Source organism: Marmota flaviventris, chromosome 6 (assembly GCF_047511675.1).
Source record: "Marmota flaviventris isolate mMarFla1 chromosome 6, mMarFla1.hap1, whole genome shotgun sequence".
Lineage (NCBI taxonomy): Eukaryota > Metazoa > Chordata > Mammalia > Rodentia > Sciuridae > Marmota > Marmota flaviventris.
The window spans coordinates 50,556,127-50,628,215 of NC_092503.1; positions in this window are offsets into that span (position 1 = coordinate 50,556,127).

A 72,089-nucleotide genomic window follows, 5' to 3' on the forward strand; every position below is an offset into this window, starting at 1 on the left:
CAAGGAAGGTAAAACTGGTGAATTCTCCTAACAATATATTTTAGCACAAACATGCAAGTGTAAATTTAATTCAATTATAATTGTTTTAAAGTAATAGGGTATTGGATTAAATTGGCTTTAGTTTTTGCCCATTAGTTGACATGTCTAGACTAACCTGATGCATAATTCTATATTGATGAATATTTTGATGCAAAAGCTCTGGGGAATTGCAAAGAAGTTTCTTCATGTACACATCATATTAATTGTATTTATTTTCAGTATTAATTAATTTTTCCATAGCTTCTCTCTCAAAAAGTTTCTCTTCTTGTTCAAAGTCAATGATGAAAATGTAGTTTTTGAACAGGAATTATTTTTCAGCAGCAATTTTGATCAACTAGGCAAAAAAAGAGGAAAAAGCAAAGAGTTCAACAAGAAAGATGTGATAATTCAAGCAAGAGATAGCCCAGGATGTACCAGTCTTTTCAAAATAGATTGGGGGTAAAGGGCACACTTTAGAGATAAAGTGGAAGGATGAAAAATGAAATTGCTGAATACCTGTGATAAGGGTAAAGAGAAATTACATGTTTGGAGGATAAATTATTATGTATTTTTTTTAGTTCATTTGTCCATGTCACAGGTCAGACTTGATATTTGTCTCAATTCTGCTGATAGTTTGGATTAGATCAAACTGTTCTCCTTGGACTACACAATGGCTGTTCACAGCCCTGTTTTCCTTTCCATACAATGTAGTGGAAATAATTCACCATGGCAAGAATGATAATTCACAATATTATCACTTCATAATTAAATTCAGAAATATTTGTATTTTAATGATGTTCTATTAATAGATATCCTTAAAGCCATAAAAGAAGGATAATGACAGCTGAGTTTAAATGGTTAAAATATTGTTGATTCTTACCCTTAAAAGATGATTTCTCTATAATTTTATTTATTTATTTATTTAGAGGCAGGGTCTTGCTAAGTTACTTAGGGCTGTGCAAGTTGCCAAGGTTGGCTTTGAACTTACTATCCTTCTGCCTCAGACTCCAAAACCACTGTAAGTACCTTGAAAAATCACAAGAATTACATAAGAAAAGATGACTTCTTTTTGTAGTACTGGGAATTATACTTAGGGACACTACCGCTGAGTTATACACCCAAATCTTCTTTTTTTGTGTGGTGAGACAGAGTCTCACTAAGTTACACAGGTTGGTCTTGAATTTGTGATGCTCCTGATTTAGCTGTCCAAACAGCTGGGATTACAGGCATGCACCACTGCCACACCTAATTATGAAAAAAAAATTGTAGTATTAATTAGAATGGTTCATCACTTTTTTGGAGAAGAAAATATGTATAGGTGAGATGTATACGATATATATCAAAACACATATATGGGAACAGGGTTGTTTAGATTTCTTTCTTTCTCCTGGCCTCTGCTCCATGTACATAAGGCTATGACTTCATTTAAGTGATTCCATCTGGAACAAAAGTAAAGTTGAGGAAGTAATATGCCTTCTCAATCTTCCAGACCACATCTCCCTGGGGTTCAGGGTCTGGTATGCCTGGGAATAGTTTACAACATTCTATACTTAAAAAAAAAATCCTTTCTGTAACAATATGAATTCCTCTGGAAAAGGAATCCTGAGCCAGTATTCAATATGTTTAGAAAAACACCTAATGTGAACCCGAGTGGCCAGCAGGAACTCTGCTCTGCTGGAACATTTATAGGAAACACATGCAAAGGAGACGCTAATTGTGGAGCATTCACAGTGTGGTGAAACTTTGAATTAATTTTCTCCAGATTAGACATAGCACACACACACCCAAAAAAGTGGCTCATAGGCCCCCTAGGTGGAAATTTTACCTGAATTGGGTGCAAAGTAAATTTCCATCAGACAGGGCCTCCCTCCTATGGTGGTCTTCTCTAATGAGCAAGCTTTGTTTTGCTACCTCTGAGCAGAGGTATGGTCCATTGTGTAGGCATTTTTTTTTTTTTTGTACAGTGGTTGTCTCTATAATACTTCAAATCATTTTTAAGGGAAAGTGATTGAGACTTTTGTCAATTATCCAGATTTGTAATCTTCATGAGGCTAGGTGCTGTTTGTTTTTTTTTTTTTTTAAATAATTTGTAGAAGGTAGCCATTTGTATACAGTAAATGATGCACACACATACAGAAATACATCTCTTGTATGATGGAAAGGAAACAAAATGAAGAAGAAGAAACTAAATGAAAGGGGAAATTTTTGAGTCACCATCAAGTGCCCTGAAGTAGTTTCCTGTGGCATTCATGCCCTCAGCCACGAACCCTGGTATCGACAGGGCCTCACACAGGTCTGTAGAAATCTATAGAATCTTCCCACTCAGGATATATATATCATGTTTGCAACTTAGTAAGAGAATAAGAAATAAAGCTAAAATTCTTATATGCAGCATTTCTTCAGCTGCTAACTGATGCCAAGACAGTTTCATAACAGAAAATGTACACTCAAATAAAGATTAGAGTATTTGGGCAGCAAGAAATGACACTAACCAATCAAGAAACTCTAATGTGAATATTGTTAAGCATAATCGATATTCTAAAAGTAAGAAGATGGCAAATTCACTTTTTTAACCATATATAATTGATTTAGTCACATTTTTTGCTACTGTGACTAAAAGACCAACCAGAACAATTTTAGGAGAGGAAAAGTTTATTTAGGGGCTCACAGTTTCAGAGGTCTCAGTTTATATACAGCTGGCTTCATTCCTCTGGGCTCCAGGTAAGACAGTACAACATGGTAGAGGAGTATGGTGGAGGGAAGCAGCTCATATCGTGATCAGAAAGCAGAGGGAGGGACTCTACTCACCAGATACAAAATATATAAACCCAAGGCATGCCTCCAATGACCCACCTTCTCCAGCCACACCCTATCCACTTTCAATTAGTCAGTTAATGACATCAGAGGATAAATTCACTGATTAGGTTAAGGATATCAGAACCCATCTATTTAACTTCTGAACCTTTTTGCTTTGCTTCACACATGAACTTTTGGGGGACACTTCACATCCAAACCATAGTAGTAATCATATCTTCTAACAGGAATTTTTTCTAGGAACCCATTCTTTTTTTTTTTTTTTTTAGCTTTTTTAAAATAATTTTTATTGTTGGTTGTTCAAAACAACAACAATGTTGTTTTATTCAAAACATTACATAGTTCTTGATATATCATATTTCACATTTTGATTCAAGTGGGTTATGAACTCCCATTTTTACCCCGTATACAGATTGCAGAATCACATCGGTTATACATCCACTGATTTACATATTGCCATACTAGTGTCTGTTGTATTCTGCTGCGTTTCCTATCCTCTACTATCCCCCCTCCCCTCCCCTCCCCTCTTCTCTCTCTACCCCCTCTACTGTCATTCATTTCTCCCCCTTGTTTTTTTTCCCTTTCCCCTCACTTCCTCTTGTATGTAATTTTGTATAACCCTGAGGGTCTCCTTCCATTTCCATGCAATTTCCCTTCTCTCTCCCTTTCCCTCCCACCTCTCATCCCTGTTTAATGTTAATCTTCTTCTCATGCTCTTCTTCCCTACTCTGTTCTTAGTTACTCTCCTTATATCAAAGAAGACATTTGGCATTTGTTTTTTAGGGATTGGCTAGCTTCACTTAGCATAATCTGCTCTAATGCCATCCATTTCCCTGCAAATTCTATGATTTTGTCATTTTTTAATGCAGAGTAATACTCCATTGTGTATAAATGCCACATTTTTTTTTATCCTTTCGTCTATTGAAGGGCATCTAGGTTGGTTCCACAGTCTTGCTATTGTGAATTGTGCTGCTATGAACATCGATGTAGCAGTGTAGGAACCCATTCTTTAATGAGAGGCTATTCATATATATGGCAGCAAAATTTCATTCTAATATAAATTTTACATTTGGTTAATAATTTACATCCTACACATTTTATGACAGAAAATGAATTTTAGGGTACACTTGAATTCTTTTAATTATTCCAATTTTTGTGAGAAACTAAGAATCTCACCAAGAATTTCCTAAACTGTGGTCATTTGTAAGCTTTTATACAATAGCTTTTAGTTAACTTTACTACTCCAAATGTCTGGATGGTTGGAATAGTAGAAGTAGAAAAACCTGAATAATACATATTTTAGTTTTTATCTTAAAAGCTTTACATTTGTGTATTTCATCAGCCACTAACAATTACTGTACTAAGTACTAATCTCCAGGCACAAACTCTTGTTTTATCTGTAATTGAATTTCATCATTGTTTTGAACCTTCCTCTTGCCAGGGGTTAGACACTTTTTCTAAAGTTATACCTCCATTGTGAGAGACAAGGTGGTGAAGTATTACAAATTGACCTGATGGCTTCATTGTAAATGATGATAGCTTCCCCCAAAGCTAAATTAAATAATAGAAACAAATCTTAATTAGTAGGCAGATATAAATAATACATACATTTTTTCTGTGATCTATAATGTCCACAAGTCTCAGTTCTCTGTTGTATGATTTTTAATGCTTCAATAACCACCTCACATGAAAGTCTTCCTGAAAGCTGATGTGCTAATCTTCCAGAGACAAGATTGCATTCATTGTCTTTCCCATTGACAACAGATGTCACAAATTGTGAAGAATCTGAGATTTGTCCTACTTGCATGTTCACATGTTAACCTTTCACAGTGTGAAGGAAATGAACAGAATACATGAGAATCTGATCTGAGACAAAGAGTAGCTTGTTATAACAACATCAGTAAAGGTATATAATAGTAGAGTAAACCTCAGCTTAAGGAAGTGGGAATCTTTTGCTGACTGCTTCTTTCTCTGAAGAGAGATTCTATCTTTATTTTTCAAATCTGTTAGCTAAGGATTAACAAACGTGTGTGTGTGTGTGTGTGTGTGTGTGTAAAGCAGGAAGTAAGTATTTTAGGCTTTGTTGACCAATATACAGTCTCTATTTCATATGCTTTTTTGTAATTATTTGTTTATTTATAACTCTTTACAAGTTAAAAACACAAAGCAAAACAAACAACAACAAATACCTTTTCCCTCACAAAGCAAGGCACAGGTTGCATGTCCCTCCGTACTGGCCATTGCTTGCCCAATCCTGCTATAATATGCTCAAGAGAGAAACACTCTATCTTCCAAAGCTATTCACAATGCAGGAATCCTTGGAAAGGTAGTTGAACTCAGAACTAGGGCAGCCAGTGCTTTTGCTCAAACTCATGCAGAAACCTGAAAGATCCAGTGAAAACTGTCTCTCAAGAAATACCCTCTCCTTGTTTTTGTATTGTCTTGACTTCTGGTGAACTATCTCAAGAATATATCACTTGATCAGCAATTGATTATCTGACCTACAGAAGCTGAGACCAAATTTGCTTAGTTTTTGTGTGTGGCCTTTGAATTAGGCTGGTATCAAAATAAAACCAAGTAGGTAAAGGAAATAGAGTCTCTAAAATATTTTATTTAAACCACAATCTGTAATATAGTTATTATTACCAAAGTAAATATATTTCTAACACTTCTGATACTATAAAAAATAAACTTTTCTCATTTCTTAATGAAAATCCCACTTTTGATCATCTATTAATTAACTAGACAGAGTGATCAGAGGTAACAAGAGATGAAGCAGTTTTAATTACCACCTCTGGTTAGTGGCCTTTCTGATGGAATGCTAGGTGACCACTCCTGAGGTAGACATCTCTAATTAGAATGCTAGCTGTATATAAAATATCATAGTGTCCATACTTACATATTCTAATGAAAATTACAGATGTCCTGACAGAGATTCAAAGGTGGCACTTGGCTTTTGTCTTTATCATATTTCCAGACAGAGAGACATTTGCAGAATTAACTGAAGCTGAGCAATTGTCATTGGTCTCTAGAAGTGACTGATACATCCCTTTTTCCCAACCACAAAGTCTTTCTAGGTGTATCTTCTTTCCATCATCTTGATGTCCTTTTGGAGTATTAGGGAATTCTTAACTATACTCAACTATACCTTTCCACTTTTGGACCTAGAAGAAATAAAGCTTGATTGTTATTTGGTTCAAACCAATATATATAAACTCTATCAGGGCATCCCAAACCCACTTGCAAGACAATCCCTTCATTGAAAGTTTCTTGCATCTGTGCTATGTTGAGGCATGGAGAATTCTAGGATTTTGCCATTTTCTTAGAAACTATCAGTGACTGAAGTATGGGACTCTTCAATTTCAATTTTCTACTCTCACCAGAGTTGGATGGTGATAGACTTTAAGCCTTTTCTCAGGGACAGATAAAAATGCTTCACTTTGTTATTTAATCTCTACTCTTCTTCCTTCTTTCTCATTTAATAGGAGATAGTCGTAAGACAGATGGTAGGAACCTCACTTAGACCAACAAATGCTATTTACCTTTGCTTAATGCTCTTGACATAATATGCATCAAAATTGTAGTGTATACAGGAGAAGGAGATTTCTCTACTGAAAAAAAACATAAGTACATACTAAAATGGAAAATTATAGTATCATTCATTATAGAGTCATTCATTCATTTATGCACTAAGTTAACCTGTGTGTGTGTGTATGTGTGTATAATATATATATATATATATATATATATATATATATATATATATATAGAGAGAGAGAGAGAGAGAGAGAGAGAGAGAGAGAGTGCTAATTAAAGTACTAGGTCCACGTAAAACATCATAATGTCCATATACACACATACATACACATACACACACACATATACATGCAAAGTAGAAACTGAATCCTGGGGCACTCTACCACAGAGCTACATCCCCAGCCCTTTTATTTATTAGTTTGCTAAAAGCCTTGCTATGTTGCTGAGGCTGGCTTTGAACTTGCAATCCTCCTGCCTCATCCTTCTGAGTTGCTGGGATTACAGGTGTGGGTCACCATACCTGGTGATCTATGTAATTGTCTACATTGTATTAGATCAGTTTGTCAACCTTTTATCATTATCTACTTTCTCTCCCTAATTGTATTCATTTCCCATAAAATTTTAGTACCACGTTATACTGTCCATCTACTTATGCTTATTAACCATTTTGGAGAATGATAAGCCATTATATCACCTAAGCTCCCCCTGCCTCTGTCTTTGGAGGCCATGTTGCCTCCATTGAGAGTGCATATGCTATTTTGATGGAAATGACAGTGCAACATACAGATGAAGTCTCTGTCCTTCTGATACTTTAGTAAGACAGACAGGTATGTCATCATACAATAGGGTGAGTGCTATAATAGTGAATAATAATAAGAAGAAGAACCAGTTAACTTATCCAACTGGTGAAAGTATCTCCCAGCCCACACTTCAGAAAAGGGTGGCTTCCCTCAACTGAGTGTGTGCTGGAATGCCACAAGGAGAGGAGCAACTGAGGTACCAATTTGGTTTTGAGTAGTTTCAAACTAAAAATGCCAGGTCTGGAGGTGGAGCTCAGTGGTAGTGTGTACTTACCATGATAAGATACTGGATTTGATCCCCAGCACCATCAGCCAAAGATCAATATGAACCATAAAATGACTAAATTCAGTTTGAGATTTTTCCATGAAGTTTGGAGGACACAGTAGATTCACATTTAATGCTAAAATGTGCTAAGAAGTTGCCTGAAGAGTCCAGCAAGTGGAGAGGGATGGTTAGGGAAATGACTGCGATCCCACTGAGAGATGATCAAAGACCCTGGATCCTTTCAAACCAGATGTGGAACTTGTAGTAGAAACACTGGCTACTTTAAAGGGATGATGCTCAGGAGGACTTCAGAGAGAGGGCAAGACATCTGTGCAAAAAGAATTTGAGGTAGACTCATGGATAGGAAGCCAAGGAGGAAACTGAGGAGGGGCCTTGCCTGAATGGAGGGGCTGTATTCAGATCAGACAGCAGAAGAACCATGAAGACAAAAGAGCCCACAAAGGCTTTAAACAGCTGCTATGATCAGAGGAAACCAATGCCAGATAATATCAGTGCCAGCCAAATAAGACACATCCCGCCCTTCCTTTCCTTCCTCCGCCTTCCTTCCGCAGTCCAGCACATGGAAGAAAGAAAGAGAAGAAGCCTAAGACAGGGAAATAAATGAGGTTACCAACCACACACCCATTTCCCTCTGCAGGGCAGGTGTTCGGCCTACTGCTATAGGTCCAAAACACAGGAAGAAAGAAAACTCAATCTTACATAATTTTTGGAGATTAAAAAGACAGTTTAAACATATTAACTACTGGCATTGCTTTCATAATAGAATTGACTAGAGAATTTTTTTTTTATTATCTCAGAGTAAACAATAAACTATAAAACTTGCCTAAGATTTTATCTACACCAGGAAGGAATACTGGGTATTTCTGACAAGGCTGTGTGGGAACGCCATCAGATTTCTTCTGAGGGCCCTCTAGGAGGCCAGGGTGCCCAATGTGTCCTTATATAGGGTTGCTACCTGGAAAGCCTACAAAGTTGTCCTGGGGCAAGACCAAGGTGACTCTCTGTTTCAGAAACGGGAAGAGAGCAAGAAGCCAATTGAAGCATGAGATAGAGATCTGCAGAAGATAGAGGGAAACTGAGTCCAGAGCAAGGCCTCTGAGCTGAGAAAAGAGTAGGTCCCAGGTGAGAGTAGGCAGATGTCACCCACAAAGGCAGTGGAGTGTGCCCTCAGGGAGCCAGCTGGGTCAACACCCTTTAACAGTGCAGACAGAACACTGCAACTGGCACCATCCAGAACCCCTGTAATGCTGCATGGATCAGCTAATTCTTCCTACCACCCTCAAGGCAGCTTGATTCCCTCCTCACATACCCAGATTCCATCTTGCAGAGACGAGTACAAAACTAAGAGAGACAACAGTAGTTCTTAAAACCAATCCTACTAAAAGGGACTATTTAGTTAATTTGATCACAGCAATTTATACACTAGATTGGACATTTGTTATTGCATCCCCTGACACCTAGGCAGTGGGAATGCCAGGGGAAAATCACACAAGTTCTAGGCAGAATACATAAACATTTTCCTTACTCTTGGGATAGCAATTAAGTAAATCTGTAATGCCTCCTGAAATACTGAGCACCAGCATTTAAATAACAGTCAAAATGTAAGACACCCAGAGGTAATTCTTATCTTCTATCTACCCTGCTTTAACAGGGCTGGTAAATTTTCCTTTCATTGATCACTAAAAGTAGAGACAGTTCTGACCACAGGGCTGTCTGTGGTCCCTTCCATGTGATCATGCTTTTGTTTAAATGCTTTGTATACAGTGGTGCTCAACACATGTACAGTGAAAAACAAGGGATGTTCTAGTACAGATATGTGTTTAATCATGATGTCTTCAGTCCTTTTCAGATGCTGTTGTACTTCCTGAAGTCTAGATTGGACATTTGTTATTGCATCCCCTGCAATAAAAAGTCCAGTGTTTTAAACTGAAACCACATTGAAACCACAGCATCTGCTTTTACTCTTTCTGAAACTCTTTTTTTAAAAAAAAATTTTCATCTATCTTTGTCTGTGCACACTTGCATTCTTTTGTTTTGTGTTAGGCTTTCGAAAGGGAGACATTCCCTCCATCCATTCCTGAAAATCTTTTATGCATTTACTTGGACTGCTGCACTAATATTTGCTAGGATCAGTTTTCTTAACATCACACAACTATTGGGCTTTTCTCTTGTACTGCTCTTTGCATCTTAACTTCTTTTGCAAGATTAAAAGAAATATTCATATACTTCAAAAGTATATCCATGAGGTCCATACTTCCAGATTACCCATTTCTGATCTTGCTGACATCTACCACCATGAACATTTGTTCCACTTACCTGTGGGGATTCTTTGGTGGTTACAACTTTCCAGCTTATTAGGGTAGTTGGAATTCAGTAGTTCCCACCATTTCCTTAGATCTCAGCCTCCTGGAAATGACCGTGTCTTCCCTTAATTATTTTAAACATGAATAATTTCTGGCAGTTGAGTAGCTATGAAAACAGACTCTCTGGAAACTGTGCTTCTTTTCCTCATTCTTGTAAAAATGAAAGGAGGAAGGTGAGGCAGGGAAGAAAGTGAGGGAGGGAGAGAGGGGAGGAGGATGGGAAAAAGGGAGGGAAAGAAGGAAGGAAGGAAGGAAGGAAGGAAGGAAGGAAGGAAGGAAGGAAGGAAGGATGGAAGGAAGGAAGGGAGGGAGGGAGGGAGGGAGGGAGGAAGGAAGGAAGGGAGGGAGGGAGGGAGGAAGGAAGGAACTTATTTTTTTATAACTTTGGTGCAAGGGACAAGGTTAGCATATACAATTGTATGATTCATGTTTTACCTACTGGCAGACAACAATAAAAGCACTTAGGACTTTTTAAACTTTTTCTTACAAATATACATTGTTTATTTATTACCTTTAGACATGAGATCTATATTTTTAGAAAAATAAAAATGGAAATTATGGTGATTTGAGAGCTCCTATTTGATAAGTCAGAAGGATGGCCTCATGTAGCTGTGACCTCCTCTGCTTATTTGTGCTCTCTATGTATCTGTGATCTTTCCTATGAATTGAAAGGATTGGATTAGAGCATTTTAAGGATCTTCTCTACTTGGTCTATATCAACTTTTATTAGACTTCAGCTAACACAAGGGTTGGTTGAGTAAGGTCTGCAGGTGAAATCTGGCCTGCCACTTGATTTCGCAAATAAAGTTTTATTGGAACACATCCACATTCCTTAGTTTACATGTTGTAAATGGCTGATTTTGCTGCAATGCAGTATTGGATGGTTATGACTGAATAATGTGATTCTCAAAGCCTCATAGGTTTACTATCTGATCTGATCACTTAGAGAAAATGTTTGCTGACCTATGAATTAGCATATCATATTTGAAATGAAATGATATTAGGCATTTAAGAGACTTCTCTTCCACAATTTGTAAGCCAGCAGGCATCCCATTGTCTTAACAGTCTTATATTTTATTGAAAAGTGTGCATATCAGAAATAAAATCATTGAATTTTAATATACCTGTTCAACCAGATCCAAGATTATCATAAAAATCAGATAATTCCCAACACTGTGGAAGTCACTTTATGCTGTCTTCTAGTCACTGCTATTCCTATGGGCACTCATGATCCTGATTTCTAACACCATATTAATACTTTATAAAAAATGGAGCTGAACAGCATATGCTTTTAGGGTGTATAACTTTTTTCACTCAACATTCTACATTCCACTTGTGAAATGCATCCAGTGGTATGCTGAAAAACCACCCCTCTGAGAGAAATAAAAGCAAACAGAAAAAAAAAAACCCTGATTTATGGCATTTGTTGGTCTCTATGGCACAAATATGTTTACTATGCTTGATTTCAAGGTGCAAATTCAATATCTCTGAAAGTGGAGTTAGGCAGAGGTGCTAACTAACTGTTTGCTATTGCCAGTAGATATGAATTAACTCTGACTTTTTTGAATTACATTGTTGAGAACAGTTGCATGCTCTTTATTCTCTTTATTCTCCTTATATAGATTTTTTATGCTCTTTATTCTCCTTATATAGATGTGATAATACTACAGTTTATCTATTATATTACTGATGGATATATATGGTCAATTTTCAACTTGTAGCTTTTTAAAATGCTGCTATTGACAAGTCTCTTGATAAACAATGGAAGGGTCTCAGTGGGGCCTATCCCTGGAAGTAGTATTGGAAAGTTCTAGGACTGCATATGTTTAGCTTTTTTCTGTTTTACACTCCCACCATCAGGTATGAGAGTTTGGTTTTTACATCCTTGCCAAAATTTGATGTTCTCAATTTTTCATTTCAATCATTTTTATATGTACAGTAGTCTCACATTTTGATTTTGCTTTTAATTTCCTTGCTGACCAATATGGATATTTTGTTCATTGTTTTACTGACTATTTGACACTCTCTTTTGTGAAATATTTTATCTTGTTTTTTTTTTCTCCTGTCAGTCTTTCTTCCATTTCTTACTGATTTTTCCTTTTCTTATGGACACAAACGAAGCCCTGATCCATCATCCAAAGCACATGTTATCTGAACACTCATAGCATACACTATACTGTTAATTCTCTTATTTAAATGGCACATATTTAACTTAGTCTTATGTTTCTTTTCATTTCATAAATTAAGGAATTTTAGTAATGACATACATAGTCTTAATCTATAGAAAGAGAATAATAGTTTCTAATCTGCTTATTTATGAAATTAACGTTGAAAAGCTAAGGTAGATTGTTCTTACTTCTATTTTTAATAGAACCTAATACATTACTTTCTAAGAGAGAGAGAGAGAGAGAGAGAGATAGAGAGAAGCAAATTACTCCAGGAGAAGACACCAGGCTATAGGTAGCATCCAGTGAGAATTTATCCCCCTGTTTTATGCCTGGAGTGAGGATAGAAGTCAACCTCTCATAGAGAAGCCTTTATATGCTCGTGCTTCTTCTGAAGATGCCACTAATTGTAAATACAATTTTGTGCCACTGAAACATTCTCTAATCAAAACCTAGACTTCTAGGTTCATTATCAAACATAGGGAAGAAGAGACACATTAAACTAGCAAGGCTTGTGGCAGCTGGCCTCCAACATTACCTTCACTGGCTCTCACTCTCTGATACTCACAGCTTTGTTTACTCCCCTCTCGTATTAAGAGGGTGGACCTATGTAACAAATAGGATATTGCTGAAACGAAATGTCTACCACGCGGCCTGCGCAATGGTTTCATTAATGAGGTTCTAGGCATAAAGTTAGTTAGAAGAGATCGAAATAAAACACACAGACACAGTTACCTTATTTCTATTGCCAGGTCCGAGACGGCTCCCCTCTCTGGCTCCGACCTCTAACCGCCCAGCAGGGCAGCAAGGATTACTCAGGGCTAGCAGGAGAGAGAGAGAGTGAACACGCCAGGGAGTAGCCTTTTATTGGGGAACAAGAAATTCAGGGGATAATTCCATCCAATGAAGGTTGAGGGGGGACTGCACTCCAAGGTCAGGGTCAGTGATTGGGCCCCTGGGGTCAGTGGTCAGTCACACCCCCACACGGACGGGTTCTCTCATCAGGAAAGGGCCGGGAAAATTCCGACACAGCCAGAAGCCTCAGACCCTTAACGGGAGTCGCCCAGTCACGTGTCAGGATGGCTTCCCACATATTCCCCCTTTCTATTCTTAAAAATGAGGCGGCGGTTCACTCTTTGGAGTTTCTGTATTCTTGTTCCGAAGACTCGCCATCCTATAATTATAACACAAAAGAGAATTAACAGCAAAGAGAATAATCCAATAATGTACCAGGCCGAGTGTTTAAGAATATTTCCAGGGTTGAATCCATTTAACTCCTTCAATATTTGGTTTGCCAGAGAAGAAGGATCTGAAAAATCAGCTTTATTATTTTGAATGTCTTGGATATGGTGATGAAGTTCCAGAATATCCAAGCTATTATTACTATTTTGCCAAATACCTAACAAATGGTTTTTAACCTTCTCCCAATCCCAGAGAGAAGCATTGTACTTGGCAGCTGTAACACAAACATACTTATAATTGGCATGGCATTTAAGCCTTTCCTTAAATTTTAAGGCTGAAAGTTCATTACCTATGTCTATAACAGTCGCCTCTAAGGCGTTTAATTTAGTCTCAATCCTTTCATCAATATTTACTTGATTACGCAGAGCCTTGGAAGTATTTTGAGCTAAATTATTAAGAAATTTGGCATGCTGAATATTTTGAGACAATGTCAGAGACGCAGAGACAGTTGAGGCAATAAAGGAGACTAGCGCCAAAACACCAACAATTATAACTCCAATAGCACGTTTTGGTCTTGCTAACTGGGCATGAATTTGCTGTAAGACTTGTAAACCAGTATCAGCATACCATGGCTCTGAAATATTAGCAGGTAATAAAACAAAAGAGGGCTGATGAAGTATCAGCACTCCTTTTCCTCCATTATACCTAGTAATACAATTGGTTAGGTTACATTTATTACAAGTAACAATATATCTGTCATCTATCCATTTAACTTTTACATTTCCAATAATTAAAACATAAGGAGATTGGACACAGGCTCGTAAGCCATAGCAAGATCCCTCTTTACAGTTCTTGCCAACAAATTTTGGTAAAGGTTTGTCTGTAAAATGTAAGAATTCTGAGGCAGCAATTAAACGCCAAACATCTTTCTGAACACCACCTTCACTATAAGTTAAAATATTACTAACAAATCCTGCAGATGTCATAGCAGAATTTCTTCGTAATTGTCTTTTATCAATTTTTGGAGACCAGTCTAAAATATACCCACTATCTTTAGACACCTTATGTTGTACAGGAAAGGTATTTACACAATCCATCCATCTAGGAAAGGTGCCAATCTCAATTGTAGAACTATTTGGACAGTGGGGCATCCGTGGAGGTTTTGCAGAAATGACTGGCTTGTTATGGGAAAGTCCCATCTTAATTACTGATCTAGTATAAGGTCTTAAGTCCCCATAAAAAGAATTATTTGTCAGTCTATGTCTACCAATCGCTGTCTTTTCTTCGAATGATACTTTTAGACAGCCGGCATGCTTATCATGTGACCAACACAAAGGTAATTGGGCACTGTAGCCAGAATAATTAAATCTAGTCACATGATTGGGAGTAATATGAGTATCTGTAAATCCTCCCATCATGAATGAGTCATTAGTAAATACTGGAATAGATTCTCCAGTCCACACAGCTGGGTGTACCAGGGGTGGATCTGGGAAATATGTCCAGTAAGTGTCTACTTGATCCCCCTTTACCTGACAGCCCAACAGGGCAATTACTGTTGCTACCATCATCACTGGGGTCCTGTTCTCTCCTAGGTGTCGAAGTATTCGGGAAGCCTGGGTTGTTAGCTTCTTCAAGTCTTCCCATGAAATCAGCTTTTCGGCTGGGTCAATCTGGTCTTTCTTCATCCTTTTCCGATATCTCCTCCTTCTGGATAGGGCCTCCTCCTGGTCAATCCTCAGTCGCTTGAATCTGGGTTCTATCTCTTCCATGTCTGATAGCACGTTCAGGTACCCAAATAGGACGAAATGCACCTTCTGGGAAAATACAAGCATGACCTCTACCCCACATTATCACTGGGTCTGGGCCCTTCCACTGACCAGTCTGTAAATCTTTCCACAAAATTCTGCCTAAAGGGCCTGTTACTGAGGGAGACATTTGTCTCTCAGCAGCAGTGTGACCTTCTGCGTCACAGTTTAAAAAATTTAAAACAAACAAGGCATGATTAAGGCTATTTTGGGGAGTCATAAACCTATTCCCCCCCTTTAATTTTTGTAATTGAAGCTTAATAGATAAATGAGCTCGTTCCACAATGGCTTGGCCTTGAGGGTTATAAGGAATTCCTGTTTTATGATTAATTTTAAACTCTTGGCAAAATTGTTGAAAAGAAGAGCTTACATAAGCTGGAGCATTATCTGTTTTAATCTGCATAGGGCACCCTAAAACAGAAAAAGCTGCTAGGCAATGAGAAATTACATGTTGAGTATTTTCCTTAGTACGTGCTGTGGCAAAAATAAATCTAGAATAAGTGTCCACTATGACATGTACATAACATTGCTTACCAAATTGAGGAATATGAGTTACATCCATTTGCCATATTTGATTTGGTTTTAATCCACGGGGATTTACCCCTGATGGCAGAGATGGAGTGTGAATAACACACTTAGGGCATTGGCTTACAATCTGACGAGCTTGTTCTCTAGTAATATTAAATTTTTTACGTAAGCTAGAAGCATTTTGATGATGTAAGGAATGGGAAGCTAGTGCACTGTCATATGAAGACATCTGTTGACAAAAAGCTACTAATTTATCAATCTTGTCATTACCAGAAACTAAGGGTCCTGGAAGATTAGTATGAGCCCGTATGTGCCCTATGAAACATGGGTACTTTCGCATTAGCACTGTCTTTTGTAAATTATGAAATAACTCAAATAACTCTTGTGATGAAGTATACCCAATAACTGAAGTTTCAATATTTTTAGTAACTCCGACTGCATATAAGCTGTCAGAATAAATATTAATAGGCTCATTTGAAAAGTAATTTAAGGCACAAATCAGAGCTTGAAGCTCTGCTCTTTGGGCAGAAGTATAAGAAGTTTGTATTACCTCTGTGTGAACACGACTATAAAAACCTGCTTTACCTGAGTTAGAACCATCCGTGAACACTGATAAAGCTTCATCTATAGGATGTGCACGTACAATCTTTGGAAAAATAAGTGACGTTAATGATGCAAATTGTATAATCTTATCACGAGGATAATGGCTATCTATCTGGCCAGGAAAATCAGCAAAAGCTATCTGCCATGAGCTAGAAGTTTGAAAAAGCCAATTAGTCTGTTGAATAGAAAATGGAATAATTATGATATCAGGCTCAGATCCAATTAATTGTAAAATCCTAGTTCTACCTTTAATTACTAATTGAGCTATAGAATCATGAAAAGGAATTAATGTCTTTTGAGGAGAGTGGGATAAATAAATCCACTCAATAACTCCTAATCTTTGCCATATGGCTCCTGTTGGGGTATGTTCAGTTGGAAATATTAATAAGTACACTATTTCTTTAGGATCAACTCTAGTAAGCTGTGCATTTTTAATTGCATGTTCAACTCTCCTTAAAGCCATTCTAGCCTCTAAGGTTAGCTGACGTGGAGAGGTTGGAGAGGGATTTCCTTGTAATATCTGAAATAAGGGACTTAAATTAGAAGTAGTTAGTTTTAAAGATGGCCTCAGCCAATTTATATCTCCTAAAAGCTTTTGAAAATCATTAAGGGTATGTAACTCCCTTACTCTTATCTGAAGATTTTGAGGACGGATTGTACGTCCTTGAATTATCTGACCTAGATATTGAAAAGGAGGCACCTTTTGAATTTTTTGAGGGGCTATGCATAAACCCATTGCTGTAAGTGAAGTCTCTAACTGAATAAAAATTTCTGAAAGTACCTCTGGATTAGCATGAGCCAATAATATATCATCCATAAAATGAATAATATACGCATCAGGAAAGCTATTTCTTATGGGATCTATCGCCTGATCTACATATTTTTGGCACAGGGTAGGACTATTACGCATTCCCTGGGGGAGTACTTTCCAGCAATATCTTTTAACAGGTTCCTTAAAATTAATTGCTGGGACAGTGAAGGCAAATCTCTCACAATCTCCAGGATGTAACCTTATAGAGAAAAAACAGTCTTTTAAATCTATTACCATCAAGCTATAGTCTAAAGGGATGGCTGTGGGGGAGGGAAGTCCTGGCTGTAATGATCCCATAGGTCGAATTGCATGATTTATCGCCCTTAAGTCCTGTAGCAATCTCCAATTACCTGACCTTTTTTTAATAATAAAAATAGGTGTGTTCCAAGGACTAAGCGTTGGTTCAATATGACCAGCCTGAAGTTGTTCCTCAACTAACCTATGAATTATTTTAAGCTTTTCCCCTGAGATGGGCCACTGAGAAATCCATATAGGCTCCTCTGTGAGCCAGGTGATTTTTTCGGCTGTCTTAGGGATCGGGGAAGTACTCAGGGCCCCTAGTAAAAATTTTGGCTTGGAGCATTTACTAATCTTTGTCGTGGACACTGGTCTGTAAGCAGATACTCTTCCTGAAGGGTCTCCTTATCATCTCCAGGAAAATACCTCTGATTAACTCCCTCAACTGACCTTATCGAGTTTGGAGTAACTAATAATAATCCCATCTTGGCTAAAATATCTCTTCCCCATAGGTTAGCTGGTAAGGACCCTAACACATAAGGCTTAAATACTCCACTGTTCCCATCGGAATCTTCCCAACGGAGATAGTTGGCACTTTGAGCAGGCTGTGAAACCTGTCCTATTCCCTCTAGGTTAGCTGGTGCTACATGTAAAGGCCAGCTCCTAGGCCAGAACCTACTAGAAAAAACAGATATATCAGCTCCTGTGTCTACTATTCCGAGGAACTTTTTATTATTAATTTTAAGCTCTAATAAGGGGCGTTCTTGTCTTACTAGCTGCGACCAGTATACTCTGTCCGGTGGTCTAGAAACTGAATCTACTGGTGCGTGCCTCCCTGAGTCACAAGGCAATAAAATCAATTGGGCAAATGTATCCTTTGGAGTAAGCCTTAGGGCATAGTTGGACTTTACAGTAACATTTAACTGTCCTTTAAAATTTGAATCTATCACACCGGGTATCACCTCAATGGCTCCCTTTAAGTTATTGCGTCCCAAAATTAAACCTATAGTATTATCTGGAAGCGGCCCGAAAATTCCAGTAGGGATTTGTTTTGGCCCTGTCTCAGGATTTAATTCAACTGTCCTTGAAGGTCCTAAGAAAACTGTCTGCGATCTATGTTCCGATAAAAATCGCGGGCTGTCCTGGTCGGCGCCAGTGACGTCACACTGTGCGACCTCTCCTCGAATTCCCCGTATTGTTGCTCGGCCCGGGGAGGGGCCGACCGGAAGTTTTTTGTCCTCCCGCTAGGAGGAAATGATGGCGAGAAGGCGGGCTGATCCGCGCCATCTTGACTCGCCACGTGGGGTTGAGTCCTGCAATATCTATTATCGCCAGTAGATGGAGCCCTGAACTTAGAATTGCGCATGCGACAATCCCGCGCAAAATGATTATTTCTCCCGCAAATGTAACATTTTCCGCGGGGTTTTCGTACTAAATCCTGTGGTTTCAAAGTTTCTTTTATTGCTGCAGCTAGGGCCACTGTTTGTAAATGAGTAGAGTCTATGTCAGAACATAAGCGAATAAACTCAGAAACTGTCCCTTTTTTACGGTGCGGTCTAAGAATATCCTGACAGTATTTATTTGCGTTTTCGAATGCCAATTGCCTAACAATGAACTCACTCGCTCCCGAGTCCCCGATTGACCTGTTTGCAGCCTGGTACAACCGGGCTACGAAATCTGAGTAAGGTTCACTCGCACCTTGCCTGATTTTGGTAAGAACTAAATTGGACTGGTCCTTGGAGACAATCTGCCTCCAGGCACGTTTGGCACAATCAGTTATTTGATTGTACACTACAAAATCATAATTTAACTGTCTTTCTAGGTCAGTAAATTCACCTGTCCCTAGAAACATTTCTACTGGCGTTTCTATATCCTGTCTTTTGTTCTTTTCTGCCTGTTCAGTACAGAAATCAGTCCAGTAAGTCCTCCAAAGTAAGAAATCTCCCCCGCTCAGACAAGATCTGGCTAAAGAAATCCAATCGCTAGGAGGAAGGGGTTGTGAGCAAATATTTTCTATCAGGCTCTGTACAAAAGGCGAATTGGGACCATACGTCTCACATGCACTTTTTAGTTCCTTAATGGTTTTAAATGGGATTACAGCATGAACTCTAACTCTCTGATCTTGTTCATTAACTTGCTCAAAAACTGGAAAAAGTTGAAAACCGCTAGTATCCTCCCCATCTTCCTGTGCTTTCTTAATACCTCGCTGGAACGGGGTAAGAAAAGTCATTGTTAACCCAGCGCACCTGTTAAATTTTGTCCTTTTAGCAGGTACCGGCCGAATTCGAATAGTCTGGACAGGCGGTGTTAAACGCAGCCTGTTAAGATTCCTCTGTAAGTCCTGAATTTCCATGTCTGATTCTTCTCCCTCAGATTGCAAGTCATGGTCAGACTCTGTACTATCGTCATTTTGAATTTGGTTTTCTAAACCACGTGGCGGAGAAGAACTCTGAGCCCCTCTAGGAATCTCTTCCGGATTTTCCTCTGTAGGAAGATCCTCTACCTCTTCCTGAGGGCTTTCTAAGATCTCAGAGGTTTGTCCTCTATGATATTCGTCCCTAGAATCTCCCTGCGGGCTAGTATAGTCCTGCGAGTTTAAAGTCACATTCCTAACCTTGGGTTTGGCTTTTAGCGTTGTCTTTGTTTTTAAACGGCCTAAGGGAAAAGGAATTAACTTAGCCTCAGGCGAATTTTCCATTTGAATAGACTTAATAGCCCTTTGCAAGCCTTTTAACAGGTCTTCAGGGGGCCACGAACTTTGACCCATATATTCAAAAAGACAAATTTCTAGAGCTGTCCAAGTTTTCTGAATACTTTCTATGCCTCCAGGTAGTTCATTAGAAAAATAAACCTTTTGTAACTTTCTTCCTAATTTCTCCCAAGTAGATAAATTTGGAGACTCTTGTTCACAAAACCAAGGACAATATTCACCTACAATCTTTAGGAATTGTAATAACTGAGCTTTCTTTATCTGTTTTCCTTTCTGATTAATTATACTGTCTAAAATAGTCAGATACATTTCCTTATCCGTAGAAGTTGAATTTCCCATTTTAATTAATTTAACGTCTCTTTCCTTCAATAGCTCCAGGTACTTTTGTGACCCAAATTGTCACCTCTTCCTTTATCTTTATCTTTATCCTTATCTTTATAGCGCGCTCCCACTCAATCTAACTAATCTAGAATGCCCCCCTCGTGGGCGCCAATTCTACCACGCGGCCTGCGCAATGGTTTCATTAATGAGGTTCTAGGCATAAAGTTAGTTAGAAGAGATCGAAATAAAACACACAGACACAGTTACCTTATTTCTATTGCCAGGTCCGAGACGGCTCCCCTCTCTGGCTCCGACCTCTAACCGCCCAGCAGGGCAGCAAGGATTACTCAGGGCTAGCAGGAGAGAGAGAGAGTGAACACGCCAGGGAGTAGCCTTTTATTGGGGAACAAGAAATTCAGGGGATAATTCCATCCAATGAAGGTTGAGGGGGGACTGCACTCCAAGGTCAGGGTCAGTGATTGGGCCCCTGGGGTCAGTGGTCAGTCACACCCCCACACGGACGGGTTCTCTCATCAGGAAAGGGCCGGGAAAATTCCGACACAGCCAGAAGCCTCAGACCCTTAACGGGAGTCGCCCAGTCACGTGTCAGGATGGCTTCCCACAGAAATGTAAGGCTTATGACTCTTACACTAAGCTAAAAAAGACATGTGTTTTCTGCTTTGCTCTATCTTCTATCACTTGCTCTAAGCAAGGCACTGTGGCAGGAGAACACTTGAGCAGCCCTATAGGAAGGTTGTGTGGTGAGGGACCGAAGCCTTCTTCTGACAGACTGCAGCAGCAAGCTGCCTTCCATGTGATCAAATATGATGGAAATGGGTCCTCATGTCCTCATCAAGCCATCGGATGAGGCAGCTCCAATTCATACCTTGACTAAAGTGTCACAAGAGATGATCTTAGTTCATTTTCTGTTGTTATAATTGAATGCCACAGCCTGGGTAATTTATAAGGAATAGAGGTTTCTTTAACTCACAGATATGGAGGCTGGGAAGTTTAAGAGTATGGCATTGGCATCAGCAAGGGCCTTCTTGCTACATCCTAACACAGCAAAGGGCTTAACATGGTGAGAGAGAGAAAGCATATTAGCTACAATTTTTCTTCTCCTTCTTCTGAAATCACCATGCCATTATGGGGTCCACCACTGAGAGACATCTGCTCCTAATCACTTCCCAAAGGCTCCATCTCCCCTTAATCCTTTGGGGATTAAATTTCCAGCATATAGACTTTGGAATTATACACTCTAACCACGGCAGAGCCTCTGAGCCAGAATCACTCAGGTACGATGCTCTCAGATTTCAGGCCCATGTAAACAATATACATAGAAAGTGTATATTGTTTTAAACTGCTATAGTTTCAAAAAAATGTTATATGTAGCAATAGATAATTTTCAAAAGATCAGTATTGAATTTGCTATGAAAGCATGACAGAGCCAGAGCTGACTTTAGGAAAAATAATTTGGGAAATAACAGCAAGCTTATTCTTTAAAAAAAACCAATTCAGCAAGAGACAGTTATTTATGATCTTGAAATATAAAGGACAATGGTGATGTGACACCAAGGCAATACTAGAAATTGAAAGGAGCAGCCACAGACTAAGGCTTCAAAGCAGAACATGCAGAAATATGATTAAGTGAAATAAGAGAGCTGCAGTGCTTTTCAAACCAAAAGGGCACATTCCTATTATTTTGCTGGGGAAAGCAAATGGTTTATGAGGAATTGCCGGAGGATTCAACAGCAAATAAAATAGTCTTTACCATTGTAAGCATTACCAATAACTTTTGATTTTAGTTCCCTCATAATGACTCAGATAACATTCATGATTCACAATAAATAATACAATATAAACATATATGTTAATTTTTTCCCCACAAAAATAAACTACACACATGTTGCATGAAAGAAATTTATCATTTGATAAGCCATTTGGTTATAAATAAAGCCATGTGTTTTGGCAGAGATTATTATGTGATGATTTAGCTTGATCAGAGCTGATAAAGCCATGTCCTACTCTGAGGCTGACTCAAAGGTAAATTCATCCTTATCAATATTGATCCAGCAGTGCTGGAGTACATCATAAAATATGTGAAAGCAGCTGTTATAACATATTTTAATACCCTGGAAATCTCTTCCCAAGAGATTTCACTTGAGAGGTCACATGTCATCTAGGAATTATCCTGTTCCATTGAAGGTATTCTAGAAACATAGCCTCTTTACATACCAAAGAGCCCAAATGGACCTATTTCATCAGCACACATCCAATAATTATTTGAATGAAAACTTGAACTTTATATCAGCAACACAGAGCAGATAAATATTTAAAATCCAAGACTTATAAAAACAAAAGTTCCCTTCCTGATGAACTGAAATACATGCATTTCACCCTAGAAAGATATTTACAAGGGCACAGCTAGGGTACAGATGGACTATGTAACATTACCACAGGAAAGCAAATATAATAGATTTCATTGCATGGGATCATGACAATAGCATAGTTTAAAAAGCACTAATTCTTCTAGAGTCATTCAATATCAACAATTTTAGTCACACACAAAGCACCCTCACAATGACTAAAGTGAGAGAAATAGATATTTTCCCCCTCGCCAGAACTAATGATGGAATTGGCTTACTTGTTATTTTTAAATTTCAATGGTATAACATAAAGGTAGCATCAATAAATAACATTTCTCTTGATTTGGATTAAGGGCTTGAAGGGTGTGGCCAATGTGATTGAAAAATTGTTTTGCTTTTTCCAAGTTCTATTTAGTACTTTTCCTTTCTTTGTGTTTTTTCAGTTGTTCATTGCTCTTTGATTAATAGTGGAGTTCACCTGGGATAGAAAAAGCTAGGTCTTTGTTCAGTGACTTGTTCATCTCCAGTCAATTTTTCATTATTATTCTAAAACATTGTTCATTTTCAGGGGAAATCAGCAAAGACATACTTTATCCATGCATCCACTTAATGGAACTGGACAATGAAAGGGCCTAGAGTAGTTCTCTAACTTTAGTATGTATCAAAATTATCTGTGAACTTGTTAAAATATAGATGCTTAAAATCTCCCTAGACTTATTCAGTCAGGCTCACTCCTGGGAGGTGTGCTTTTTTATATATTTCTAAATGACCCCCCATATGATACTGAAATGCCTCAAGGTTTGGGAAGTGCTTGCTGGTGTGGAAAGCAGAGCAACCAGGGATCAGAGCCAATGATCAGGGGTTCTTCCCTTTCTCACTGATTTCCAAGAAAGGCCTCTCTACTTCATGGAAACTGAGTATCAATTGACAGTCAATTCCCAAAGAAGTAACCTTCAAAAAAATCCATTCCTTGATTTGCTTTCAGCATCAACTTTCGGGTGAAGAAGTTATCCACTCTGAATCTTTAAGGATGAAACACAACTGGTCATGACAATCATCAGATTTCATAAAGTTTAAAATGATGCTATCCTGGCAGTAAGACTTCTAACTTCTAACTTCCAAAATTGTTCTTGAATCTCTCTTGTGGGTAAATTCCTTTTAATTGATTTTACAGTGGAACAGGTGGTCATGGACATTCTATATTCTTAAAAGGAATAATTTCTTAGTCCTGTAAATTTCTTCATTCTCACAAATAGTTGTTTTGTGATTTGAATCAGATGAAGTGCATTTATTAGAATGAAAGAAGCTTAAATAGACTGTGTTGTAAACATGAGATATCAATTAATTCTCTACCTGTTCTCTCTCTAGCTCACTTTCTCCCCATTCCCCTCACTCTGGAATTCTGACTATAACCTTGTTTTTTTTTTTTTTTTTTTTTTTTTTTTTTTTCTGGTTGATTAAAAAGGAAAAGATTATGACTCCAAACCTACATTTGGAAACATGTAGGTCTTGGTTGAAAGAAACAACTGAAACCCCCAGACTGACATCTGTTCTGTTCAATGACAGTATAGCATCAGGATGCTTCTGATGACAGGACAAGACATAGCAGAGGAGTGACTGTGGGTCTAAGATCTGACATTAGCCCTCTGTTGATATAGTGGCTGTAAATGGATTTGTCTTTATAGTGTTTCCTTCCCTTCATTGTATAAAAAGCACAGCTCCCATTCCATCTGCTTCATTAATATCCTGGATCACAGATGAGATAACAAAGTTCCACTGGGAATGAATATAGGTGTTTCTACAGGACTGGGCCTTTGAGTGTGTGCATTTTTGTTTCTGAGCAACTAGTTCTGGTAAAGATTTATAAAGAATGAAAAAGCATAAAAAACATACCTGTAGGTATTTGCAAGCGCCACAGCTTGCAGATTAGTTTTTTCCCCCCCCTCAGGAGTTCTACCTGGGTTTGTCTGTTGTCTCCCGAAAAAGAACAAGAAGCATATCTGCCTTTTCCAAATTAAAATTTAGTCAGTAATAGCTTTTTCCAGGTAATAGGGCTAGTCAGCTCTCAAATCCAGGGGGCAGACATTTCAGGTTAGTAATAGCAACATGAGGCCAAGAGTTAGTTAGTTTCCATAATCTTGGAGAGAGGTAAATGTGAGCGGCAAAAGGAGGAGAGCATAAAAAGTAAGGAACAGAGTAAGTTCCAGCAATTTCCAGAGAGTAGCAGAAGTAATTTCAAACACTATAGGGATACAAAGTTCAGGTGGCCCTGCTGGATCAGATGCCAGAGGAGGTAGCTGGATATCAATGACTAAAGTAAAAGGTCAGGTTGAAAATATAAGACATTTTACCAGATGATTTGCTTGCTGCCCTTCCTGAATTTCTTTGGTCTGCTGTGAGTGATGAGGCTCTTGTTCTGCGTGACATCTACTGGGCACCATATGACTCTCTGGTGCTCCTTTCACATGTCACCAGGCATATGGAGATTAAAACACAGAATGTGCATTTAGACCAGTTATCCCCTTAAATTTTATTTTCTAAATTGGCTGTTCACTTTGTGTATGGAAAATGGATAATTTTAATTATGCAAAGCACTTGAGAAATTATATTCTAGTTAAAATTCTGCTTTGCATTAACCAATATAGAAATGAACTATATATAAAAATGCAATCATAGAGTTGAGGTTTTATATTTCGTGTTTTTCCAATGTGAAAAGTCAATGATAAGCTGGAAAGATTATTAGAGTAGGAGTGAGACTGGATTCTAATACTGGCTCAAATATAGGTATAAATTTAGGCAAACATTTACTATTTATAGACATTTCACCAAATAATGTTTTCATTACCTAGTAGACATTTACTGACAAGTATTTGAGATAAGGATCATAAATAGATTTTTATATTTTTCAAAATCATTATTATATATTTTTGTCCAATCTAAGTTTTTATGATTGTGAGGAAGTTAGGGCTGATTGTTAGCATCATTATTTTATAAATCCTTTCATTCATTCATCATTTTATAAATAATGAACCTGTTATGGTTTAGATATGAGGTGTCCCCCAAAAGCTCATGTGTGAGACAATGCAAGAATATTCAGAGGTGAAATGATCAGATTATGAAAAGTGTAACCTAATCAGTGGACTAACCCACTGGATTAACTGGATGATAATTATAGGCAGGTAGATTGTGACTGGAGGAAGTAAGTCGGGGGGGGGGGGATGTGCCTTTGGTGTTTGTATTTTGTCCTTGATGAGTGAAGCTCTCTTTCTGCTTCCTGGCTACCATGTCCTGAGCTGCTTCCTTTGTAGCACCCTTTCACCATGATGTTCTGCCCCAGGCCTGGAGCTATGGAGTCAGTCAACAATGGACAGAACAACAAAATTGAAAAAACAAAAACAAACAAACAAAGAGAACCTGAAGTCACTGGTCGACTGGATGATTGAGCAGATGTCTTTGGCCTCTAGTAACTTACCTTGGAGTATGAAAAATATCAAACCCAGTAGCTATCTCCTGATTGCCTCGCTACATCCATTTCTCCTTCTCCCTTCCTATGTGGTTCTATTTTTTCAGCTGAATAAGTTTAAGTGATATTAATGTTTCTAATAGTTTTTTTAGTTGGCTTATATCTATTGCAGGACTAACAATTGGCTTGGGGAGAACAAAATGTATTAAACAAATCAAAGTTGATCTAGTCAGAATGAATCCTAGATATTTTGCTCAGAGTTGGAATATGGATATTTTTTCTGCTTGGTTTAATGCAGAAACAAAGGAAGAAAGGCTTGGTGTGACCACCACCAGCAAAAGGGATCTAGGAGCTACCTGCAGTCATTCAGAAGGAAACAGATTCTAGATATTGATCAGGATTGCACACTTCAGTACATGATAAGATATCCACCCCATTCCCTATGCCTTCCTATCTCCTGTGAGATTCTCATAGAGTAAGTCAGTGATCTGAGACCCAAGACATTCTTAAAAACACCCAACCCCTTGGCTCAGATGACCCTCAGATGCACTTGTTTTGAGAATCTCTACCCTAAATCCCTAGATTATTCAGGGATAAAACCAAGAACTTTAGTGTAGAGTTAAGTTCTAAATGAGAGATTTCTTCTGGCATGCACTTCTACAAACTATTCATCAGTCCTTGTTTATTTAGGATCAATTTGTCCTTTTGAAATACTGTCCACACATTATTTAGAATTAATTTGTTCATTTACTCCATTCTTAATCTATTGCTAAGTATGAGGGCTTAATGGAGAAAAGGAAGGGGAAGGTGGCATCTCCTCTCATATTGCTGCTGAAAGGGGCAAGGGAGCTTACCTCATGGCATAGTAGTAATTCTCACAGGGCCATGTAAAGCTGGTTTATAAGTCAGATTTACATACACCCAAAATGACAGATGTGAATATAGAAGGTGAACTTCTTTCTACATCTTTGTTTCGTAAATGAGGCTAAGTAGAGTCAGCTTCCAGTTGTGGGAGGGGCTCAGGAAAGCTTTGGCACGGTGGCAGAAATTGCATTTGACCTTGACAAATAATGAGAATTTGGATCAGAAAGGAAAGTCATAAAAAAGGCAAGGAGGTGGAGAAAAGTATGTTTAGGACACAGTAAATAGATCGGCTAGACTGCTTCATCTGAAGGTGTAAATTTAGGAATAGCAATGTTTATCTTCCTGGTACAGAATGCTGATACACAATTCCATGCTTGTTCTTTCATGAAAATGGAGTCTGTAAAAAGATTTTATAAGCTGTTTACACCTCATCTGTTCACAGGGCAACAGGCTTCTACCTGAATGTAGTGTGGGTATAATGTGGCAGTGTTGGTGTCCTGTTAAGTTTATTGAAAAGGCGTTCGTTCTACCTGTCATGTAGTCAGCCCATTCCAGCCAGCTCTTAAATCAACATATAAATAAGGAAACCAGGAGACCCCAGGGGACAGAAAATCTTTGCCATGATGTATATCCAAGGGTTTTCCTTAAAGAAGTGCAAAAAGAAAAAACTTTGTTGAAAACTTAGGAGGGTTTAAGAAGTGCAAAGTGCCTGCTTTTTAGTGTGCTTTTTTTGGATCTGGGCCATTTTCATGTATCCATGATGTTTTATGCTTTCCCTAATTTACTACTGATTTTATTTCATGACCCTTAATCCAGGAAATGCCACATAAGAAACACACTGAGGAAACTCTCCTATCATAAATTTTAAATATACAAAAAATGGTCATCGCTGGGCACCCAAGTGCCTTGAAAAGCTCCTCCCAGAGGAGATCCCAGAGCACCATTGAAGACAGAGAAGGTATGGGAGAGGACTGTTTCCTTCCTCTGACCTGATTAGTTATTATATTGAAGTTTAATTACAATGCTTTACAATACATTTGCCATTAATGTATGTGCCTTGGCCACTCCCAGACTAACCCAGAAGCCAGGGCTAATTCCACAGTACCAGCTGGGGTGCCCAGGCAGCTTCCTGAGATGGATTTTTTTGGGGGGGTCAGTGTAGCAAACTCAACTTGCCTCAGGTGTCTTTGACACCTGGTGCTTATTCATTCTACTCTTTTTTTTTGTCCTATGTGCAGGCTCCACTGGACACCCAGACTGATGTCCATTTCCACTTTTGATTGTTACCTGATATCTTGTGAATGTTACCTGATGTCTAAGCTACTTCAGACCTAGCTGTGATGCAGGTTCTATCTTGACCCCCTGACTTACACTTTGAAAGTTTCAGATTACCTACGTTCAACTCCGACAAGGCTTACTGATGAGTTGAAGCTCTTGGCTGTCTCTTCGTATGGATCTCTTTGTTTCCTGACACATTATCTCAGGTGACAGAAATGGTTGCCTCCTAACAGGACTGAAACTCTGGTTTAACCCTCTTAGATGAAGGAAGAATTAATCCCTCCAGTCCTGGGAAATACCTTTTCCTTTTTAACTTTCCTTATAGAATTTGTCACTATTAAAATTCATGAAAGGCATTTTTATTACAAAATAATATTTGTTGATATAATCTCCCTTGCATATATCCAAAGAGAACCTAAAACAAAGGACCTCATACGATCTTAGTACCTTTGTTTCTTCATCACTATGGGTTATGGTTTAGAATTATAGCTGTCATATCATTAAAATATATTCTGTGGTAGTGGTAAACTGTATTTCTACAAAATCTCATCTACATGTTCAAAAGAGCTTCTTGAGTTATCAAAGAATCATTTAATTGGGACACAATACTCAATATTACTGGCTCTCCACCTTGATTGCCTGCATCTGTATTTTTATATACACAAATAATTCCTACATGCAGCCCAGAGCTTCCCTTGACAGTATATTGAAACACCTGGGGACCTTGTTAAAAATGTATGCTTTGATTCAGGAGGCCTCGTTTAAAGCTTGAGTGTATATTTTGAACAAACCACCAGGTGTTCTAATGCTACAGGAAGTTTCGATAGCAAGGCTGTCAATAATGACTTCAACAATATTTTCAAGATTCTAAGGAAAAACATCTAACACACAATCTATGCTCAATATAAACTAGTTGAATGAAGGAGTGAAAAATAAAAACAAGTGTGGATAATGTGGGGAATTTAACAGTTTATTATATTAAATGACCAAAGGCCAAGTAGAAAATTATTGTAGATATAGCTTATTGTCCAAAATGTATTCATTATCATGGCTTTATGAATGATGCTGTGTCAGGATCCTGACATGGTTAGCTTCTCTCAACACAATGTGTTGTGGCCAACTCTATACCAGAGCCTGTGCTAGTTCATGTAGGGATGACAAATGAGTTAAACAGCTATGCCTACCGAGAATTTATTTTGCACTGTTGCTCATGTAAACTAACTTTGTTTATAAAATGATGCCTAAAGATAACTTGATTATCATAGGTTTATTGTTAGGATTGATCCCTCCATTACTGCTGATTATTCATATCTACTTACTCTACACTACATGTGATTCTGTCCTGAAACTGGGCACTTACTGAAGAGGCAAAGGCAAGGTTTGTAGGTAAGGTTGGACCTTTGATATCACACAATAAGCCATATTATATTTTCAATGGATGATGATGATAATGATTGATCTGTTAGACTGTGAATCTAATGAGGATAATAAAAGTTAACAATTTATGGAGTTCTGAGAATGTACTAAGTATTTAACAAGAAATATTCTCTTTGATCTAGTTTTTATAACTTTCCTATGAAGTAGATAGTATAGGTTTTTATTTTTGTGTATGAGAAACTGAGACTGAAAAACAAATCATCTTGCTCAATGTCACATGGCTTAGTAGTTAGAAGAGCCAGGATATGAACACAGGCAGTACTGGCTCCCGTTGAGTTCATTCTCTTAACTCCTCATTCTTGCTGCTGTAAGAGAGGGATAAACAAATACGATGGAGATTCCAAAGAAAAAGTGACCACAGCTGATGAAGAATTAAGTCTTGAAGGATTGCGAGATTTCAACAAGATGGGAAGACATTCAAGAAGATAGAGAAGCCAGACTGTAAAGACTATTACTTTAAAATTTGAATCCTGAATGATAATGAAAAAATGATGATGTGACATTCACAGCAACAGGAAGTCAAGAGGAAAATGAGGGAATTCCTTGAGTATTTATCAATAGATCATACCATCATTAAAAGATCAGAAAACATATTCCTGCATTTTAGAAAAAAAAAAATCCAAGGCTAAAAGTAGTGACTTGAGAGTTTAAATGTTGAACAAGAAATTTCTTGTGTGTATACCTTTTAATTTTTTATTTGTTTTAATTAGTTATACATGACAGTAGAATGCATTTATGTACTTTGATATACATAGATGGGATATAATTTCTTTTTTTTCTTAGTGTACATGTTGTAGAATTATATTGGTCATGTAGTCACATATATACATAAAGTAATAATGTCTGTTTCATTCTACTATCTTTCCTATCCCCACATCTCCTCCTTCCCCTCCCTTCACTTCCCTCTACCTAATTTAAGGTAATGCTATTCTTCTCTAGTGCCTCCCGCCTTATTGTGAATTAGTATCCAGATGTTAGAGAAAACATTCGGCCTTTGGTTTTCAGGATTGGCTTATTTCGCTTAGCATAATATTCTCCATCTCCAACAATTTACTGGCAAATGCCATAATTTCACTTTTAAATTTAAAAGTGAGCAATTTACAGCTGAGTTATATTCTATTAAATATATAAAAATACCACATTTTCTTCATCCATTCATCTACTGAAGGATACCTAGGTTGGTTCCATAGTTTAGCTATTGTGAATGAAGCTGCTATAAACATTGACATGCATTACTGTAGTATGTGGATTTTAAGTCCTTTGGGTATAAACCCAGGAATGGAATAGCTGGGTCAAATGGTGGTTCCATTCCAAGTTTCTGAGGAATCTCCAAACTGCTTTCTTTGGTGGTTTCACCAATTTGGAGTCCCACCAGCAATGTATGAGTGTACCTCTTTCCCCACAACCTCATCAGCATTTATTGTTGCTTGTATTCATGATGATTGCCATTCTAACAGGAGTGAGAGGAAACCTTAGTGTAGTTTTGATTTGCATTTCTCTAATTGATAGAGATGTTGAATACTTTTTCATATGCTTGTTGATCAATTGTATTTCTTCTTCTGTGAAGTGTCTATTCAGTTCCTTAGCCCATTTATTGATTGGGTTATTTGGTTTTTTTGTTTTTTTTTTGGTGTTAAGTTTTTTGAGTTTTTTCTCAGCAAAGAAAACAATCGATAATGTGAGGAGACAACCTACAGATTGGGAGAAAATCTACCACATGCACCTCTGATAAAGCATTAATCTCTAGGATATATAAAGAACACACTTTGTTTTTGAGAGTAAAAGTAATTAAATAGGAGATGTTAAAATCGAAACTACTTTCATGTATTTTGTAAGACAAAATACTTACTTTTGAAATAATTTCAACCATTTAAATCACCTTAATTATGTCTCTGGTGAAGTGGAATTCTTCATTGAAAAAAATACACTGTATACAATTATCAAAGTTTGTAAAAAATCATTTAATTTATGTGCTAATCTAATCAAATCTAATTTGGGTTGTTTCTAATTGGAAGGATGTGTAATTTTCAGATAAAACAAATGTTTTGTCAATAAATGTTATTTTTTACTCTCTCAGACAATGCCCACTCAAGTATATGATATAAATAAACTTACCTGTAATGGTGACCAAAAAGAACAGCATGTTGTAATTTGGATCCAGTTCATGAGTGGTTAAGAGCCCTGGCCTAGGTTCAGATCCTGATTTGTGAGTTTGAGCAGTAGTATCCTTATCTATGAAATGTGGGTAATAATATCCACATTTTAGAGCCTTGGAAGGGAATAGTTGATTTAATACATGTAAATTTCTTGGCATAATATCTGATATGAAACAATAGGAGCTAAGATTTATTGAGCATTCTCTGCCAAGGACTACTTTCAATAAGAAATGTTGGAGATTATTATTTCCATTAATAGTTTTAGAAAGACATTTTTTTATACAAGGAACAGGCCCTGTTCTTTTTGTTTTCTTATCTTTCTTCAGACTTTAATCTTTGATTTTGGGAACACTGCTATGGAATCTCGATTAATACTTAACAACAAATCCCCCCCCTAAAAGTTATAGCAAGTAAATATTTTCCCCAAAATGGCATAATGTGTGTTCTAATTGATCAAACATTTTCTTGGAACATGTTTTGTTTGTGGCAAAAAACAAAATGAACATTTGTGAATCATCAATTCATTTCTGTTGTAAGAATTATTTTTATTTATTTTATATCTGAGAAAATTGAGTACAACCCAAAACTCATCACATTCTGATTTTTGGAGAAAATCTAAGGAAGTTTTGATATTCTGCTCACTTCCTGTTTTAATCATCAGTAATTAACTTGTAGCTTAAACTCCTGACTCAGCATGGAAAATACTTTTCACTTCCAAATACTATCTACTGGAAATATTTTCTTTATTTGCATTCTGGTATTTTACATAGAAACGACACTTGCTGCCTAGAACTCCACTAGTTCTTTAACCATTATTTGCATTTCTATTCTTTAGGTTATTTCAAAATTTTTGCCTTTAATTCCACAATTAAATTATTATCACTTCACTTAGAGCAGTTCAGAGGCCACTTTTACCTAGGAATTCATAGTCTTTATATAATTAGGTAGCAGTATATCCAGAAATGAGATTGCTGGATCACAAGGTAGTTCTATTTTTCATTTTTAGAAGAATCAAATACTGTTCTCTGTAGTAAGTGTGCCTATTCTTGATGTGAGCACCTTTTTATAGACCTGGTGGTCATTTGTATGTTTTCTAAGAGATACCTACACCCCTGGGTTCATGGCAGCATTATTCACAATTGCAAAAATGTAGAAATAAACCAAATGTCCATTGACAGATGAACAAAGAAAATTTGGTATATACATGTAATGGATTATTACTGAGTTTTAAAAAAAGAAATATGTCCTATTATTTGCAACAACATAGATAAACCTAAAGGACATTATTCTAGGTGAAATGACTCAGTTATAGAAAGACAAAGATGCATAATTCCACATAGGTGAGTTGACTAAAACAGTCAAATTCATAGAAGAAGAAAAGAGAATGGTGGCTGCCAAACAAAAGAATGGTGTAGGGGAAATTAGGAATTTGCTTTTCACTGGGTATGATGTTTCCATTGTATGAGATGAATATATTTTTGAGGTCTGCTGTACAATACAGTGTATATATTTAACAATACAATATCGCATGCTTTAAAATATGTTAAAAGGATAACTCTTGAGCTGGGGTTGTGGCTCAGCGGTCGAGTGCTTGCCTAGCATGTTCAAGGCCCTGGGTTTGATCCTCAGCACTACATAAAAATAAACAACATAACAACAGCTATTCCTCTTCTCAGACTATACTCAAAAGACCTAAAAACAGCATACTAAAGGGACACAGCCACATCAATGTTTATAGCAGCACATTCACCATAGCTAGTCTGTGGAGCCAACCTAGATGCCCTTCAATGGATGAATGGATAAAAAAAATGTGGCATATATACACAATGGAACATTACTCAGCACTAAAAAATAATAAGATCATGGCATTTGCAGGTAAATGGATGGCATTAGAGCAGATTATGCTAAGTGAAGTTAGCCAATCCCAAAAAAACAAATGCCGAATGTCTTCTCTGATATAAAGGGGATGACTCAAAATGGGGAAGAGAGGAAGAGCATGGGAAGAAGATTACCTCTACATAGGGAAGAGGGGTGGGAGGGAAAGGGAGGAATAAAGGGAATTGCATGGATGGTGGAAGGAGACCCTCATTGTTATACAAAATGCATGTATGAAGATGTGAGAAAAAAAAATAGCGTTACCCTAGATTAGGTAGAGAGAAGTGATGGGAGGGGAGGGGAGGGGTTGGGGAGATAGGAAGGATAGTAGAATTAAACAGACATTATTATTACTGTGTGTATATATGTGACTGCATGACCAATGGGATTCTGCAACCTGTATACTCAGAAAAATGAGAAATTAAATCCCATCTGATTCAAATGTATGATATGTCAAGGTCATTTTACTGTCATGTGTAACTAATTAAAACAAATAAAAAAGAAGAAAGAAATATATGAATATATGCAAAAGAAAATATATTTTTTTCCTGAGATGATACAAAGAAACAATAAAAACAATAATATTAACAATTCTTAGGAAACAATAAAAATAAGGTCCATGTAACCATTTCTCATTCCAAGGTCACAAAACCTGAAATATGTGCCGTAATTCTGAACTTGGTTTTCAGATATTTGAACACGTTGGAAATAAAATGTATGCATTTAGTTAAAAAAACATAAAACTATTGTGTCCAACTTAATAAATAAATAAATAGATTAATTAATAAAAGGATAACTTATTGATAACTTATATTGAGTTCTTAACCCCCCAAACCCAATAATAACAAGTTTGCAAACATCTCCCCCCAAAAAAACTCAGTGAAGCAGCCAAATAAAAATCATACACACAAAAAAACACATATGTCCAAACTCATCAAAATATCTACATTAATTGTGTACAATTCTCACATATAAATTACACCCCCTTAAAGCTTACAGAAATGACACAACAACTAGTGAATCACTTAAGGAAAAAAAAGTCGATGCCATTTGATAAATGTTTTCCCTACATAACTAAATAGTTGAAATAGCCATCCTTTAATACTACAGTAGAAGCAAATGTAATATATTCATTGTTTATACAAGTGCCTGTATACTTGTATCTATGTGGGTATTGCTTTAATTCTGAAATACAACATATCTCTAAAAGTTTAGTAGGTCAAACAAAATTTAAGGAAAGAAATTTTTTAAAAATACTTGAAGGAAAAAAAAAATACATAGATCATGTTCATAGTGTTAAGACAAGTTGTAGAAGAGCCACAAAATGCAAGTGCCTCAAGGCACCAAGAAGTTAACATAAATGTGTCAAAAGGCCTGATGTAAATCAATGGGCTGTGGTGGGGCTACAGAAGGGCACCCTGCAAGCCACCTGAAAGCATTGTAGAAGCAATTTGAGCCAAGCAGACCACCTGTGGTCTAGCTATGTTTTTATTCACTGACTTTTAATTTGCTGCCACTTATTTTAGGGAATTTGATTTATGCTTGTTTTAAATAACATTTCTTAGTTTCACTGACCCACATCTGTTTGCCTATTTCTACTCCAGAATTGGAATAATAATTTATGTCATTAAATTACAGTAGAGGTTTAGAAGACAGTGATAATTTGAATTAATTCAAGGAACATATGTTGAATATAAACTATATGCCAAATACAGTCTGCCAAGCATGACATACAGGAAAATGACTTAGGAAAATTCAATGTGACATGCTATACCAACCACAGGAATAAGTTTCAGGTAGATGAGAGGTGATTAATCCCTCCTTCTTCCTCCTTAACCACTTGAGTGGTCCAACCTGGTTACACGTGTATCTTTGTCACTTCTGTGTTTTTCATTTGAACAAATCATGAGTGATCATGTCCTAACTCTGAGAGCCGAGGGGAGGGAAGCCATGAGGGAGAAAGAACAGCAAAGAGGACAAAAGAGTCTATCTTTTGCTTATGGGGAATGCAGGGAATATGAGCTAAGCCATGGGCCAGAGCTTTGTAGAACCACTGTGAAGCAGCTTGAGAGAAATAAGAAATTATTAGATAAAAATGGTAACATCTGAGATTTAATACTCAATTTACCCAGTGAATGCCAAATTACTGAGGATTAGTCAGGACTGTGCTGTAATGCCCCACAGAGAGCATAATCCAAATCATATCAAATAACCTCAACTCAGCCCATTGCTTTATACCTGTGACATATTAACTATCCCAGTCATTGTGCATTAAAATACCTCTCTTACGTTTGCCATTCCCATTACTCCACACTTTATCTATAAAATAAGGTGCACAAGAGTTTACTCTAGGAGATCTTGAAAGGATTAAAATACACAGTGTATGTAACACACTGCATCGTGAGCATTGGTAGGAGCAGTAATAATGATACAATGGGTGGTATTATGGGCCACATCACTTAACACTAAACTCTAGCACTAGACTGTTGGCTGATCTGCCTGTCACTTTCTACATTCAATCCTTTAAATGTCTGGAATCACACCATCTTTCAGATAATTTGTTTGATGTATCCTTTTTCTTTTTCCTCACAAAGAGACTTATAGAAACATGATCTTTCAAACAATAACAGGGAATTTGTGCCTTTTAAGTTGCTCTATGCCATATTCAGTTAAGTAATATCATTATGTGTTTCCCCCTTTGAGCAAAATCACTTTTATGATTTCTATGCACCAGTCTTAAAATCTGTCCTCTTACCACAGAGAATATATTTAATCCTTTCTTCATATTAAATAAATTTAATTAAGACTACTTTTTTGGATTTTTTCCATACATAATCAAAATATTTAAGATATTTCCATTTGCCAGATTTCCCTACTTGTCATTTAGAGTTCTTCCTGACCTAACCTCAACTTACTTATTTTGCCTTCTTGGTTTTATATTTGGATTATGAATTCTAGGTTATACACACCATTTTTCCAGATTTCAGAATTCTTCTAATTTCAAAACTTATGGTTTTTCTTCTCATTCTATAATATCCATTGACTAATTACATATCATCTGATAATCTAACTTAGTTTTATAGTTATTTAAAATTAGAAGATAACTTAGGTAGTCTTTTTTTTTCTATTGCATCTACATTTGTTGTCATTTAACAATTTCATATTTGTGAGGTTGGTTTTCCAAATAAGACAATTTGGATTTTAAATCCATAAATCCTAGATAGCCACACCCTTCTTCTAGATTTTTGATACTTTCTGCTAAGCTTCAAGACTCATGTTTTTCTTCTCCTTCTATAATATTCATTTGATTATAATATTCATAGGATAAGTACTTTTGATGTATATTTCTTTTGGAAGTCAATAACATTTAATGTGTTCTTATATATTTGATTGAAATCATTTCATACTCAGTACTTGCATACGGTATACATGGCTCCATACTGGTTATTGTGAAGAATACAAAAATAAAAAATGAACCTTCCCCTCAAAGAATTTGATTGTTCAGGATAGATCATTCTTCCTAATACATAATACTCTTACCAGAAAACCTGATCAAATGATATTCCAATGTGTTTAAAGATAGAGTTTGTTTAATTCATTTTTATCTAATTATGAAGTCAAACCATAGCTGAGTTTGAAATAAAATTTTACTTGCAACTTCTAAAAGGTAAATGTCCTGGTAGATCTTGGCAGCACCTCACTGAATTTTTTTTTTTTTTTTTTTTTTTTTTTTTTTTTTTTAGTAGAAACATGTATTTTTTCATGATTCTAACCTTAGCCTTCTGCACAATTTTAAGAACTGACATCTTACAAAGCCCACATAAGTCAGCAGTTTTATCTTGAATTGTTAGGCCAATATAATACTTATCTCAGACTATCAGCAAACAGTAATTCCTGAAAACCATCTGGAAGGTTGATTTATCAGATCATATCCCTTCTCCTCCTGACTTGCCCAAGAGATCAGTCAATCTGAAGAATGGAAGATTACTTCTTGCATTTCCCAGAGGAACCATTTTGGATACAACCCCTGAATTAGCTGATAAAGCAAATTTTGGTTTGGCAATTCACCAGACTAGCAATATTTGCACATATTAACTTTTGAAACAAGTGAATGCTTAAGACTATTGTTTTTATTTATGTCTTTACTTATTTGTTAGTCTTTTAACTTGCTGGTTTTACAGAAAGTCACAAGTTTCACAATTTGTTTTCCTTAAGTCAATATTTTGGGGCTTCAATGTGGAATGAATCCATTGAAGAATGCAGAATTCAGACAATATCACTGATTTATAAGGTCCTTCTATATGGTGATTTTTTTGAACATGGCAATAAAAGAACATGATTGAAATGTTTTGCTCAACTAAAAATGGCATCCAAACTTTGGACAAACTGAAAAATGCCCTTTCTAAAGGAGTTCTATTGGCATACTATTCCCTTCAGTTAATATAGGATTAGCTATTTCTGTTATAGAAACTTTGAAAAAAAATAGACCAGAAATTAAGAAACAATAATAACAGTTCTTAGAGAATCAGACTAAATCACTTTGGAATTTTAAGTCTCAATGTCCAAATTTTAAAAACAAATTTTAAAAAGTGACTAGAGAAAGTTTCAATGACTTTTCAAGCTGGACTTACCTCCTATTGGATAATAATCTGATCCCCACTTAACAATTTCCAAAAGCCTCAGATGCTTTGGATCTGCTTTGCATCTGACAGACAGTAACAACTGTGAAACATTTCCATTTTGGCCCACGATTATGCTCAGGCCTGTCCCCAAATACTTTCTGTGACACTGTAGATTGCTTAAGAATAGAGGTAATGGAAAGAACAACATCCTTTATTAATTTCCTTAAAAGGTAAAGAAAAACTGACGTGTGTGTGTGTGTGTGTGTGTGTGTGTGTGTGTGAGAGACAGAGAGAGAGAGAGAGAGAAAGAGAGAGAGAGTTTATTTTCTTTATAGCCTTTTCATTTTCTTTAGAATTGTGAAATTGTGGTCTGGTTCTTTATTATGGCTATCGAAATTCATTTTGCTTGAAATTTCCACATACTATTTTTCTTTAAATCAGCCAGATAAATTTATGTAGCAGGGATACATTTTATTTAGACATAGAATTTAAATTCTAATCTTATTATTTTTATAAATTGTGGATGACTCTAATTGTAAATTTCTAAGAGACTAGGTGCAGAATATTACATAGCTAGCTAAGGACATCTTACCTGGTCATTTATTCACTTATTCAAAAAATATTTATTGAACATTTATTATAACAAGTACTTTAATAAATGCCAGAGAAGAATGAAATGTGTGGCCTCTGCCCTCTAAGAGCTTTCAACCTCATGAAGAAGACCTCATCTTCACAACACACGAAGAGGAAAAGTGAAAAATATACAATATATTATGAAAGCATTGAGAAGGGAATGATTAATTTTCCCAGGTCAGGTGTATGTGGAAGAAGGGACATTTCAATATAGCAAATATTTCTCTGGGAAAATGTCAGAAGAAGAAATGGTCTAAAAGAGAGGATGCATTGAAAATGTATTTAATCTCATCATATGGCAGCTGTGACCTCTAATAAAAATAACAAAAAAACCCTTTAGTTTTTATAATATTTTATAGCTCCATTATACTTCATGAACACCTCTTACTTGATTCTCAGTTATACTTGTGAGATGCATGTTATTGTCAAATTAATGGAAACTGGCAAGCATTTGTGTGAGAGAGGCCCCTGTATAGGCCTCAGTGGAAGTCCAAGTGGTGACCTTGACTGGGATCACTCTCTGTTGATGAGATCTGATGGAAAGCAGACAGGAATGGAGAGGTTCCTTTAATAGGATCTAAGGTAAATTATTAATTGATAATTATTCTCTCTCTTCCAATTTAAAGCTAGGATTTGATGTTTAATTCTCGAAGTTTTAGTGACATGTTGACTCCTGTAATCAAAAAAGAAGAGCAGAAACAACTCTACTGAAACCGTGAATGAGATTGATTCTTTTTTGTCTTCTTGGGGAGAGTGGGTTCTTCCTAACCTTGGAAGGGAAAATCAATGCTGAATGTATGTTATTTGCTTTCCTTCAAAATACATAACTGGGAAGATGAGAATACTATATAATTTTGCTAATCACATGTTCTACAAAGTAAACAAAGAATACTTTAGGATAGATTTTATTTAAAGTCATCATCTTTCATAATTATTTCATTCTGCATCATAATTTCCTAATTAGGCAATGTAATTATAGGTTGAAAATCCTATAATCACATGCATTTAGGTTAATTATGAAAACCATTAATTATTGTTGAACTACTGAAATGGTAACCTGCGAAAATGAAATGCTTATAGAAAAGCAACTCAGATTTTAAAAATCATGCCATAAAACAAAAAATATAACATAACACAGATTAATATTTTATATGCAATGCATTAAAGCAAAGAAAATGCACTTAACTTCCAGCATTTAAATGAATGTAATCAGTATTCATTTCATGTTGACTTCAAGATGATGATAGAATTATGTTTGGATGAATTTACAATTTATAATTTTACAATTTATGTCTATCCACAGAACAGCAATAAAGCCTTGGGAAGGAATCAACTAGCATATATATTATAGCTAAATTTTGAATGTTTTCTAATGAAAAACACAATGAAGATAAATTGATATTCATAAATTCTATTTTTTTTTTTTTGCAAAAAAAAAAGGCCTGAATGCTCATTTAAAAATGCCTTCATCATTGGTAAATAGAAAGATGTTTGTATTTACTAAAGAATATATAAAATCCGTGAAGACATCATTATTTCACCAGATTCTGTTTGGGCTAAAATGTATAAATACAAGACCTTTTATCAGAGCCAACAATAACAAACAAATGGTATCTTCCCTATTCTGGGACAGGACCTTATTATTTATATTCTAGGACTGCCTTTTAGAGAAATAAATTTAACCTGTTGGTCAATTGCTATGAATGTGAGGAAGAACACTAAATACTAATTAGGACAAAATTGAATTTTAATTTAGGTTACATTTCTTGCATACAGATGGGTAGTATTAAATGTATTATACAATTTTTAACTTATTTAGGCCATTAAAATATATAGATGAAATTGGGATTCATTAAAAACTAAGGCATACATAATTTAAAAATCTAACCTCAAACCTAACTTACTGAACTTTGCGTATATGACAAAGGTGATGGTTTTGAGGATGAGCCTTTCAGTTGAATTTAAGATCATCCTTCTTGTAAAAACCAAACCCATAGTACATTATCTGATATTCAGAGTCAGACTCTTAAAATGAAAGCAAAACAAACCAAAAACTAAGAACACTTGCAAAGTAATCTATGGTATACTAGCTGTTGCTTAATTAAGACAAACAAACAAGCAAACAAAAAACACATGTTATAATAACATGAGTAAAACATGCTTCTTATTTTGTGGCCCATTGTCGTTGGTTTGCTCAATGTCACATTAGTGCTTGATTGATTAGAATGAATACCTGTTCCTTAATCTTGTGTTTTCCATTCAAATGTGCCTAATGTAATAGTAGCATTCTATATTTAAATTGTTTAAAATTTCAGTTGTATGTGTTCTCATAAAATATATAGCATTTTGTACGTTTCGTTATAAATGTAGTATAAATTGCACTATATCTCATTTTGCATTCTCAACACCCATCTATGTCACTTCATATGTAATTTAATTTATCCACTACTTCAAATGCTACATGGTATTCCTTGATGTGAATTTTGGATATTCAATTCTCCAGTGTTGGGCACAGCTGTTAAAAAATTATATATATAGTCTCCTTTTGGTGTAAGAATTTGTGTTATAGATATTCAGGAAAGAAATTGTTGGCCCATAGAGTATGTTATATTTCTTTCCAGAATATCTACAGCAGTCTACAATTCCACCAGCAGTGCATAAGGGTTTCTATATTTGCACATCCTCTCTAACACTTTGCATTTTCCAGTGTTCTAATTTTGTCTGTCTAGTACATGCAAAGGGATAGTTAATTTTTATTTTTAAAAATCTTTTGTATTTTGAAATAATTTTACATTTACATGAAATCTGTAGAGACAGTGCAGAAAATTCCGATTCAACCTTCATCCAGCTTTCTGTAATGTTAACATAATCATAGTACATTTATCAAAACCAAGGAATCAACATTGGCATGATAATATTAGCCAAACTGCATTTTTATTTAGATATCACATTATTAAACTCAGGTCTTTTTTGGTTCCTGGAGTGACTCCAGGTTACAGCATTACATTTAATTATCACATCACCTTAATTGCTTCCTATCTGTTATGGTTTCTTATTCTTCCCTTGCTTTTTCTGACCTTAAGACTTTTAAAGAACATTGGCACATGTTTTTTAGAACACCCCTAATTTGCTTAATGTTTTATACTGATTAGACTTGGGTTTCTTGTTTAGGAATAATCTAATAGAGGTGAGATTCCCCTCTTATCATGTTATATTAAGGAATACATAAAGTTAACATGACTAGTCACTGGTGATTAATTAAAATGGATACCATTATTAACATAAACAATATTTCTCGGGGCTGGGGATGTGGCTCAAGCGGTAACGCGCTTGCCTGGCATGTGCGGGGCGCTGGGTTCAATCTTCAACACCACATAAAAATAAAGATGTTGTGTCCACCGAAAAAAAAACTAAAAAATAAATATTAAAAATTTCTCTCTCTCTCTCTCTCTCTCTCTCTCTCTCTCTCTCTCTCTCTCTTTAAAACAAAACACTATTTCTCTTTTACTGGTTAAGTTTAGGTATATTTTCATATATTGCTCAATCTTTTCTTTTTAGTGTTATGTAAATTGCTTATTCACATATGTGCCCATGTTCCTTTGAAGAACTTGTATTTTTCTAGTTGGTACACATACTTTTTAAAAATATTGTAGTTATTAATCCTCTGTCAGTTTTAGAAATTGCAAATGCCTCTCATATTTCCATGCCTACCTGCTTATTCATGGAATTCTTTATTAATCAGAAATCTTTATTTGCTATGTACTCATTCATTTATTTTCCTGTGATATAGGCTTTAATAAGTATTCTATGCTCTTAGAATGCAGAGATAATCTAATATTTTTCTACTCAATATATAGTTTACTCTTTCACTTTAAGTGTCTAATCTACCTGGAGTCTACATTGAATGTTGTGTTAGGCAGAAAATAATTTTATTTTTTTCAACACAGTGATAAAGTTTTCCAATCTTTATTTTCTAAGCTGTGTATTCTTCCCCATGGACTTATACTGCCAACTGTATTAATAAACTAAGATTCTCCTCTAAGTGATCTGTTCTGTACCACCAATCCACTGGTCTGTGGCTCTGGCAAAAATGACAGGAAACTTTGATTTATGCCTTTTAAATATGGCTTAATATTTGATAAGACAAAAACCAAATATTAATCTCCTTTTAAAGGATGGCATCTATTAATTTCCCTTATTATTTCATATATCTTAAATAATAATTTGGTGATTTTCTCAAAAATTCAAATGCCATTTATATTGGGGTTGCATTGAGTTTATAGATTGATTTAGGGGAAGAATTCATGTAAATATCTTTATTAAGATGGTATTCATGTTGATATTTTAGATTTAAATATCTTTATTAAGTGGTATTCATGTTGACTTTGGTTAAGTCAATTCTTCTTAGTTTTTTGGCTTTGTAAAAAAAAATATTGCTGGTGTGGAAAACATTTACTGGTTTTCATAAATTGATTTTAGTGCCCATTAATTTACTCCCTATAGTTGCGACAGTCTTTTTCACCCTTGATTTTATTCATTATTTTAATATTTGTTGAGAGTTTATGCAGGCACTTTTCTAGACATTTGAGGTAGATAGAGAATAGAATGATCGCATGGAAATTCTGTTTAGTATACTCTATGAGGACCCACAAATGAATGATACACATAGTAAGTAAGTCAACGATGTATTATAATAGAAACCAAAAGTACTATAAGAGAAAGAAGACAGGGATGAAGGGAATCAAGAATGTGGGGAAGTGTGTGCTCTATGACTAGAGAGGTCGGGTTAGATCTGATGGAGAAGATGGCCTTGGAACAGTGACTTACAGAGGTGAGTCATTAACTGTGCCAATGTCTGTGGAAGAACTTCCCTGAAGGGGCATTAGCTGGTGCCCAGACCCTGGCAGCTATCTCAAGAACAGACTCACAAGGGAAAGGAGAAGGAATAGGAATACTAATGAGGAAGCTACTTAAGTAATTGGGGTAAGAAATGTGACTTAGCCCAGGATGGTACCAGTGGAAAGGGTAAGAGAAAACTGAATTTGGGGTCTATTTTGAAAATTTCAGTTTCTTTCCTTCTTTTTGGTGGGGGCGGGGGTAAGATGCTTATGTCAAGTCTTTCTGAAGCCATAACTTCATTTTTTTAAAGATAGAATCTATTTTCACAAGGATATATTCATAAGGATAGATACAATTTAATTAACTAGGATAAATATAATATAATTAGATGGGTTATTAAAATAACAAGTGGTGCATGATGAAACCAGCTTTAGAACAAACACAACTGATTTCAGTTTGAATGTTACTAGAGACAAATAGATAGGAACATAATGGAAAGTTACTTTCTAGCAGGAGTTTTAGTGTTCCCTGGGCAACAGCCAAGAGTTTCAAGGAAGCAATGGAGAACATAGGTCAATCTAGCAGGGAAATTAGGAGCAAATCAGTTCAGAGAATTTCCCTTTGCCCTGGGTCTATGTGTGCAAATATGTATGTACATATATATGCACAGTCTACCTAGTTCCCCAAGTATTTACACCAGCTTTACAAGCATAGATAGTATGACAAGGCAAAATATCATTTGAAGTAAGTAAAGGAAGAAAGAAAGCAAAAAGGGAAATAAAATCAGGAAAGATAACATAAATATATTCAAGAAGATGGTTTAATTATTAGAGGAGAGTTATCAATCTAATTCCAGCTTTTAAGCAAGTTAAACTGTCAATCCATAAAATCCTTTAGGCTGATTCCACATATGAATAATACATTTTTAGGATTTTAACACTAATATATATATATATATATTTTTTCTTTTAGAAATGCATCAACTATAGCCATGGTATTTAGTCAAGTGTCCATATAAAAGACATATGCATCATACTTGTCAGGCAGTCCCACATGTCTATGAATTTACATCCACAGATGCAACTAACCACAAATCAAAAATGTTTGAAAAATTGCACTTGTACTGAACATGTAGATTTCCTTCTTGTCACTATTTCTAAAACAAAATAGTATAATTACTATCCATATAATCTTTAAGTTGTATTAGATATTATGCCATATAGAGATGATTTAAAGTATATAGGAGGATATGTATAGATTATATGCAAATACAACATCATTTAATATAAGAGACTTGAGCATATGTGGATTTTGGTAACTTCCTGGAATCCTAGAAACAATGTACTGGAGGTAATGAGATACAATTATATATATTTGTGTGTGTGTTTGCACAAAAATTCGTACAATTATATATGTATAATATATGCATACATATACATGGATATACTATAAATGTTATGATACATTTATGAATTAAAAAATACATTAATTTACCTAGTTAGTGTTTTATTGGTGAAAACGATCACAAAGTTCCTTTCTTTTTTTTTTTAATTGGTTGTTCAAAACATTACAAAGCTCTTGACATATCATATTTCATACATTTGATTCAAGTGGGTTTTGAACTCCCAATTTTACCCCAAATACAGATTGCAGAATCACGTCAGTTACACATCTACATTTTTACATAATGCCCTATTAGTAACTGTTGTATTTTTGTCTTTCTGTACTGAATTTTGGTACTTACCTTCAGTTAAAAATAGACACTTGATACACTGTTTTCCTCTTTGGTTTGAAGTCCAGGAAGCTAAGATGTTGATTATGGGAACTTTAATTTTTTTAATTCTGGGATGATAATTTAATTTATTTTCAGGTCTTCATTTTACTTGGCTCTTTTGTTGTTGTTGTTGTTGTTTTGATTTTGTTTGTTGCAATGCTAGAGATTGAACTCAGGGCCTTTCACATGCCAGGCAAGTGCTCTATCCCTGAGGCACACCCCAGACCTGCCCTTATGCCTTTAATTTTTAAAATAATTTTGTGTTTTATTTTATTTGTCTATAGCCACTTTATATTCTTTTTGAAACTGCTATGTGTGTATGTATATGAGTTGACTGATTTATGACTTCTTTTCTCACAACTAATAGAAATCTATCTGCAGTAAGATCTATTGGGTATTCTTTTGAGGTTGGAAGGAGATGAGACCATAAGGTAGACCTAAGGAATAGGGAGAGACTGCTAAGGCACCAGACTATCATGTGGCCCTCAGATCTGTTTTGTTGTTTTGCTTTTTCTCTTCTTACCTTACCTGTCTTTGCTTTCTCAGCACCTGGACTGGATACAACAGGTCTACCTCTAGTTTTCAGGTCTTTGTCTTATGGGTAAAGCTCCCTGGAAAGCTTACCTCAGACTCTCTCTCTCTCTCTCTCTCCCTCTCTCTCTCTCTCTCTCTCTCTGTCTTGCTCTCTCCTGTCTCAGGACAATTGGCTTATAGCATCAGCTTTGTTCAGGAGTCTACTTTTGAATCCATCACCTGTGCTTAGTGAAATGGAGTCACCTAACTGCTTTTTGCAATACAAGGCTTCACATTTACAGGGTTCTCTAAAGATTCAAAGAAAATGTCAGGATTCAAATGCTAAATACAGAAACCAAAACCAAAGCAAACAATAGAAATGTAATTGAAAAAAAAAAAAAAACTAATGCTTTTGCCTGTAATATAGATGTTGGACATGGCAAATAGAGAGCTTTATTTGTTTAACATGCCAAAATATTCATGCTTTAAAGACCTTAACATATATCTATATATTACACACACACACACACACATAAGCCTAACCAGACAAATACACACATACACACACAAACAGAGGAAATTGTGATTTTTGTTTTTAAAAAAAAATAAATAAAAATGAATTTGGTAAAATATTTCTCAAGCATCTACTTTGTTCCAAACAGTGCTCTGCTTCTAGTGCTGGGAATACAGCAGTAACTAGAACAGACAGGGCTATTTATGACTGTTGAGGAGTAAACACCTTCCTCTGTATATATTTAGATTCTAGAAAGGACAGATGGTTTCTGATCTCTTTGCAGAAAGAGCCTAAGGTGACATCTGTTTCTGTACCCTTTACACTTTTACACTGTATGCACATATACATCCCTGTTTGCATTGATGTCCTCTATGAGAGAGGAGTATGTGAGAATAATACTGATGAACTAATGGGACCCCATATTTTCAAAATTCCTGAGGCTTATAGAACGTGCACAGTTATAAGATTATCCTTCTATTTGCATTATTACAAAGACATATGTATTGATATACATTAATTAACAAAACAGAATGGATGTAAAAGCTGTATTTGTGTTTATTAATGAAAAGTGACAATCCGGGAGCTTAGTTGTGCTTCAAAATCTGCAGCCCCTTGGCAGTCAAGGCCTTGGCCCCTCAGGCGCCAGAGCTAAGAGCAGACAATTCAGTTGTAATCTACACCAAAACAAGGACCTAGAATTCCTCCATAGGAGGTATTACTCAGGATTTCCTGAAAAAGAAGGACACTTAAGTACATAAACTTACAAAGGTCTGCTCAGGGACAAATCAAGGAGTAACACTAATGTCTTTGGTTTGGGTGTTGGCCTTAACTGACTAGGAAAGATAGTCAACTTCCCCAGCGACACTTGAAAGTATTGTTCTAGGAGATAACATGGTTACTACATTAATAACAAAAATAACTATATGTGTAATATATATTTGATTTCTCAATAAACAACAAAATATTAAAATATGGTCTATTCATTTGATTTTAAAAATCGCATGCAGGGATTTTTACAAATTAACTTAAAATATTTATTTATAATAATAATAAAGGGAGTTGACATGAGAATCTCTAGTCTCAAAGATATGACTCCCCCAGCATTAAACACCATGCACACTTTTATTGTTTTCTAACCAATATATCCAAACATAAACAGTGTATATATTAATTCAGTACCAAAACCCTTCAACACATGTATACACTGTATAATGTTTAAATGAGGTTAAACATTTATTACCTCATTTTTTTATTTCATTATGGTGAAAATTTTCAAAATACTTTCTTCTAGTTTTTGAAAATGTATAGTACATAATTGCTATCTAGTCACCATCCTGTGCAATCAACACCAGAAACAGATTCTTGCTCCTATCTAACTATAACTAAGCACCCATTGATAAGTCTTTTTCCATCCCTCCTCTTTCCCCACCCTCTCCAGGCTTTGGTGACTACCATTCTGCTCTGAACTTTTATGAGATCAAATGTTTTCCCTCCCACATGTGAGTGAGATTATGTAGCACCTGTCTTTCTATATCTAATGATCTGCAGTATCTCCTATGTTACCACAAATGCCACTTTGTCTTTCATTTTTTTTAACCTGAATAATATTACATTTATGTATGTACCATATTTTCTTTAACCAACTATCAGATGATGGACACTTTGTTTATTCCATTTATTGATTAACGTATGTCCTCACTGACAGTGTACAAGTTCCTTCTTCTCCAGATTCTCACCATCACTTTTATATTTAGTGATTTTTGATAATAATCATTCTTACTTGGGTGAGGTGATATCTCATTGTGACTTTGATGAGCATTTCCCTGAAATTATTTTGAAATTTGTTTTATAAGCTGAAACATAAAAATTGTAAATATTGGGCCTGGCACAATGGTGCAAACCTGTAATCCCAGGAGTTCAGGAGGCTGAGGCAGGAGAATCAGGAGTTCAAAGCCTCAGTAATTTAGCAAGGCACTGAACAACTCAGCGAAACCTTTTCTTTAAATAAAATATTTTTAAAAGGCTGAGGATATGGCTCAGTTTTTAAGCACCCCTGGCTTCAATCCTTGGTATTGTCCCCCCCCCTTAAATTGTACATATTAATAAGGTTCCATGTGATGTATATCTCTACACAATGGTGTGTGGTCCACATAGCACACATACTGGGTTTAAATCAGATTAAATATATCTATCTCCTTGAAATTTATCATTTCTTTATGGTAAAACATTTGAAATTCTTTCTTCTCTTTGAGAAACACACAGTATTATCTATAGTTACCTCATGGTGTAATAGAACACCCAAGCATCCTCCTCCTATTCTATAATTTTGATATGATTGATTTATTTAGATAGCATTTCAAATTCCCATTTAAAAGTGATTTTTAGCTTTCTTTATGAAAATCATGGTGTCTTGCAATTATAATTGAATCCCACATATGAAATTAAAACTAAGGAACATATATGTATGCGTGCACGCACACACACACACACACACACACACACACACACACTTCCCCAATCAAATCAAACATCCAACATATTCAATTTATGACCAAAATGAACTCAATAGACTCACTATTTACTTTCAGTTTGATATGTGGCATAGATTAATTGCATAAATTTTCCACTCAAGTGAGTTAATAGCACTAATGTAGGCCAACACTTTATTTGGGTCACTTAAGTCACATCCCTTGATTGTGAGAGATTGAAGTCTTGACACATGGACGGGCCTTGAATCTCATCCTTCATAATACATCCTGTCATCAGAGAACCCCCTCTCTTTGCTTTCTGTTGTATTATCCCCTTATTACTGGACAAAATGAGGTTTGGGAAGTTTATGGAACCCTTGAGAAGGAAAATATGTAACAGAATCTCCTCAGATTTTATTGGGATGTAATGTACCTTCCTTCTTTTCTCTCAGTAAAGCCCCTTTATCAGGTAGAATTGGGCATTTTATTTGATGGTTATGACATTTATTTCAGATCATTGGCTTTCCACATAGTAGTGAATGTAAAACTGAGCAATCCAGACATTTTCCCTTCCAGGTTGTGGTGTGGTGCCTCTATGCTAAGGAACATCGGGACAAGTCATGAAGTAAGAATTTCCAGGCAAGGAGAGTTGCAAAGGAAGGAGCCTTTTAAGCAAGGCAGTGGTGTAATTCACCACCAGCAGCACTAAAGGGTGGACTTAATAACCAAGCCAGTCGGAATCTAGTCCCTAGGCAAGCAGTGAAAGAACAGGTAAGAATTCAGAAGTTCCTTCAAGCCAAAAGAATGGCATTTGCTCTCAAAGTTAATTTGATTCAAGCAGGGAAATTGTCCATTTAGTATTACATGTTATTTTCAAATTATAGGAACATCATCCTTTCTCTTATTCCTCTTCACATAGTAAGATAGAACTTAATTGTCTTTCTTTAAACCATAGCATATGTAGTGATAATTTGAGAAGATGCATAGTTTGTTTGCAGTGTCTCCTCTTCCTCTCCTCCTTCTCTGTCTTCTTTTATTCAGTGAGTGAAACAATATTATTTCTGAAAGCTGGGGGAAAATTCATTGAATTTTCTTGGTTATGGTTTTTGAAAGAGACTTCAAACAACAGAGCCCTTATCATCCCTAGCACAATAGCAGGCTCTGGGTCGATTCTCCCAGGCAGATAGTCCATTGTTGCCTATTCATGAATACCCTTGAACTCTCTCCTCCAGAAGGAAGCCACCCTGGGTAGATACTTTATTGTGCTTGTCATGCAGACAAAATCTCCAGGTCTTGCTGTGTTCTCTGTTTGCTATTTTGCTTCTTAGCAACTAAGTTTGATGAGGAATATGAAACAGTTTTATGTAATCTATATTCATCAAGAATATGGGCTGCATGTATGTGTATCTAAAAAGAACAAATAAAAAAATACAAGATGGGCTGCCACAAGTTGATATGTTTTCTATGATGTGGTGTGTGATGGAGTATTTATATTGGAAGGAACTGCTTATATATGATTTCAAATGAAGACTCAAGATATTAGGGTGGATGGTAGATTTGTAAGTACTTCTTCAGGCTTCATAAGCTATAGTGGGAAAAAATTCAGTGTATTCTAAAAAGTCTTTAGCTCATCAAGTTGACAATTCTTAGATGTATTCATTAATTTTTCTTTGTGCCCACCCCACCACTCTGTCTCTTATCCAAGGAATATGCGCTGCCAGTCCTACTTTCTTTTTTGGCCCTATATTGATAACGTGGGCAGGTAAAGATCCACTTAAATGTAAGAATTATACCTAGCTTTTCTACAGGAATGGAACATCTTCATTCTCCCAAGCTTCTCCCATAAGTATTGTGCCCTGCTTTCATCAAAAACTAAATTAAAAAATGGAGGTTTAAGTCGTGAACACCTCTAGTATCTCAGATTGCGTTCTATATTCAGAAATATCTTGCACTCACCCTTGACTTAGGATCAGAAGTACACACTTAAGGATTGAAAACATTTTTAAAAATCACAGGGGGCCCTGCTTCTAAGTTCAGAAGCTGACAAGGATCTGAACTTGAGGACATCAAGGCAAAAGATGAGATGGTCTGAGGAGAGCAAACTCACTTTGGGAAAACTCAAGGAAAGCAAGAAGGGGTTTCCAATCCAAAAGGGAATATGGGGGGAAAATAAATCCAATGGTGGATCTATTTGTCTACATATCATTTTAGATACTGAAGAAAAAAAAATCCATCTTTCAATGATACAACATACAACAATATGACATCTAATAAAATGACATTCTGGACAAACACAATGGCTTTCAACTGTCCATCATCACTTCCCACTTATTACCCATCTAACATCTACTAGTGGACTCTTCTGCCCTCACCAGGGATCCAGTTTTCTTTCCTCTTCCTGAGCATCTTGGAATCTCCTTTTCTCTGCCAATGACAAGGCAATGTGTATCAAAGGTCATTAATTGAATCCTGTATTTTTTCATGCCTTCAAGAACTCGGGTATGGGAACTGGTAGAGTTTGACAGAAGAGCTCCCGGTTTCTTTCTTCCTCTATTGAAGTAGTCACAAATTGAATAGTGACATTTAAGTAAACAGTGGACTGCAAATGGAGCTAAGGAATTCCTGTCACCTCATATTTTTGTGGTACTTTTTCTATGTTTAAGTATGTTTAGATACACAGACACTGTTGTTTTATTATTGCCTGCATGTTCAGTAAAGTGCCTGCTGTACAGATTTGTAGCCCAGGAGCAACAGGCTCTACCATAGTACACATGTACACACCTAGGTATGCAGCATCTAGGTCTCACATAAGTACACTCTATGATAGACAGACAATGATGGAATTGCCTATTGATTCCAGCCTCAGATGTATTCCCATCATTAAATGATGCATGACTATAATTCAAAGTCCTATTGCCAACTTTAGTTCTGAGATCTCTTATTTTCCTCATTATTAACTATATTTACCCCCAGCACACTGAAAACAATTTTTGAAGGAAATCAATCATCAGAATGTCCTGGACATGGCATACTTCCTTACAGGGAAAGAACAAAGAAAGAAAAGAGTGAGGAGAAAGATGGGGGAGAGGCATGTGGTTCATTGTGTTGGCTGCTGAATTAAGTCCATTACATTCTTCCTTGTCAGATCCCTAAGCTAGATATGATTATTCCAGTTTTACAAAGACTTAGGGAAAATAAAATATTTTCCAAGATCACAGGCAGTGAGACCAAGGAGGGAGGAGGATTAGGACGTGGTAGTTTACCTGAGCACATTGTCCAAAATGGATCTTCAACAATTTTCAAAGGTGGTACAATTATTGAAGGACTGTTTTGGACAGCTCTAAGGGAAAGCTGAATGAAATCAAGGGTCTTTGGTTACTTAAAGGCACAGGGGGAAGGGATGTGTAGAGGCTTGTAAGTCTCTAGAGGGCAGCCAGGATGCAAATGTAATGGGGCCACTCCAATAGCCCCCACAAACAGCTACCCCATCCTCCCACACACAAATGCACAGACATGTGCATAGACACTCATGCACATGCACACACATACTCTACCATTGTATCAGCATGCATGTCAGCTTCAATGTGTGTGAGAGCAGAGATTTTGTGCATCTAATGATTGTGTGAGGAGTAGTGCCTGCAGGCAGGATTGACTTTATACTTTGCAGTACTTCTTATTAAGATTTGCAGAATAGTGACAGCAGAGCTTTTAGTTAAGCATAGCATTTCTGAACACAAGGTCCTGAGTAACTTCACATGCACACCTGTGATCTGCCCCTGGATGTAGGAGAGTTTAATAGATAGCAACTGCTTAAGAACTGAGAATGACTCTGCAGTTTTCTTCTCATCTATGTGACAAGGCACTCAACAAGCCACACTGCATTATCTACCAAGCATTGTCTTAATCCTCTTCTCTATCTTAAGACTAGGTGTAGCTGTGATTGGCCTTTGGGCCTGCGGCCATACTATGTCATCCACCTCCTCTGGGTAACTTATTCAAGTGCTACTTTTTATTGGTAGCTTCACACAAATTGCATTTTCTCCATAAATTTTCTTAGTAAAACCAGGCAATTTGATGATTTTCCTTGCACCTCATATTATTTGTCTGCATTTTTAATCTCTGATAGTATTCAACTTAACAAGTTTTTTGTTTGTCTATTATATGGGAAACTATTTCACATTTGATGACCTTTATTTCCCCCAACGGCTGTATATTTCCTGGAGCCTGACTTCTACAAAGTATGAGTATCCTGGGGATCAGGCTAAGGGAGGGAAGGACTGCAGGAGCCTCGCTCCCCACTTCAGCAGGACTCAGGGGAATCGGGAAGTGCCACTGTGTGCAAGTCCTTATGGCAGTGTCCTGACCCGAATGTTTCTAACATACATTCTGAGTGTCCTCATACATGTTTAGGGCTGATTACCCTCGAGCTGTCCCCACTCTGTATGGTTCACTGTAAAAACACAGAAGAGGCCTGGGGGGCTAATTGTTTTCTGACAGATTTATAATTCCATTTAATCAAAATGTCACTGTTAAAACCAGATGAAAAGCATTGGACCAGACTGGCAAAGAGAAATATGGGTCTCTGTTTTCCCATCCCCCTCTCATAGAGGACCAGAAAGGAGGCAACTGGGAACTTGGGTAAACCACTCTTACTGGTACCTCGTATGTAGGCTGATGATGGAGTAATGATGAATGTATGTGTAATCTATTAAGCACCAAGACTGTGCTGCAAATATATCCGTATTCTTTTCCAGACACCACACACTACAGGCACCACAATAGCTGTTCAGCTGTAGAGCCACTTATAATTATGCACAGTTGAAATCTCTCTGAGCCACTCTTCTCCTCGCTGCAGTCTAGAGGAGGCAAACATATAATACATTTGGTTCTCCCCATGCATTTTGACAACTTTTTAAAAGGCATCAGGATAATGTTTGCATGCATTATGTAGCTAGAGGAATGAAAACCCCATTACAAGGTCTGAAATTACTAGGCTCTCTTAAAGTGACATAAATCAGGCCCATTTGACATCACCACTTGAAACACTCATGTTGCAAGCATCGGAGTATGCAAATGGAAGTTTTGCTTCTTTATGGCACAGAGAGTAAAGCTCAAGCAGGAATATTTAGAATACAACAACATCTGATATGCAAAAATATTACAATACATTTCTCTGTGTACAAAAGCCAGCGTTTTGGACTGTTTTAACTGCTGGTGGCCATAGTAGCTTCATGGCATATTATTGATCTGAGAGTTTAGCAACCTTATATAATGGAGCATAGACCATATGAGATGTTTATAACCCCACACATCCTCCCAACAGAGAGTAATGTACTCTCAGCTATATGTAATAGGACTTTAATTCCCTAGTGGGATCCCAGTGTATTCTATCCTGGAAATGATGCAACCATAATTTAGTAATACCATCAGTGATGCAGGGTAGAATTATCCTTCTATGTGCAGTGTGTACTTGATTGTTTATCATCTGCTTTGTTAAAATTGTAATGATTATGGAGCATCGCTTTGCTGCTTCATTGATGCTGTTTTATTTGTTTTAAAAAGCGGAAAGTATCTGTTTAATTCCTTAAAACATCTTTTCCTAGTAGCCTAACTGCTTTAGAAGTTCAGATCATAAAATAAACTGCTCTGGAAGTTTATGATATCTTAATAGAACATAAAATCTAAGAGCTCAATGGTTTGGATAAAAATATTGAAATACATAACCTTTGATTTTCTTTTCAAGATAATCTTGGCCTTATTTTCTTAATATTTTTGATCTTTTATCAAAATTATTGAGTAAACTTTATTCTAAGGGTGTTTATATATGAGTGTGTATTATATCCCAATACCAAATATTAAGGTCATCTTTATTTTGAAACACGCTTTTATAATAAAAAATGAGGAAATAAACAAAAACAATACTTCTTCTGTTATTCAGTGTCCTACTGAAATTAAATACAAATTCCTTTTTGTATCTTAAAAGGCAAAGTCAGTAAGATGAGGCTATGTTTACATTCATAAAATTATTTAAACTCATTCTTCCTTTAATGTTTTGCTTGGATAGCCATAAAAACAAAAAACAAAACTGGATCATTCTCAGCTTGTGCACATTTGCATGTGTACATACATGCATGTGGTGATCATGAATATTGGCATATGTGAGTTTTGCATATGTGCATACTTCTGTGATTGTGGGTCTGCATGGTTTTTAGTGTATTACTGTGTGGGTTTATATGTCTGCATGTGTTTATGTTTAGGTGGGTCTGTGCAAATGTGCATGTATGTATATGTACATGTGTGTGAATATGTGTGTATATGAATAGAAATAGCTTGTGAAGACAACATATTAAATGAATTTTCAAGTCAACATAAATTCAAAGAGCACATACTATGTCTGTAGTATTTTCTTAGACATATGGGCTTCAAGAATGGATATGACCTTGTTCTAGACTTTAAAAAGTTTCAGCGCAGAACAGGAGAGATACTTTGTACACAAAGAGCAACAGAACAATGAAATATTTTATTTTATGAACAAAGTGCTTAGTTAGCAGATTGGGTGGACTTATATACTCAGATGAATGATAGACAATAAATTTGGTGATGATGATGATGTGTGGGTTAGCCTTAAAGCTTAAACAGAATTTTACCTTTGGAGAAATGTGTGGGAAACCAAATTAAAAAGTTAGCATAGTAGAGCAGATAGAAGGATGAAGCATGAACAGTGCATGCTGTTTGGGATGAATGGTTATTTAAATGATAGGAGCATAAGACAAATGAAAAGAGAAAGGAAATTAAGATTGCCTACGTGCTTTCTGCTGGGTATAGCATGATGACAAAGGTGGTCTTTGGCATCAAATTGCCTAGCTGTGCATTTCATATCTTCCTTCTACTAAATGTGTGTTTCTTTTTTTTCCCAAGTGACTTAAACTCTCTGAGCCTTGGTTCCTATTTACTACAGTAACTGCAGTAAAGATTCATTGAAATACGATCATTACACTTCATACAATGATTAGTACATGTGAACAACTTGGTAAGGGGGAGGGGTAGTTATTACCCTGTGCTTGGCCTGGAGATAGTATTTACTGCTGGAAGTCATTGAGCTGGCTACGTGACAGACATTGTGCTAAATACACATCATGCCATTTAATCTTCACAATAGTCCTTTGACATGGTTACTATTATTAGCCCCCTTAGAGCTGAGGAAACATCCTAGCAGGTCACAGAGAAGAGCAGGACCACACCCGGTTTTGCCTGTCTCTGGAGATTGGCCATCCTGTCTCCAGGATGAAGCACATTGGTAGGAAGGAAACAGAGTGGGAGTTTGGGCTCAGATGATGAAGCTCTTGAATAATAACGCAAAGGGTTTATATTTTATTTTTTCAACAGAAGAAAAGCATGAAATATTGTTTTTTGAGGAAATAGCATTAACCTATTTGTTTAGCAGGTACATATTGAACTTGATTAGTGAAGCACGCATATAATTTTTGTTATTGCTTTTTAAATACCAAGCTCTCTCATCTGCTCTAGTCTGACATTCTTGGGTCCTGACTTGTGCTTTATTGATCTTTGCAGCCCAGGCTACTGTGTGCCAGATGCTGTGCTAACCATAGGGGGAAGAAAGGTGAGCAAAAGCACATGTGGTCCCTGCCTTCATGAAACTGAAGGTTAGTGCATCAGTGTGTTTGTGGGAAATAGAAATGTGGCTTGAGCAGACAACTGAAAGATTACTTGGCAAAGAGTAGAAAGGGAGAAGAACAGCAGGTTCAAAGGCCCTGTGAAGAGAAGAAGCATGACTGAGTCCAAGAGCAAACAGAACTGGGTGGTCTGGAGAAACTGATCTTAAGCAATACTGTTCAATAAACACATAATGAAAATCACACTACTTTTGGGGGGTGGGGAGCAGGGATAGAACCCAGGAGCACTCAAACACTGAGCCATATCCCCAGCCCTATTTTGTATTTTATTTAGAGACAGGGTCTCACTGAGTTGCTTATCACCTCACTTTTGCTGGGGCTGGCTTTGAACTCACAATCCTCCTGCCTCAGCCTCCTGGGCCACTGGGATTACAGGCATGTGCCACGGCATCAAATGAGAGTCAAAATTTTAACACAATTTTCTAGTAACCACATTTTAAAAAGTAAAAGGAATAAGCTTTGTTAACATGTATTTGGTCCAATATATCTGAAATATTATCATTACAACATATACTCAGTTTAAAAATTACTACTTTGATAGTTTACCTTTTTTTTTCTTATTCTGTTTGAAATCCAATATGTATTTTAAACTTCAACATCCCTCAGTTAGGATGCTAACTTTTCATTGGGAATGTTTGACTTTGTTTGTATACCTCATTAAGCTTATAGTTGAAAAAGTAAATAAATATTTCCAAGATGTTCCAACAAAGTCTCCCAATAACTGGTTTGAGCGTCCATTTTTAAATTTACATTTAATTTAATTTAAATTGAGTGAAATTAAAAATTCATTTCCTCAGTCACAACAGTCACATTTCAAATGCTCAATAGTCACAAGTTAGATAGGCGGATACACTCCTGGTCACTGCAGAATGGAGAAGTGAGACCACAGTTAGATAGGGCAGGCCTCACAAACCAGCTGTAGGAATTCTGTCTTTATTCCCAGTGAACACCACTGAAGAGAACTAAGCATGGGATGACATAAAAAGATTTAAGTTTTAGAAAGATTATTTATCAAGCCATGTGGATCATGGATGACCAATAAGAAGAACATTGATAAGATTCAAGTCAAAGATTATGCTCATTTGGACAAGAGTGCCACTGATGGAGATAGAAGTGAATGGTCTCAAGAGAGTTTTAAGGAACAAAATCCAGAGTTAAAAAGGATATTGAAACAGGAGACACTGAAATCTATAACTGCAATCTGTAACTGCATCACCAATGAATCAAAAATTTAGATTGGGCTTCAAGATGACTTGTCATTTACTCCACAGTATCTGGAGTCTCACCTTGGAAAAAATCAAGTGGCCAGAAATGGGTTGGATGACTGGTGGGTGAAGCCATTTGGAGGCTTCTTCGTTCTCTTATTTGGAGCTTGGCCTTGGATAACTCAAAAGCTTAGTCTCAGACTCTGTGTGTGGTTTGGGTTTCATGATAACACCATAACCTAAGGGCAGGTAAATTTTTTACATGGTAGGTTTCAATGCATATTCCAACTGATAAATTGAAAGCATCATGGCCTCCTGTATTCTAGTCTCAGAAATTCCACACCTCTATTTTCTCTGCAATCTTTCAATTCTTTCAATTGAAAGAATCACAAAGCTCACACTGATTCAAAGAAAGGGAACAGAAACCCCACCTCCCAACAGAAAGAATTTCCAAGGATTTGTAACAAGTGTTGTATAACCTCTTCAGTAAAAGTGTGGATAGTCTCACATTAAGGTGCCTTTGAGTCATCTGAGAGAGGAAGTTGGATAATGTAGGTTGAAGATCAGAAAAGTCTAGGTTGCAAATATGAATTTATAAAGAATCTGTATAGTGGTAATTAAACTATAGGTGAAAGTTCCCTAGAAGAGAGTCTGGGTTGAGCAGATTGACTTGAGGAATTTCAACCATTTCCTGCTCTGCAAGGAAAGATAAGCCTATAGGAGGAACAAAGAAGGAGCCACCAGAACAGGATGATAAGGACAGGAAGAGTATCCTGCTTGACAGGCAGAAGCAGCAAATGTTTCAGGAAAGAAATAATTAAAAAAAAAATAAATGACAGTAGAATGCATTACAATTCTTATTATACATATACAGCACAATTTTTCATATTTCTGGTTGTATAAAAAGTATGTTGATATCAATTTGTGTCTTCATACATGTACTTTGGATAATGATGTCTATCACATTTAAACATTTTGAAATGTTAAGAAAGATAAAGGCAAAGAAGTACCTGCTGTATTTATTCACAGGGAAGCCATTGTTTACATTTTAAGTGCTCCTCCTCCTCCCTTCCCCCTCCCCCTCCCCCTCCCCCTCCTCTTCTTCTCCTCCTCCTCCTCCTCCTCCTCCTCCTCCTCCTCCTCCTCCTCCTCCTCCTCCTCCTCCTCCTCCTCCTCCTCCTCCTCCTCCTCCTCCTCCTCCTTCTTCTTCTTCTTCTTCTTCTTCTTCTTCTTCTTCCTCTGAACTATATGCCCAGCCTAATTAATTAATTAATTCAGAGACATAGAGACAAGGTCTCTCAAAGGTGGTGAGGGTCTCCCTAAGTTTCTGAGGCTGGCCTTGACCTTGCTATTTTTCTGCCTCGGCCTCTAGGATTTTAGGAGTACAACACCTTGCCCAGCTTAATTTTTTTTTTTTAAACTCTGGATACAATGCAAAAGATGAATTGCTGAAGGAGGAGACAGAAAACTGGAATAAATTTGATGGACCAATTTAAGTCTAAAAGTGGCTATTGTATTTTATCAAAATGACAATACTAATTGAACTACAGAGAAGCAAAGGTTGATGGATAAAATAAAGTTTAATTTTTCTTAACAGAGATGAACATTATCACCTAGTGCCATATTTCAAATTAAATACACTTACCCTTCATAAAGTAAATAAAATTTCTTACTGGGTTTCTTTCATATAATATTATACATTTGAGAGATCATTATTACAAATCTAACTAAATTTTATTGTCAGGTTAGAAAAATATCTATATGATGTGGGTTTGAGTCTGGAAGTGACTGCATAAAACTCCTAAAAGTGACTGGAGTTTTTAGATATGAAGAACATAAACTTTCCATGTCTAAATTCCATCTATCTGAAAATTTTTGCATAATTAAAAATTCCCATAATATTAAAGAGTGATCTTAAAGTTTACTTAACTTAAAATATGCATGCATACACATACAAATCTAACGTAAAATATTAAGTATTTTATACATGTAAATATATTTATAAATATTAGCATAATAATATTTTATTTCAACATAGATGTGAATATACTTGCTTTTCATGGATATTTTGATTTGACATTTTACGTGCTTAGTTATTTATCCAACTAATAAGCTATAATTTATATTAAAATAGCAAGCATTTTTAAAAGATTCTAGAAATGTAAGGACTTATACAGTCTTTTTAAAAATATATAACTACTTTCAGAATTTAAAAAAAAATTCTTGTCATCCCAATATGAAATGATGTTTAATGAACTCAAACTAAAGTGTCTTCTTTTTGAATAATCCATATAAATCCTTCTTTATGACCACTGACCTAGTACAATCACTGTCTTTTGCTTTCCCCATCAGTACTTAGAGCTGCAGCTGGATCAATACCTGTTCCAGAGGATTATAATGACTGGATCATGTATTTACACTATGTTCACGTATTGTTCACATTCCTGCCAAAACCTGGAAGAGAAGCCATATAATGGGGAAAAAAAATCACTGTTTTTCTGGATTAACAGATTGTCAAAACATAAGCCCTAACAGTGTTTCCAAGGATTTATTTCATAGCCGATTGAGTAGGCGCTTATAGTTTGGATATGAGATGTCCCCCCAAAGCTCCTGCGTTAATGTTTGGAGGTAAAATGATTAGACTATAAGAGTTGTAATCTATTTACTGGATTAATCCATTTGCTGGAGTAATAATGAGAAAAGACTCTTGTCCTGGGTGGCAACTGCAGGCAGGTGGGGGTTGGCTAATGGAAGTAGGTGTCTTTGGGGTTTATATCTTGTCTCCCTGACTCTTTCCCGACTCTTCCCTTCTTATTTGCATCCTGGCTATCATGGGGTGAGCAGTATTCCTCTGGATTGATGCTCTACCTCACCCTGAGCCCAGAGTGATGGAGTGGGCCAACCATGGATGGAACCTCTGAAACTGTGAGCTCAAAATAAGTTGTTCTAGTCAAGTACTTTGGTCACAGTGATGAGAAACTGATTAACAGGAAAATCTGCATCTGTTGCAAATAGCAGAATTTAGTTTAGTTGTGAAGAATAATAATACACTGAACAAAGAATAGTCCATATGTCACCTTGTGTGGTAAAATTAAATCAGCCATATGATAAATTTTCCAACCCTTTTCCTCATGTACAGATTCAGCTGTGCTTATGTATCAATCCTTGCAAAAGGGAAGGATTTTGGTCTGACTTTGTGAGAAGAGATATATAGAGGTGAAGATCCAGAAAAGTACACATTAGTGAAGCTACATTGGGCATTATTTCTATTTGCATTTCCCTTTTACAAAAAAAAATCATCTTCCATTGTCTTTTTTTAAAAAATAATTTGTCCTCAACACCTTCTCCCTTGTTATTTCTATTCACTGTTCCTTTATTTTTTTTCTCTTCCCTGTGCCTCCATATCCTCTAAACTTGACAGATCATTGAATCTTACTACTTTTAAATTATTTTGTAGTGCCAAAATTAAATCCAGGACCTTAAACATACTAGGCAAATACTCTATCATTGAGCCACACCCCAAATTACACCATTGATCCAGACTTATTTGTGTCTGATGACTTTTCTAGTAGTGGTGCTCACTCCTGAATAATATACATTGTAGAATATCATTGCTGACTAGCATTAATGGTCAAAACAAAAGATAAACAGTAAAATTTAGGATTCATTTGCTTCTAAATAATGTTCTTCAATGTTGACTTGCTATTTGGGGAATTTTATGAGCCCTCTATGCAATGTATTTGAAATTTGAATAATGTATCAATTTGTTTCAGAAATATTCTTCCAGACCTTTATTGTTGCCTTTATTTTTGTCATAATGTGATCTACATTATATCATAAAATTTGAAATAAATTTACCATGATTATGGCTCCTATACAACTATGCAAGCAAACTCTATTCAATATAAAATAACAAATAAACCTAAATACTTCACATTTTAATGAGAAATATGATATCTTGAATCTCTGTTTTTATTACCACTCAATAACATTAGTCAAATGAATTTAGAATATGTCAGATAGCATTATAATAGCACACAAAATAGTATTAAATTCTAGTTAAGCATAATCTGCCCTTTCTCCATACCAATACACTAATATTTTAATGAGGAATCACTTGTTAAGTCTATAAAGTTGTTTTCTTCATTTAAAGATAAATTAGCATCTAGTTTTACTGAATCTATATTAAATTGGTATATAATACAATTATTTATGGAGTCAGGAATTGGAAAATAGTGTGAAGTTGATTTTAAGTCTTGAGATGATGATAAGAAAATTATACTTTCAAAAGAGTCCATCATTAGTTCTTGAAGGGAATTATTATATATTATAAATAGATTTTCTATTGCTTTGGACTATGAATATTCAAACCCCCATGAAGCTATTATTTGGCATTTGACCTTTATTTGATGAACATTTTACTTTAGGATTGAGCCACTGTCCTTTTCTCAGTGGTAAAAGGATGAAGGAAGTATATTACACTTCTACACAGAATCAAAGACTTAACCTATTAAAAAGTCAAATTCTTATGCCTTATAAACATATCCAATATGAAATGAATTATTCATTTAGAAGATAATTTTTATATTTATTTCTAGTTAAATAATTTCATATGAGAGCAACAACAATTTGTATTAAACCAGCTACTGATTCCCACCCAGATATATTCACCAACATTTAAATACCCCATGATTATTTGTCATGAACATGACCATAGAGAAGTATAGAAGTGTTCATGCCAAAATCATGTAGTAAAACTGGATTATAAGATGGTGATCCAGAGAAATTAGAATAAGTGCTTTTTTAACCAATATTCAATTTCAGAAGATTTAGACTTACAGAAAAATTACAAAGAGCACAGGATTCCCAATTACTTAACCCATACCCAGTCTCTCCTTATTATCATTTATCAAAAATACATTTGTATTAATTGTCACAATTAATAAAACATAATGTATTTATATTTTCTCAGTTCTACATAATGTTGGTGTTATTTTCCAGGATCCCATCTAGGATGGTGTAGTACATTACACTTGATTGTTTTATCTCAAGCTCCTTTTGGTTATGACAGTTTCAAAACTTTCTGATTTGGGTGGCTTTGACAACATTAAGAAGTACTGTTCAGATACTGTATAATAGGCCTCTCTACTGGATTTGTTTTAAACTTCTTATGATTAATTTGTAATTATGAATTTGGGGGAGGAAGATCACAAAGGTAAAATGCCATTGGCATCACATCATAGCAAGAGTACACACCACCAAGATGACTTACCACTGTTGAAGTGTTATGGCTTGGATATGAGGCACTCCCCCAAAGTTCCTGTGTTAATGCAGGGATATTCAGAAATGCAGTGATTAGATTATGGCAGCTGCAACCTAACCAGTCTGTTATAGTTTGAATGGACTGATTGGGTGGTAACTGTAAGCAGGTGGGCGTAGCTGGTAGAGGTAGTTCACTGGCAACAAACGCTGAATGATTAATTTTCAGTGGGACCTCTTCTCTTCTCTCTCTGCATTTGTCCTATAATGAGCTGACCATCTCACCTATCCTCCACCATGATGTTACACCTCTCCTTGGGCCCAAAGTGGAACCAGCCGATTGTGGACTGAACCTCTGAAACCATGACAAACTATACATTTTCTCTTCTTGTACTTGTCAGAAATTTTAGTCACAGTGATGAAAAGTTAACACATGAAATTAACATTGACCATCTTAAGCAAGGCTTGCTAGATATCTGCAGTGTGAAGGTACTTTTCCTCCTTTTTATTACTTACTCACTGGAAGGAAGTCCCTGTGTGCTCCGTTTCTTTAAAGACAAATTTTGGGGAATTCCTCTGCATCAGAAATTTGTTTCTTCTCTCCCACCTTTTTATCTATTCAAGCATTTATTTACCTCTATATGGATTTGTGAGTATTCATTTTATATTTTGGTTGCTAATCCAACAATTTTTTTTTTAAATTTTGTTGCTCATGTTTTTTCAGTTGCGGGCATTGGGATCTCTTTCATTTGTCTCCTGTGTCCCTTGACATGCCTCATAATTATGTTTTTTTATTTTTTATTTTCTTACTTTATGCCACTTCAAGATGCTCTAGGTTAGTTTTGTGTATTTTCTTCCCCAAACCTAGAATATCATTTCTCCATTCCTATATGAATACATGCACCAGTGAAATTCCCCATCATGTACAATCACAAGAATGGAATCATAATTAGAATAAATTATACTCCATGTATATATAATATGCTAAAATACGTATATCTGAAAAGAACAAATTAAAAAAAAACACACATGATCTGGCTCTAGAAGTGCTCATTGCCACTGGGATGGATTGCTTCTATGCCCTTTCAAATGATAGTGTGAAGAAATTTGTGAGTGCATATTAATCCACACATATACATAGTTAAAATAATTTATATATTTAAAGGCTAGAAAGACATGAAGTAGATTTCTTTAGTGTTTTCAGAAGGAACTCAGATCAGCCAACATCTTGATTTTTGTGCATAAAATCTGTTTAGAACGTCTGACCTCCAAAACTGCAAAAAATAAATTTGCATTGGATTAAGCTACTAAATTTATACCAACTTTTATAGCAGCAATACGAAATGGATATAGCTAAAGATAAAGGATATTGTACACCTTTTCATGTCTATTTATCATTTTTATATCTTCTTTGCTGATAGGCCTATTCAGACCTTTTAGCTATTTATTAAAATGGGTTTGCTTTTTTGTTGTTTTAAGAATTCTTCGTATGTTTTAGATACAAACCCTTTATCACAAATATGTTTTGTAGATATTTTTTTCCCAATCAATGGTTTGTATATTCGTTTCCTTAATATTATCTTTTGTAGAATAATTTTAATTTTTTAAAATCTAACATCAATTTTATCTCTCATGGCTTATACTTTTGATGATGTTATCTAAAACTTATGCAAATTCAAGATCACATAGATTTACTCTTATATTGTTTTTCAGAAATTTTATAGTTTTACATTTAGGTTTATGGTTCGAGTTAATTTTTGTGAAAGATTTGTATTTTTGTCAGTTTTCTGACATATTGACAGATTCCTTCTTGATCAAACTGATCATAGTGCATACTTCTTTATATACATTTTTGATTCAGTTTTGTAGTGTTTTTGGAGGATATTTGTATCTATGTTCAGGAGAGATGTTGGTCCATGTTATCTGGCTTTAGAATCAAAGTAGTGCTGGTTTCACATAATGGATCATATGTTAGAAAGTGTGTGTGTGTGTGTGTGTGTGTGTGTGTGTGTATATATAATTGCAGATAAATGTATATTTCTTTATTAAGTGTGTGTTAGGTTTTAACAAGGAAACTGTGTTGTACATGGGAGAGCGCATTCCTTTGTAATGTCTTTAAGAATCACTTAACACAGCCACACTCAAGAGAGTCATATGATATTAGAAGGTTTGTTATTCTCCCAGATCTTAGAGACAGGAGGCATGGTATAAGGAGATATAGAAAAGGAGTTTCTAAAGAATGGGCTTAACCAAGAAAGTTGGGAGGAGAGAGAGAGAATGAGAGTGAGTGACAGAGAGAAAATGTACACTTCTGGACAAATGCCTTTATTGAGTGTCATGGTGGATTGCAAAAGTAAAAGGCAAAATGGAATTTTATTGCTGTGTTTGAATATCACTAGATTATAGTCAGGGGAGGGCAAAAGAAAGTTAGCTTGTGGCAAGGACCAGATTATCACACAGGTGCTCCTAGTTTTCTGGGTAGAGTTGCACATAGTATTCCTTTGTTATCCTTTACAAGCATGCAACTGTAGTGATGAGATATTTTTTATTTTTAATATTGGTAAATTGTATTTTTTTCTCTTTTTGGCTTATCCACTAATTTTTCTTTTGGTACTTTTTAAGTGACAAATTAAATATCCTTAATATTTATATAACCATTCAAATTACCGGTTTCTCCTCGTATGAATTGTAGTAGTTTTGTTTTCTGAGAAAATTTTCCTTTTCATTTGTCAAATTTATATTTGTGGAGCTATTAGCAATATTTGATTATTTTTCTTTTGATGTCTGCAGCATTTGAAGGAATATCCTACTGTTTCTGATACTGGTTATCTTTCTCATCTTCATTCTTTGTTATTCTTACTAAGATTTATCACTTTTCTTCAGTATTTCAAGCATAAGCTTTTATTTTTATTGTTTTTAATCTATTCTTTTCCTATTTTTAGTTTCGTTAATTTTTACTCTAATTTTTATTATTTTTCTTCTGTTTGTTTTAAGCTTAACTTTCTTCTTTCTCTGGTTGCCTATAGTAGATTCCAGGTTATAGATTTTTTAAAATCTTTCTTCTTTTTTAGTGTATTCATTTAATGCTATGATTTTCTCATAAGCACTGCTTTTACTGCACATACAACTTTTAATAAGCTGTATTTTCATTATCAGTTAATTTAAACAATTTTAATTTTGAATAGGCACTTTAAAATACTAAAATTGGATTACAGCAACAAAAATTTCTTTTTTTTTTTTTTTTTTTTTTTTTTTTTTTTTTTTTTTTTTTTTTTTTTAATTTTTTATTGTTGGCTGTTCAAAACATTACATAGTTCTTGATATATCATATTTCACAATTTGATTCAAGTGGGTTATGAGCTCCCCTTTTTACCCCATATACAGATTGCAGAATCACGTCAGTTACACATCCATTGATTTACATCTTGCCATACTAGTGTCTGTTGTATTCTGCTGTCTTTCCTATCCTCTACTATCCCCCCCTCCCCTCCCCTCCCCTCCCCTCCCCTCTTCTCTCTCTGCCCCCTTTACTGACATTCGTTTGTCCCCCTTGTATTATTTTTCCCCTTCCCCTCACTTCCTCTTGTATGTACTTTTGTATACCTCTGAGGGTCTCCTTCCATTTCCATGCATTTTCCCTTCTCTCTCCCTTTCCCTCCCACCTCTCATCCCTGTTTAATGTTAATCTTCTTCTCATGCTCTTCGACCCTACTCTGTTCTTAGCTACTCTCCTTATATCAAAGAAGACATTTGACATTTGTTTTTTAGGGATTGGCTAGCTTCACTTAGCATAATCTGCTCTAATGCCATCCATTTCCCTGTAAATTCTATGATTTTGTCATTTTTTAATGCAGAGTAATACTCCATTGTGTATAAATGCCACATTTTTTTTATCCATTCATCCATTGAAGGGCATCTAGGTTGGTTCCACAGTCTAGCTATTGTGAATTGTGCTGCTATGAACATCGATGTAGCAGTGTCCCTGTAGCATGCTCTTTTTAGGTCTTTAGGGAATAGACCGAGAAGGGGAATAGCTGGGTCAAATGGTGGCTCCATTCCCAGCTTTCCAAGAGATCTCCATACTGCTTTCCAAATTGGCTGCACCAATTTGCAGTCCCACCAGCAATGTACAAGTGTACCCTTTTCCCCACATCCTCGCCAGCACTTGTTGTTTGACTTCATAATGGCTGCCAATCTAACTGGAGTGAGATGGTATCTTAGGGTGGTTTTGATTTGCATTTCTCTGACTGCTAGAGATGGTGAGCATTTTTTCATGTACTTGTTGATTGACTGTATGTCCTCCTCTGAGAAGTGTCTGTTCAGGTCCTTGGCCCATTTGTTGATTGGGTTGTTTGTTCTCTTATTGTCTAATTTTTTGAGCTCTTTGTATACTCTGGATATTAGGGCTCTATCTGAAGTGTGAGGAGTAAAGATTTGTTCCCAGGATGTAGGCTCTCTATTTACCTCTCTTATTGTATCTTTTGCTGAGAAAAAACTTTTTAGTTTGAGTAAGTCCCATTTGTTGATTCTAGTTATTAACTTTTGTGCTATGGGTGTCCTATTGAGGAATTTGGAGCCCGACCCCACCGACTGTAGATCGTAGCCAACTTTTTCTTCTATCAGACGGCGCGTCTCTGATTTGATATCAAGCTCCTTGATCCATTTTGAATTAACTTTTGTGCATGGCGAGAGAAAGGGATTCAGTTTCATTTTGTTGCATATGGATTTCCAGTTTTCCCAGCACCATTTGTTGAAGATGCTATCCTTCCTCCAATGCATGCTTTTAGACCCTTTATCAAATATAAGGTAGTTGTAGTTTTGTGGATTGGTTTCTGTGTCCTCTATTCTGTACCATTGGTCCACCCGCCTGTTTTGGTACCAGTACCATGTACAGCAACAAAAATTTCTACAGAAATAATTTGGACTCCTGAGAACACCCAGCAGTTTCCATTCTCACATTTGGGAAACTTTAGAGTCAGTCAATTACACATTGGTTTAGTCTAACCTATGGAAATGAAATAGATGACTCCTTTCTTGCAGAATCTTATTGATTGGGCAAGACTATCACTAGTAAAATAATTAGTGAACATTCTAAGTCCATATGTTATTAAGCCCTGAGTGGTTAACTGATGAACTGTAAATACCACCAAAATTTCATGTGAAATTTCCATTTTACTTCAGGGGAGTTAGGAACAGACTGTTTAATAAATTAATCAAGAGCCTCTCTTGGGTTGCTTCTTTTGGAAAGAATAGAAAATGAGTGGAAACTAAAATACCCATGTAATTAACAAACATGAAGATAGCTCAGGTCACTGACCCTGCAAATTATTTTTAATGCATAGATACATCTATTCCTCTGATTTGTCTCCTTGAATGATTTTTGGAATGTGATATCCCTTAGAAAGGAAGATAATAATCTTGACTGAATTCTAGAAACTTTTGACTTCTTGTTTTGTTCTGTGAATATACATGTGTACATCTGTGTGTGTGTGCACACATGTGCACATTTGTGCACAAGTACACCCACACACAAGGGGGCAGTAGGATCCCTGCTTTGTTCTCGAATCATATACTGACTCTTGCATTAAAATGTAGAAAAGTATTTTTTACAAAAAAGAAAAAAAAACCCACTCAATTATTTTTCTTCAAATCACGAGCCTGATGAGCTAACAGCTGGTGTTTCTGTGAAGCAGGAAGAAGAGTAAGGAAGGTGGCCATGGGTAAAACACAGAATGGGATAATTGCACATCTGTGACAAGAATGTGATAAGTGACACAGGAACTCCATGCTTATGGCTTTGCTCCCCAGTGGACTATCACAACTACTATCTGCTCTAATGTTTCCTCAACAGATGTTATTTGTAAAATGCTTTTATAATCTATGTCATGTGTATGCACTATCTTAACATTATTTACTTAATATATGCTTTTATTTATCTCATAAATTATTTAACATATTTATTATTAGTAGTAGTTTTAGTATTATGGATATTTTGTGTTACTCTTAGCAATGTAAAGCCAGTATCTCATGGTCTTTACAGAAAGAACTCATTTGCAAAAGATTTTTTTAAAAATATATTTAAATAAAAATAACTAAAGTATACAGAAACACCAAAATCAGCTCATGTTCCACTAAAGGCAAACATGCCACATTTCAGGATATATGGGCATATAAAATAAAATTCACATCAGCAAAGCACACAAAATCTCAGTGATATGGCTCTGATTTCTTTCTGTCTTATTTCTTTCTGAGTAATGCTTTACATCCCATTTTATTTTGCTTGAATAATCCATATTTTCCCCAACCTCGTTACTGGCTCACAGCAATTCCTGGTTCCAGAAAACCTTTCACTCCTTCATCTACTTAGAAAATGTCTGCTTACTTCAGACCTAGTTAGAGTATCATCTCCTCCCTGAAGCTTTTGCTGACACCTTAAAATAAATTTCCTTGTCTTTGTGTGTGTGTGTGTGTGTGTGTGTGTGAGAGAGAGAGAGAGAGAGAGAGAGAGAGAGAGAGAGAGAGAGAGAGATCCTTTAACATTTAAATGCATTCCTTGTTTGTTTTGGGGTCTCTCAGCCTTACTAGATTACACATGCTGTCTGATATCTTGTAGGTACCAAGGGCTTACATAATGGATAAGTGAAGATAGAGCAGGCGATTAATTCTTTGGGGTAATCTCTATGGTACCTCCAAAATTAGAGTTTCTGAATGCTTAAGCTCCAATGCTGCAAATAACAACAGAATTCCTTAAGTTTAAGAATTTGTTTGTTATTAAGTTTCAATTACCTCAAAGACTAGAGTCACTCAATCATACTTAAATGTTTGCACCTTTCCTGAGAATAATTTTGACAGGGAAAGGTTGGGAGACAAGCAGGAATGTGAGCACTAAGGAGAAGTGGCCCTGAAAAAAAAAAACATGAAAAATTATACAAAGAGATTATTCATTCTGTGAATTTGTCTAGAGGACACCATATTAGAAGTTTCAATCAGAGGAAACTACAGCAATACAGAGAAGCCTAGATCCTGTGAAAAGTGTTATTATCCCCATAGGGGAGAAAAGATTTCTTTCTGTATTCATCACTAGGTTCCTGACTGAGGCCCTTATAACGAAAGACAGATTAACAAGAGAAAAACATACACATTTATTTAATATGTTTTACATGACACAGGAATTGTCATGAGGAAAAGGAGATCCAAAGAAATAAGGAAGCTGCCTTTTTATGGTAAGTTTATTGAAGAAATGGATATTTGTAAAGTGTGATTGGACAAAATAAGTATGATCTAATCATAATAAACTGGAGAGAACATAGCAAGGGCTCCTTCTTCAAGTTCATCTCTGTGTCCTTGTGTTTTTGGAAAGACATTTATTTCTTCTAAGAGTTTATCTCTCAAATGAAGGTATTATGACTTGCTTCAGAGGAAGGTCACAAAGACCTCCTGCTTCTGCTGTATTCTGAAATGCCTGGGTGCCATATTTGGGGAAACATGTCCTCAATCCCATCACCTACACCTGGCTTCAGGGTACTAGTTGCTGTAAGAATGGTGAAAATTCCATGGGAAGGGCACATTGTCTGGACTAGTAGGAAGTGGAGTATAGAGCAGAAAGAAATAAGTATCCTGAAGAAACTTAGTTCCTGATCTTTTGAGAAATAGCATTTAAAACCATAAACATCCAAATCGACCTGAAGGGTCAAGTGTGCTGTCGTGGAATAGTAAGGGTGATCACTGCTTTTTAGATAATGCATAGCTATACTTTCCTATGTAGGAGGAAAGTAATGGAAGAGAAAGAAAAAAATATGATATTGGAAAAAATCTAAAAATTTTATGGTGTTGCAACTAAAGTTTGCTACATGTCCATGGAATTGAAGTATATCACAACAAACATGCTGTGTACCTCTTCAGCATGATTTTCTCAGACCTCCGGTAAAAGGAAGCAATTCTGGTCTTCAGCTGAGAGTTGGAGGTGGAATGCTTCCAATTTAAAACAGTCGCAGGTCTGTTTGCCACATGTTTTTTTTTTTTTTTTTTTTTTTTTTTAATAGTCATTTCATTTTGGTAAAAAAGCTTTGAGGAGTTGTGACTATGTCCCTCTTACTTCTTAGCTTGCCTTTTTGAGATTATAAATTTCCATATAAAATAAGATGTTGATATGCAATAGAACATATTTTAAATATATGAGATTTGAATTGTTTTTACAAGAAATGAAATCAAATTATACTATCTAAGGCTAAACTTCTCCCTGAACTTAAGGGAATTGTGACTATTTTATTTACTTAGATAAATTTATTTCCTTTATACAAAATGAAAGACATTTTTTTCCTTCTCTTCTCTTAAAGGGGTGGTAAGATATCTGATTATGGGAATATGAAGGAGAATTTGCTTTTAATTAGAAGACTTTGGGAGCTTGTGATAGATGTTCCTAGTTGCCATATGAACTGCATTTTTTTCCTTTTTCTCTTTCAAGAATACTGTATAGAGTGAAATAAATTGTAGGATTTATAACTTTCTACATGTACATCTATTTTAGTGATCTGAAAGTAGAAATTTAGAAACTAGATTTTAGAAAAAAAAAAGTCTCAATTAATAAAAAGTCCTGGGAATAGAATTTTGGTTACCATCACTGCAAGGGGTCCAGCTGTCAAAATTCTGGCTCAGTGGGTTCCTTAACTTGGGGGGTCCTATTCATTATTTTTGGAATGTCACATAAGTGATTCTCTAAGGATACAATCTAATAAAAATACCACCCAGCCATGTTCTATTATTTCTCCCTCTTCTTTCTTTACCAATTCAGGTCTCTAATTACTAACAGTGAATAAATTCAAGAGTGTTCTTTCCTTTCCAACAGATGGTAACATCTAGTTTTACCTGTTTGCAATTACAAATAATTCCTAAATAATGGAAGAAAAGTATATTTGTAAAAAAAAAGATTGTATTATGTTTTGTATTTTA